Source organism: Setaria italica, chromosome VIII (genome assembly GCF_000263155.2).
Source record: "Setaria italica strain Yugu1 chromosome VIII, Setaria_italica_v2.0, whole genome shotgun sequence".
Taxonomy (NCBI): Eukaryota; Viridiplantae; Streptophyta; class Magnoliopsida; order Poales; family Poaceae; genus Setaria; species Setaria italica.
Genome location: NC_028457.1, coordinates 40,575,366 through 40,644,898, shown reverse-complemented (window position 1 = coordinate 40,644,898; position 69,533 = coordinate 40,575,366). Strand labels below are relative to the sequence as shown.

The 69,533-nt window shown below is 44.9% G+C and overlaps 7 protein-coding genes and 1 long non-coding RNA gene across 10 annotated transcripts; 4 read left to right on the top strand and 4 right to left on the bottom strand.

Annotated features, from left to right (window-relative positions):
* Positions 1 to 756: 756 nt before the first annotated feature.
* Positions 757 to 1,665, top strand: LOC101781306. Its single transcript, XR_001164617.2, has 2 exons — positions 757 to 1,042; positions 1,291 to 1,665. It is a non-coding gene; the product is annotated as an uncharacterized LOC101781306 (long non-coding RNA).
* An 18,936-nt stretch (positions 1,666 to 20,601) lies between these two features.
* On the top strand, positions 20,602 to 30,003 carry LOC101780639 (mediator of RNA polymerase II transcription subunit 34). Of its 2 annotated transcripts, none has more exons than XM_004980042.2 (22): positions 20,602 to 20,877; positions 22,027 to 22,093; positions 22,263 to 22,338; positions 23,022 to 23,233; positions 23,555 to 23,701; positions 23,781 to 23,996; positions 24,355 to 24,459; positions 24,541 to 24,645; positions 24,793 to 24,915; positions 25,615 to 25,703; positions 26,656 to 26,692; positions 26,781 to 26,814; positions 27,373 to 27,425; positions 27,498 to 27,575; positions 27,656 to 27,721; positions 28,370 to 28,436; positions 28,516 to 28,569; positions 28,678 to 28,785; positions 28,938 to 29,017; positions 29,127 to 29,205; positions 29,277 to 29,521; positions 29,622 to 30,003. In XM_004980042.2, exons 3-22 carry the CDS (start codon positions 22,272 to 22,274, stop codon positions 29,793 to 29,795), a joined length of 2,139 nt encoding a protein of 712 aa, XP_004980099.1. In that variant the 5' UTR covers positions 20,602 to 20,877; positions 22,027 to 22,093; positions 22,263 to 22,271; the 3' UTR covers positions 29,796 to 30,003. The 2 variants fall into 2 exon arrangements, with proteins under 2 accessions (XP_004980099.1, XP_022684938.1); XM_022829203.1 differs by having other exon boundaries at positions 28,504 to 28,569.
* An 80-nt stretch (positions 30,004 to 30,083) lies between these two features.
* Positions 30,084 to 31,695, bottom strand: LOC101780240 (probable pyridoxal 5'-phosphate synthase subunit PDX1.1). Its single transcript, XM_022829204.1, is given in 2 exon segments — positions 30,084 to 30,754; positions 30,757 to 31,695. Coding segments are annotated over 2 exon segments (969 nt in total). The 5' UTR covers positions 31,373 to 31,695; the 3' UTR covers positions 30,084 to 30,401.
* Positions 31,696 to 31,868: 173 nt separating this feature from the next.
* LOC101779569 (GDSL esterase/lipase CPRD49) lies at positions 31,869 to 34,771 on the bottom strand. 2 transcript variants are annotated; one of them, XM_004980040.3, is made up of 6 exons: positions 34,365 to 34,771; positions 33,429 to 33,506; positions 32,814 to 32,954; positions 32,655 to 32,731; positions 32,416 to 32,568; positions 31,869 to 32,324 (listed from the first exon to the last, which is right to left on the bottom strand). In XM_004980040.3, exons 1-6 carry the CDS (start codon positions 34,470 to 34,472, stop codon positions 32,111 to 32,113), a joined length of 771 nt encoding a protein of 256 aa, XP_004980097.1. In that variant the 5' UTR covers positions 34,473 to 34,771; the 3' UTR covers positions 31,869 to 32,110. The 2 variants fall into 2 exon arrangements, with proteins under 2 accessions (XP_004980097.1, XP_004980098.1); XM_004980041.3 differs by having other exon boundaries at positions 32,416 to 32,565; positions 34,365 to 34,770.
* A 9,966-nt stretch (positions 34,772 to 44,737) lies between these two features.
* Positions 44,738 to 47,430, bottom strand: LOC101779167 (laccase-22). The gene is made up of 6 exons (XM_004980039.2): positions 47,233 to 47,430; positions 46,861 to 47,012; positions 46,450 to 46,694; positions 46,216 to 46,347; positions 45,175 to 46,098; positions 44,738 to 45,094 (listed from the first exon to the last, which is right to left on the bottom strand). The coding sequence occupies exons 1-6, from the start codon at positions 47,416 to 47,418 to the stop codon at positions 44,964 to 44,966; spliced, it is 1,770 nt and encodes a 589-aa protein (XP_004980096.1). The 5' UTR covers positions 47,419 to 47,430; the 3' UTR covers positions 44,738 to 44,963.
* Positions 47,431 to 53,122: 5,692 nt separating this feature from the next.
* On the top strand, positions 53,123 to 55,250 carry LOC101778757 (UPF0503 protein At3g09070, chloroplastic). Its single transcript, XM_004980038.3, has one exon. The coding sequence runs from the start codon at positions 53,562 to 53,564 to the stop codon at positions 54,960 to 54,962; it is 1,401 nt and encodes a 466-aa protein (XP_004980095.1). The 5' UTR covers positions 53,123 to 53,561; the 3' UTR covers positions 54,963 to 55,250.
* Positions 55,251 to 61,989: 6,739 nt separating this feature from the next.
* Positions 61,990 to 63,055, top strand: LOC101778358. Its single transcript, XM_004980037.4, has one exon. It carries the CDS (start codon positions 62,381 to 62,383, stop codon positions 62,894 to 62,896), a length of 516 nt encoding a protein of 171 aa, XP_004980094.1. The 5' UTR covers positions 61,990 to 62,380; the 3' UTR covers positions 62,897 to 63,055.
* A 36-nt stretch (positions 63,056 to 63,091) lies between these two features.
* Positions 63,092 to 66,488, bottom strand: LOC101777963 (mitochondrial uncoupling protein 1). The gene is made up of 9 exons (XM_004980036.4): positions 66,294 to 66,488; positions 65,866 to 66,075; positions 65,317 to 65,395; positions 65,066 to 65,199; positions 64,863 to 64,961; positions 64,668 to 64,772; positions 64,221 to 64,295; positions 63,553 to 63,639; positions 63,092 to 63,422 (listed from the first exon to the last, which is right to left on the bottom strand). Exons 1-9 carry the CDS (start codon positions 66,375 to 66,377, stop codon positions 63,387 to 63,389), a joined length of 909 nt encoding a protein of 302 aa, XP_004980093.1. The 5' UTR covers positions 66,378 to 66,488; the 3' UTR covers positions 63,092 to 63,386.
* Positions 66,489 to 69,533: the final 3,045 nt, after the last annotated feature.

The following is a 69,533-nucleotide window of genomic DNA, read 5'->3' as shown; positions in this document are numbered from 1 at the left end:
GTAGTGATAGCCCCATAAAAGTTTGCAGCATCCCAAGGTGTGGATGCATATGCACATGAGTGATGGTAGAAGATCTATTAATACCCATGCACATGCACATGCACATGCAGATCTGTTAATACCCATGCACGCGTACTTGGCTATATATAGCCCCATAAAAGTTTGCAGCATCGATCCTAAGGTGTGGATGCATGCACCCATGTGCCTCTTGTCTGCTCTTGATTGTTTTCTGACTCGACATAGATTCACCTGCTCCGAACTCCAACTCGGCAAGTTATTTTTTGTCTAGTAGATTAATCTTGATGATGATATCCTTCAAACCCACTTGTTGGTTGTTTTTCCCTTTAGACTTATGTCCTTGTTGTATATTGGCATCTTTGTGGAACCAGCAGAGCTGATCATGCCAAGCCAACATTCATCAACGGATACTTATCTAACCTTTTTCCATAGATTCTGTAGCAACTCAATTTTTCTTGCTGAATGCCTCTCTGCCCTCCTTCTCTGCCCTCTCTGTAAAATATTCTCTTCTGCCTCTCGGCTGAAACGTGCAAAAGCAAAATTACTTGGTACCAAAGACCTATTCAGAGATTGTGCAACAAACATGTACATCCATCAACTGTATACATGCATAAGATACATACGTACATTGGAGCTACACTATATAAGTAGACAGCCATTCGCACCTTATCCATATCACGACCACCCATTTGCACCTTGTCCATAGCGCAGCTGCCTATAAATTGCAGCCGGCAACGTCCATTCAAGAATCACCTCTCAACAAATAACCAATAAACTTAGCTAGGTAACCAAGGAAGGTAGCAGCAAGAGGAGGCAATGGAGGGAAAGAGGACTGCCACCGCTTTGATGGTGATCATGTGCCTGGTCATCTTGAGCCTCAATGTTAACCCGGCCACCGCGGCACAGTGCAGCTGCTGCGCATCCGCTCGGTCAAAAGCATGTTGTTTTGCTTGTATTACTGCAGGTGGCTCCGACTCACTTTGCAAGACCACTTGTTGTTTCCCATGTGTTCTGTCCGATTCTGGTAAATTCACGAAACTCACTCTATTCAATGCATTTAATTTGTTATATGTACATACAAGCTTTGTAGCATATCGTGGACTAATACATATGTGTGGCCTTCCATGCATTTCTGTTAATGTAATTTGTTGACTTCACTTCCCATCTCACAACTTCAGGCATATTACTTACATCATGAAGACATCTTGTACTCCATTTCCACTGAAAAATTAACTCATGCACTAATAGGATTTCCATATCTCAATTTGACAGTTGCTGCTAAGATGGAAGAAATGGGAGTGCTTGCTAACATGGACGATGGACAAGCCTAAAACGATAGCATGAATGCCATTCATAGGCATATGTTGCTATGCTTCAAGCTATGGCCAAAGTTATGTTAATGTTTATCTCCAATAAATTGTTCACCATATGGGACCACCTCTAGTCAATCCATCTGTTGGTGTCAACTATATGTATGTCGTGCATCTGTGCCCGCGCGTGTGTGGTGACAAGCATATTTAATTCCTCTCGCTGCTTGTAATAAGAACACAGACACTGTCCACCGTGGTATGTGTCATGAGCAGTTTAATATGTTTATGTATTGTCTTTGGCCTTAGCAATTTTGTTGAAACATGATTATTATTATTATCTGTGTGTGCATATTTTTTATTTAATTTGACGGATTTTTGATGTTTTTGTGAATTTTGGACTATGGGAGATAATTAAGATTGCATGCGAAAGAGGATTACGAATCATAGTAGGAAAACCAAAGGGGGGAAGAAACTTGGTCAATTTCTGGGCTGCTATCACCTTCCTTATTTTCTTGGGCCTCGGAGACTTGGTGTTAGGGTAACAATATAACACACTATAGGCGGTACAACTGTGAAAAGACAACATGATGAGTGGAAAATACACTCATTTTTTTCCTCGTTTAAACTTGATATAACTCACTGATTCCATGGGATATCTCTCTAGACCTGCCACTAACCACTAATTATTGCATAGATGTGCAAATCATTTAGTTTTTACTATCCGGACCAGTTTGTATAAATGTCGGCTCCACGCGTCTGCTTCATTATGCCGGCTCTTCCTTCCAATCTCTTTATCTTAATTTTTATAATCCTTCCAATCTCTTTATGTTAATTTTTATAATGGGAAACGTGAGATTGGACTAACTATATAGTTTCAACAACCATTCAAAAAATAAATATTAATAATATGAGGCGGAGTGAAACTGAGAGAGGATGTATGGTGCCTGTCAATCACAAGACATCTCCATGTTAAAGCACAACCACAATGCAAATGCCCTTGGATCCGACTGGTAGCTACATTTGTGTACTGACCACTGCTGTCAACATCACAGCTTGTGTGCTGGCCTGATGAGAACAACCTAAGTAGATCTAAGCAGTTAACTAACTATGAGCAACGTCGAAGACAAAATAGAATATTGGACAAAGCCTAGAAAGTTATATTTACACTCTAAGATAACTCGATATCTAGCCACAAGATAAAAGATTAGAATATTGGATGATGCCTATAAACTTTAATATAAATAACGTAATGATTGAGTGACGGTACTTACAAGTTCGTCGAATATCGAAGCTTGTGGAGCACTGCGCACAAGAAGAAACTCGTCGAAAAGCTACATTACTCCTACTCCTAAGGGTTTGGCGGCGTGGTGCCGAAAGATTGTATTGATTAATCGAGAGATAAAATCTTGCAAGTCTCGGGGTACACATATTTATACCCTTGAGGTTGCCTAGACTCCTGATTGATCAGCTACGACAATGAGTGGTACAAAACTTACCTAACACTAAAAAAGGAAATATTAAGATACATGGATTCTAATTTCCTATACGTAGAATCATTATACGTAGAATCATTTCTAATGAAGCTCCCTCCGATCCTTCGATCTGCATGCGTGATTAGCGTGACTTCCTTCCCATGCAGTAACTTCCTCTTTTTTTTATTCTACTCACCTTTGCATGCACGTGCTGGCCTGCCCTCTCTGCATGCGCTACCTCTATTTTACATATCTCTCTTTTATGGGATTTCACCGGCTAAATTTTGAAGTTGATAAGTTATTCATTTGTGATTGTTTAGGGTCACAAACACACGACACATGCTAGTTTTTTATTTTGTGTTAAGGATTAGCACGACTAGATTAATGGATGTATGTTTTGAGTACCAAATTTTTTATTTGATCTCCGATGAATAGAAACTTTAAATCAAAATTGTAGAGCTCGACGAGGCCTAATACTTTGTAGTTAACAACTTTTTCATTTGATCACGGAGGCCATGGTCGTCACCAGCAAGACCTCGGCGTGCAAGACTCAGGTGGTTCTTCCAACGCAAAATGGGGTGGCTCGGCACAGGGGGCGGCTGCAACGCATGGCTGTGCAGGCGACCGGTGGTGGCCCAGGTGCAGGCAGCTGGCACACTACCACAAAACTCTAATTTGATGAGTGTTTTTCTGTTTGCCGAGTGCATTCCATCGGGCACTCGGCAAAGAGCTCTTTGCCGAGTCTTTGCCGAGTGCGAAAAAGAAAACACTTGGCAAGAGTGTAATTATTTTGCCGAGTGTTTTCTTTTTCGCACTCGCCAAAGAATTTTTTTAAATTTTTTTTTGCTGAGTGTCCCAGATCGGGACACTCAGCAAATGACAAAAGTATCTACTTCATCTCCTGTCCCCCCATCCCCCCAACCCCAGCACCCCACCTGCCCCCCAGCGCCCAGACGCCCCCTCATCTTCCTCCGCCTCCCTCTCGTCCAGACACTCCCCTTCTTCCTCCGCAACACCGGCCCCCCACCTCCCTCTCCCTCTCCCTGCCACACTCGCCCCTCCCCTCTGCACTTGACCCCCTTCTCCCTCCCTCCCTCGCCGGATCCGCGCCCCCTCGCCGGATCTGGCGCCCCCTCCTTCCCCGGCGGCGTCGTGGCGCGGATCCGGCACCCCTCCTTCCCCGGTGGCGTGGTGGTGCGGATCCAGCGCCCCCTTCTTCCCAGCAGCGTGGTGGCCTGGATCCGGCACCCCTCCTTCCCCGGCTCCCTCCCCTCCGGCTGGATCCGGCCCTCTCCCCTCTGGCATGGCCCCCAGCTCCCTCCCCTACGGATTTGGCGGCGGGTGTGGCGGTGGCGGCTTTGGTGGTGGTGGTGGTGGCGGCAGCAGGCATGGTGGAGGTGGCGCGGTGCGGGCGTGGTGCAGGCGGCGGTGGCATGCTTGGTGGAGATGGCGTGGCGGCGGCAGGCGCAGGAGAGGCGGCGGGGCGCCGGCATCTTTGTTTTTTTATTTTTTTCCTAAAAAAATCTTTGCCGAGTATTTTTTGAGCACTCAGGAAAGGTTTTGCCGAGTGTCCAACAAAAAATACTCGGCAGATTGTTTGCCGGAAAGATATTGCCCGAGTGTCGGTTGCTGAGTGCAACACTCCGCAAACAATGTTGCCGACTGTTTTTGGCACTCGGCAAACAACCTGAATCCCACAGTGGCAGAGGCGCGTTGCACCGAGTAGACAGCATCCTCGGGTGGCGCAGTGATAGCCCTTGGAGGCACAGCAGTCCGTTGCTCATAGGCTCGCGTGGTGGTTCTACGGGGACACTATAGCCAGCGTAAGCACTCCCCACGGTCAGGCGGTGAGAGGGTGCTCCCTGCTGGCACATGCAGCCAGTGGTGTGGCTTCTTTCGCCGTGGTGCAGTGCGGCGGCACCGCTTAACGCGGCCAATGATCGAAGACTTTGGACACTCACACCGGAGGGCGGTCGTGGGGTGTCGGGGGAGCGGGTAGAAGCAAGTGTGCCAGTTCGCTTTTGGTGGAGATATGTATCAAGTAGAACAAAGTAGTACCAACGGTGGTTTGTCTTGTTTACTGTATATGGTACCATTCAATTTAAGTGTACTTTTCTGGTCAGCCATCTGAGCCAATCTTGGGCCCAGTGTATGCTCAGGCATCGTGCATTAAGTCTTACTACGAACCGGTGCATTGCTACGGAAAAAAAGTCAAGTAAATATATTATTTTTTCCTTTTAATACTACAAATATTAGACATTTCATGTTTTTTCTGCTATCAAAAAGAATTAATATGGACATTTTGGATCGCTACTGTGTACTGGCCCAGTGGATGATTTTTTTTCCCTGCAAGAACTATATGTATATGATACTTTGACTCCCATAATTTTTCTTTTTCTTCTGAAATCTTAGGTTCCCTCCTCAAGAGCATTTACATTAAAATACGAGTAGTCTCACACGATGTAACCATGACGCTTTAGTTTTCACACGCATGTTGCCACAGCGGTCATTTCACAATCTCACAATCTGTCGCATCTGTGGATGGTTCACCCGATGCGTCAATTGCAACCATCGGCTTGGGTTGTACTCTTGGTGCTCCTCGAATGGGTATTTGAAAAGAGATGTGCAGGTGTCTAACTGGACCAACTACATCTTGTCACACTCTAGGAGTGGTACCACCTAGCTCCGCGATAACTTTTCTAAGCCATCTAATACTGTTGAAAGTCTATATTGTATGTAAGTAGAATTAGAAATTATTCATGTGTAGTACAAAACCAATTAGAAGAAAGAAATAACATTACTATGCCCAGAAGTACTCCATTGCTTGGATCTCCTTTTGGCAGGATGATACCAGGAGTAGGGAAGTGAACTCGTGCAGGACGTGACACCTCGAGGATAGGTACAGTTCTAGATGACATTCCTGTAGGACGTGCAAGTCCAACAAATGTACGGATTTGAAAACCCATATTGAATTTGACAACATTCTAACAAATAAATTAGCCGAGATGAACACGGTCTGCAAGTTCAACTAGTATGGATTTTTAATAATTTTCTAACTATTTTCTAAATATTTCAATACATGGGAAAAATTAATTCTAAAAAAAATAAAAGGCATGATTTCTAAGTATTTCAATTGTTCTATAACTTTTATCTACTCCAACAATTTTATATAATTTTCTAGCTTTTGATTACTAATCCATAAATCAAAATATAAATAACAATGATGTCACGGTGGCTGCGGGCTTACGTCAGCGCGACCCGCGGCCGCCGTGAGTCTGCATGTGCGTGGGGTAGGGCGGCGAGCGTCGGGGGCGCATGGCAGCCGGCTTCGAAAGCGCAGCCGGTCAGTGAGGTGGTGGCGACGTCGGTAGGGAGGCCGGTGTGGAGGTGTGGCATTGGGGTGTGGGCAGGCGGCATTGGGGCTGACGTGGAGGGGCGACGTTGTTGGCGGCGATGTCGGGGCTGAGGCGCGGATAGGGAGGCGGGGCCGCATCAGTGGTGGGGTGGCAATGCTGTCGAGGATGAGGCGGGGTGGAGTAAGGGCCGGGGCGAGGCAGAATCATACCTGACCGGGATAGCGTTGTCGGGGGCGCGGCCGGTCGGGGGGCGGCGACGGCATCGGCGTCAACGACGAATGCGGCGGCGTTCTTGGAGGCCGGACAGACGGTGCTGGCGACGCGCACGCATGAGGAAAACGAAGCTCCGGTTGGAAATGGCTAAGTGTTTACTAGTGAGGAGCATTGAGCGCATTTATAGCCCACGTACCCTCTAGTATAGGTTCTAATTAAAATCTGACACTAGAGATACATTAGTACCAATTATAGTTTACAACCGATACTAGAGGGAGACTACTAGTACCAGTTGTTGTTTACAACCGGTACTAGAGGGTCCTCACACCTACCGGTTGTAGTTTACAACTGGTACTAGAGGGTTTCCCCACGCGGGAAATGAAAATGCCCCTCTAGTACCAGATTTAAACTAAAACCGGTACTAGATTCCATCCCCGCGCGTGACAAAATGCTCCCTCTAGTACCTCTGTTTCAATTTCCCGCCCCCTCTTTTCATTTATTTTCTTTCTTTTATAATTGCTATTATATTTACATGGTAAAGGTACTATTTTTAATTTAATTATTGTAATAGGTTTAATGGTACTAGTACTTATATTAACTTTAAAACTTGAAAAAAATACATAAGATCTATGCTAAAATAACATTCCTTGTAAACAAAAGAACAGAGCAAAGAAAAAGAGAAATTAAAGAACCGTTGTTGGTGGAAGCTTCACGGCCAAAAACATAAGATCTATGAACTGAGCTATAAGAAGACACCATATTGAACCAACAAGAATAGCATTAAATTCCTCCTAGCTTTGAAGCTAGGTTACCTCTTTGATTAATATCCTAGAACTGAAAGTAGGTCTCATCCTCGTGGAGCTTGATCCCCTGCTAGTAAGGTGTTTGTCTTGTTGGAATGTTGCAAATCATGACCATAGTGCTGTTACACAATGAGTCAAAATGGCGCCATGCCTTCCCGTTGGTCCCACTCTTGGTAACTATGTACCAGGGCCACTCTATCTCTTAATCATTAGAGTGCTCATAAGTATCATTATCATCTGCAAACATCTTTGTATACATGATCTGTTCCATGAGGTACCAGGACCTTTGCCCTCAAATACATGATCGAGTCACATTTTTGTCCTACTCTTTCGTCAACTTCCCGTTGGTCCAACATACAAACTCCTGCAAGGAATCCGATGGTATATTATCTTGGAACGTGGTGGAGGAGTTGGTGAAAGATCTCGCGGATCAACCAAGTCCCTTGTAAACAAAAGAACAGAGTGAAGAAAAAGATAAAGAACCGTTGTTGGTGGAAGCTTCATGGACAAATACATAAGATCTATGAACTGAGCTATAAGAAGTCACTATTAAACCACCAAGAATAGCACTCCTCCTAGCTTTGAAGCTAGGTTAATTACCTCTTCCAAGCTTCTGGTCATTTTTTCTTTCGATTTCATTGATAGCAGAAGAGTACGCTAGCTAGCCTCTCCTTGTGCCAACTATTGCCTCCCTGTCCTGTTGGTCCAACATACAAACTCCTGCAAGGAATTCGATGGTATATAATCTTGGAACTTAAGGTGTTTGCCTTGTTGATAAGAAAATAGCAGCCTCATCTAAAATTATTTGGAATGTTGCAGATCATGACCATAGTGTTGTTACAAGATGAGTCGAAAAGTCACCGTGCCTTCCTGGCCCATTGGTCCCACTCTTTCATCAACTTTCCTTTGGTTGACCATACAAACTCCTACAAGGAATCCGATGGTATACTACCTTGGAACGTACTGCAAGAAGACACCATTGAACTAGCAAGAATAACATTAATTCCTCCTAGCTTTGAAGGTTACCTCTTTCGAGCTTCTGGTCATGCCCACAATGACATGAGTAGTCACATAATGAGGTGTTATCTTTCTTGAGCGATTTTGGGAGTTATGTGGCAACTGCACAAGGCAAGTGTAGCCCTAATATAAAGGGGGATTCCAGAGTGCCAATGTGAGCTCATCATTCTCTCTATCCACCTTCACCCTCCCAACTTTATCATCCTTGTGGAGCTTGATCCCCTTGTTTGCCTTGTTGATTGGGCTTGGCATCTGGTCGAAAAGGCTGGGAGGGCTCCATAGCTGTTTGGAAGTGATACTTGGTTATGATTTCAATGATCCTTCATTGGTAGTAGCCACAAATTTCTAGTTTAGAAGTGGCTTACTACTGCTGATTTGAGAGAGAAGTTGTATTGAAGATGGAGGAGCACGCACGGTTCGATCGCTGATCGATGGGGTGCATTGGGAGATTGAACTGATCTATAAGAAGATACCATTGAACCAGCAAGAGTAGAATTCCTCCAAGCTTTGCAGCTAGGTTACCTCTTCCAAGATTCTGGTCATGCCTCTCCTTGTGCTGACTATTGCCTCCCTGTCTTGTGTACTTCAAATAATTTGTTCCATGAGCTATCAGGACCTTTGCCCACAAATACATGATCGAGCCACATTTTTGTCCCACTCTTTCGTCAACTTCCCATTGGTCCAACATACAAACTCCTGCAAGGAATCCGATGGTATATTATCTTGGAACGTGGTGGAGGAGTTGGTGAGAGGTCTCGCGGATCAACCAAGTCCCTTGTAAATAAAAGAACAGAGCGAAGAAAAAGAGAAAGAGCAAGAATTCTGACGTATTCATGTTCAAAGAAGCTTAATTAACTTGATAGGGTGCATGGGGAGATGGAACGACTGTGACATGTCATGCCATTGGTCCAACATACAAATTTGTGTTGTCTTATCCTTACAAACTTCCTTTGACATTTACTTCCCTCCACTATGGAATTTCCCTAAACATGTTTCGAGAATGCGAAGCATCCCGTCGTCCGCCACCCCATCAACCGCTCTTCCAGCACTATGCCTTCCTCTTGTGCCCTAAACATGTTTCAAAGACACTACCACGGGTGATAAGCTGATTTGTCTTGGAAAGTGGTGGAGGAGTTGGTGAGAGGTCTCACGGACATGTGATGCCATTGGTCCAACATACAAACTCCTGCAAGAAATATAATCCTGCAAGAATAACATTCCTCCTAGCTTTATAACATGTTTCAAAGACACTACGACCATGTGGTAAGCTGAGTAGACAAGGATGAAACCAAGAGGTGGAACATAACAAGGAGTTTCGCTGATTTGCCTTTGAAAGTGGTGGAGGTTGACGTCAGAGAGATCTTGAGTGTGATTTAACATGGTACTTTAACCACTATATATGATAAAAGTGAGACATATATATATATATATATAATATATATATACATGACATATCATTACAATGCATCACAATTTTACAGGAGGGCTATCTTCCAAAGCTCACATGCATTTGTTGTTGTGCAGAAGATGATAAACGTAATGTGATGTGCCCTAAACATATTTCAAAGACATCCTTTTGCTACCAATTTCTTCCTTTTGCCTGTTGCTGACTGTGTGTATGATCACCATGAGAAACTTTACTTTCTTGCACACAATGAGCGACGTCCATCAGAATACAAGATAGCTCTTTAGAGGTGCATGGGGAGATCGATGGAACGGCCGTGACATGTCATTCAGTAGCCACAGAATCGAGATGTTGGCTCACAAGGATGGATATTGATAGCTTGGCTCATTGCAGAAAGAGTTTTCACCTTCCATGTGCAGTTCAGATTGGGCTTGCATGGCATTAGCTCGAAGGGCCCTGGGAGGGCTGCATAGCTGTCATCATGATGAAATACATAAGATCTATGAGAAGACACCATTGAACCATAACAAGAATAACATTCCTCCAAGCTTTGAAGCTATGTTACCTCTTTCAAGCTTGTGGTCATGCCTCTAATTGTGCCGACTAGCTATTGCCTCCCTGTCCTGTGTACTTCAAATGATCTATATTCCATGAGCTACTAGGACATTTGCCCACAATAACATGATCGAGTCACATTTTGTCCTACTCTTTCATCAACTTCCCATTGGTCGAACATATATACAAACTCCTGCAAGGAATATGATGGTATGTTATCTAAAGGGAAGACTTGTGTTATATATTATTGTTAGACCCGGATGCTCTCTCCGTCGACTGTGGCATCTGCTTCATGCAACTTGCACCACAAATCTATTCGATGGAACTTCGTTGTTTGGAGGGCTCCATAGCTTTTTGGAGGTGATGCTTGGTTATGATTTCAATGATCCTTCGTTGTTGGTGGAAGCTTCACATCCAAATACATAAGATCTATGAACTGATCTAAAAGAAGACACAATTGAGAATAACATTCCTCCTAACTTTGAAAGCTATGATAACTCTTCCAAGCGCTAATGTGAGCTAATCGTTCTCTCTATCCACCTTCAACCTCCCAGCTTTATCATCTTCAATGTTTTTTATAAGCATTTTGGCTCGAAGGGGCTGGGAGGGCTCCATAGTTGATTACTATCCTAGAAATGAAAGTAGCTCTCATCCTGGTGCAGCTTGATCCCCTGGTAAGGTGTTTGCCTTGTTGCAATGTTTTTGCAAATCATGATAATAGTAGTGTTGTTACAAGATGAGTCAAAAAGCCGTTGTGCCTTCCCGTTGGTCCCACTCTTGGTAACTAATAGGGCCACTCTATCTCTTCATTATCAGAGTGCTCATAAGTATCATTATCATCTGCAAACATCTTTATAATAAAGTATGAAGAGTTCATTAACCTAAGAAGTGTTCCTCCTAGATTTGAAGTTAGGTTACCTCTTCCAAGCTTCTGGTAATGCTCTCCTTGTGCTGACTATAGCCTCCCTGTCCTGTGTACTTCAAATGATCTATTCCATGAGCTACCAGGACCTTCCTCTTGTGCCCTAAATATGTTTCAAAGACACTACCACACGTGATAAGCTGATTTGCCTTGCAAAGAGGTGGAGGAGTTGGTGAGAGGTCTCGCCGATCAACCGAGTCCCTTGTAAACAAAAGAACAGAGATTCTCAAGCCTCAGCAATGTTCTGAGTGCTCAAGATTCCCGAGCACCACTGTGAGCTCATCGTTCTTTCTATCCACCTTCAACCTCCTAGCTATATCATCTTCAATGTTTCTGATAAGCATTTCGGATTGCTGTCACTACCAAGCGTGAAGGGCGGATGGTTTAGAATCATATGCTTTAGAATACCCTTACAAAATTTGTGTTGTCTTATCCTTACAAACTCCTCCATATGCTTGGCATCGACTTGAAGGGGCTAGGAGGGCTCCATATATATAGCTATCATCACGGCCAAATACATAAGAAAGACACCATTGAACCAACAAGAATAACATTCCTCCTAGCTTTTAATGTAATGTGTTGTGCTCTAAACATGTTTCAAGGTCACTACCATGCATGCGATAATAAGTTCATTTTGCCTTTCGAAAGTGGTGGAGGGATCAGAGTTTGTGAGGGATACGTCTTGTGTGCGATTTGACATGTTAATTTGAAATACGTTGACACGGGCCAACCTCTATCTCTTCATCATCAGAGTGCTCATAAGTATCATTATCATCTGCAAACATGTTTGCAATCATTTGTTTTGCCAGCTACTATTAGATCATTAAAATTAAAACTTCATATAGGGAAAAAGTTTAATATATTTATATATATATATATACCATCCTGTAGTAGTACACTAATTAGAGGAGGGCTATCTTCTAAATGTCACATTAATTTGTTATTGTGCAAAACAAAATAAACATAATGTGCTCTGCCCTAAATATTTTTTAAAGACTATAGTCAACCATGTGATAATATAAGCTAAGCTAATGATTTTCCTTTCTCCCTTCTTCCCCCTCCACAATCCATTTCCCTCCTATGGTGCATGGGGCACACTAGTACCGGGTTGTGTTAGCAACCGATGCTAGAGGCATCCCTTTTAGTACTAGTTTATTCCACAAACCGGTACTAGAGGGTGGGTGGCGCATTAGTGCCAGTTTTAGGCAATAACCGGTACTAATGCTCACCCTTTAGTACCGATTGGGGGCATCAATCGGTACGAAAGGGGTCATCACAGCACGCTACAGTCAGTATCCTTTTGAACCGGTACTAACGCTAACGTTAGTACCGGTTACAAATGCAACCGTTACTAAGCATAGGTATGAAAGGTCATTTTTCTTGTAGTGTGGGTGTGCACGCGGTGCGTGGGATTCGAACCGACGACCTCAAGCCTCGTGCATACATAGTACATCTGACTGAGTAGAGGATGCAATCATTTTATAGTAACTCACTGGTAGAGAATTGGCCTTTAGTCCCGTTTGGTAGGGTGCATATCTCTCGAAAATCCATCCGGGATAAACCAACCAGGACAAAAGGGGGGGTCTTTAGTCCCGGGTCTTTTAACCAGGAGTAAAGGTCCCCCTTTAGTCCCTGTTGGTGTCACCAACCGGGACTAAAGGGCCTGCCACGCCCAGCGCGGGACAGGCCCTTTAGTCCCGGTTGGTAGAAGCGACCGGGACTAAAGGGCAAAACCGGGACTAAAGGGTTGCCCTTTAGTCCCGGCTGGATTCCAACCGGGACTAAATGGCGCCTGCATGGCACTGCCTGGCGCCTGAATTTTTCATGCATGCATCACGTACGTAGTACCGCGGCCCTTTTAATTTGTTAACCTTTAGCAGTTGAGATTTTTTTAGAACGAAATCAACTAGTATTTAAACGAATGGGATTTGTAATTATACAATTACTATATATATACACAATTCTTATACACAATTCATATACACAATTCAACTAGCTTAGTACAAATCAATCATAATTAGCGCGTATTATATATACAAATAAATCAAAGTATCTGTCTACAATCTTCCCGTCGTGGTGTTGCTGATCGGAGTGTCTAATTGTCGTCCATCGTAATAAAATTCTCCTTTTGGATCTACCACCTCGTCCATTATGAATCCAATGAGACCTTCACATATTGCCACTACTCTTTCTTCCTTCAAGAGTCCTTGTTGAATATTTAACATCTATAATTTGGAAATTTGTGAATGTTACACGAACAAATACATATAAGGAGCTAGAAAATAATTAACTAGTAATAGTTTTATTTTACGTACTTTAAAGTTGTGCGGCGTCATCTTCAGTCCCTTGGGTCCCATAAAACTGTGCATGTGCTCACAGATGTAGTAGCCACATAGATTATTCTCGGGTTCCTGTCTTAAGCACTTCAGTGCAGAAAAAAATAAGTTATGAAATATTCGTGTTATACAATGTAATAAATGTGCAGACTTCATACGTACCGGGAAGTCTGTGTTCCATGTAAGTTTTTCTTTGAATGGACCTTTGTGTGTCCTTATGAATTGTTTCCATGCGCTGCGGATTAGAATAATGAATGATATAGTGTAACAGGGATAAAATTTAGGAAATAAACTTTTGCATAGAGATAAAGGTCCAGAATTATTACAAGCCTAGCATGTCTTGCACTTCTTGGTACTCCACCGGATCTTTCCTCAACGAATCGAAGATAGTGACGTGGCTTCTTTCAGGCTCAATTATAATAAGGATCCAGTGGAAGCTGCGTGCGTAAAATATTCATGCATATTAGAGCTAACTAACATGTAGAGATAAGGAAAAAGACATCGAAAGTAGACGGTATACACACACTTACTTGAAGTTGTATGGAAGTAGTATGAAATCCTTGAATGTTTGTTTGTCTAGAAAATTGTATACTTCCGCAAAGGTTTTTTCCGGCGCTAATTGTATCTATTGTTGGTTAACTATAGATGGATCCATGAAGCCTACATGTAGGTACGCCTCTCGGCGTCATGTCTGAATTAGCATCCTACATGAAATGGAAGACGAAGTTAGTACGGTGACGCACGCCAAAATTTACATGTAGAGATAAACGGATACTTACAGAACCCAAGCACTGATCAGAGAGACGTCCAGGGCATCATGATGGTACACTTCGTATATATCCTTGAAGTCTAGCCATAGCACTTTCTCCCCTTCACCGTGAAAATCTATCGGTTTTACCTTCAGGCCGATCATCTCCCTCGAGTCGGTGGATGCCATCATGTACCATTGATGGAATGCGTACATCTTTGTTGATAGCTTCCGTACCAATGAAGGCTTTACTAGAGGTTTGCCTAGCTCATAAGGCCATCTCGGCTCAGGGGACGGTGCAGTTGGCGTCTCAACTTGCCCTATGCATTCATCAAGTCCCAGACCTGTTTCTTCCATGAACTTCAATACATTTGCTAGTTGATCCAAGGGCATTGCTTTTACCCGTTGAGCATCTTTTTTTGATAAATGGCTGAGGTCGGGGACAGGACCGCTGGAAGATGACTTTCCTTTCCTTTTATCCTTTTCATCAGCCTTTACTAAAGCCCGTTCATAGTTTGATAAGAGTGGTATCCTTTTCTTGGCTCCTTCTTCCATCCTGATAAAAAAGTTTAAATCTCGCCGACTTACTGGCGGTGGCTCCATCTCCCTTGCTTTTTTTTCTTCGACTTGTTTCTTGAACCACTCACTGGCCTCTCGTTGGATTTCTGCCCACTGTTCCGCATGAGACATTGCCTCCCAGCATTCCTTACGAGTCACTTCAGGCTTCTTTGTTTTCTTCTTTCTCTGTCTTTGCTTGGGAGGTGGTGCTCGTGACTTCTTTAGTGGTGGTGCAGGTTCCTTCAAGGGGGCCGCTCTTGGTGCCGGCGACGGTGATCGGGGAGGGGTGTTGTTATTGTCATCATTGCTCCCAGCACCAGGATGTGGTGGAGATGGAGACCTTGATATAGATGGAAGGGACGGTCCTGGAGCAGGAGATGACGGTCTCGAGGTATGAGGAGAAGGTCGCTGCTGGGGATCTTCGGGGAGCGGTCTTGAGCTCTGAGGAGATGGCTCCGTGCCGGGAATAATGATGTAGCGTTTTCGCCATAGAATGATCCCATGAAGCGCATCTGCCAATGTCTTTTCCCCGTCGCCTCCCGGAAGGTCGAGTCCCCGTCGCCTCCCGGAAGGTCGAGCTCTAGACCTTCATACTGGCTATCAACTATTTGCTCTACGCGGACGCTGGCGTAGCTTGGTAAAATTTCCATGCCATGATTGCTCTGCCCCGCCATGACTGCTCTGCCCCGCCAAGGTTACTAACGCACTCCCGTACGCTACCAACGTGCCCTGAATTTTTAAATTTCATGTACGGTCTAAATAAACAGAGTACAAACGAGTTTTCCGACAAAATTGTGTTCACAAAATTGTGTTCACCAGGTCCTTTGCAAGAAAAATGAAAATTGAAACGTCAGGTACTTTGCAAGAATGCAATATAGAGACTTCAGTGACCGCACGAACGCATACCCCCCTTATTATGACGTCCACTCTCCTACTTAAGATCCTACTTGAGAAGATGGTAAAAGATGGTAAACCAACGCAAGATGGTAGACCAGCGCACCTACCAAGTGCAATGTGGGCCACTGATCTAGGCCATGGGCCTTCTTAATCGCACATTGACCACGTCCAGGTAAGTAAAGATCAACGTTGCCCCTGGGCCGCATTATATAGCCACCCCGCCCTCTCGCCCTTCCCTGAACGCCGAGGTGGGACTAATCCCTGCGCCTCTGGTGCTATGGGTCCTTGCACCTGAGACAGAGGGAGAAGCCGCAGCGACGCTCTGCCGTTGGATCCTGCCCGGACGGCTGAGGGGCTTCACGCGGCGCAGCACTGACCGAGACACCCGAGCGCAGTTAGACTGGGCCGACGAGAGAGAGCGCCAGATGGGCCAAGCCTGGTTGTTGGCCTTTGTAGCGGGAATTCTAGCGTCGATCTGAAGTTCGCTTCTTTCTCCGGGCCGATTCCTCGCACTCGAAATTTGCCATGCCACGGCTGGACTTTGTTCCATGTGGCATCTCAAACTCTCCTTTTTTATTAAAAAAAAACTCTCCTTTTCTTTTCGTTTTTTTCTCTTTTTGGAAAGAAACCAAATTCTCAACATGAATTGTGCGTGCGTTTGATGATGCGGATGAAAATACGGCAGGCTCAACAAAATTCTATATGACACGTGCAGGCCCAAAAGATGGCTTGTTCCTTCGCAGAGTGAGGCCTAGGCGTGATCTGCTGTTGCTGCTTGCTTAATCAGCTGCGTTTTAGTAGAGGTGGATAGCACTATCCCTCATCACATCGATCACTGATTAGCCGTGGCATCATCCTGGCTGCCAACTCACGATGGCAATCCAAAAAACAAATCCTGCTCGCCATACACACACTACACGACGGTAGATCTTGTTGACTTGTTCGTTTGTACTCAAATCAAGGGGATTGGAGGGGGTTGAGAAGGATTTTAACTTGTAGGGGATTTAATCCCTCTCAATCCCTTCGGTTTTATGATCAAACGAACAGGCCTGATCAGTAGTAACTAACCAGGGGTGGAGAGCTAGTAGAAAATGAAGGTGTACGGCGCGGCATTTTACAATCTTATCAGATCAGTCATGGTACAGTGATCTTCTCTCACAACAAATCAGTCGTACAAATCAGCGCAAGCAGCTTATACAAGCAGCTTATAGACCATACATACCTTGCTTTGCAGTCCACTAAGCCAGCGCGTGGTGATCTTGCTGCCGTGTAGAGCTCCATACCATATCGACGTCTAGCCGTCTATTTTTCGAAGTTAAAGGGCACAGCCCCTGTCTTAGCATTAGCAAAGACAACAAGAACAATCGGTTTACATCATTCAGGTGGGTTTCACCCGTCCAGAAAGTTTAACAGAACCCAAGTCAGAACCAAAAAACTACCCAACAACCAAACTTGTAGCAAACATACCAAAAACACACCAGCAAGCTTCTACACCTCACCCAAACTTAGCAACTTAAACCAAGATTTCCCATCATCGTCAGGACCAGCCTTGTAGTCTCCAGAGAGCTTCTTCTTAACTTCATCAGGCAAAATTTGAGATTCCCAGTCGTGAGCTTAGTTGATACATGAAGATAGATTCCCACTTGTTGGTCTTGTAGCAATAGCTTTCAGCTTGTTCAATTTCATCGACAACTCCTGTCTCATGTTTTGAGGGCATAGCATAACCCAAGACTGAAGCACAATTGTAATCCTCAGGAGTAGGCCCTTTACATCCATCCAAGGAACTCCCTGAAAGCAAATAGTGTTTCTTAGCTTCCAAAGAAATTGTGCTGGGTTATTAGTGTTGTGCTGCTGCCCTGTGGAGGCTTTGGAAGCTAGCCATGCATCTGTTTCTTGTCCACGCCATCACTCGAGTGCTCTCTGACAATAGACGCACAATTGTAGGAGTTGACAAATGACAAAAATGACTTTCAAATTTCAGCAAATGGCGTGTAAAAGGTGTAAAAGGGGCGTACCAGTCTTTCCTTAGAATCATCAATCCCTCCAAGCTACAATTGGACTACATTTAGTGAACAAATCTACCACATTTAGTCAACAAATCAATCGATATGAGAAATAAAGTTCCTCCATAATAGAGCAGGGATCCATTTCGAAAGGATAGTATAACATGGTAGATCAACTTCACATGTGAAGTAAGATGTCTATCATCGTATTAGATCCCTTGGCGCAGTCAGGTGCAGAAGTAACAAAAAGTTGTGCATACTACAACATACATATCATCTAATCAGAATAGGTGGCTTCAAAAAAAAAGATCAGTAATAACATTAGAAAGACGGATAATAAGGTTAGAGGTTTACAAAGCAAGCAAAATGATTGTCTACTAAATGATGCCTAACTCCTGTGGGAAACTAATTTGAATGAACGATAATAAACCGAATTCAGGCAAGACATGCAAAGCCAAGCCTATTATATTAACTCAGGGTTTAGTTAGTTTGTCCTCAACTAATTTGACTGAATAATAAACTGAGTTCGAGCAAGACATGCAAGCCACTTTATTTCCAGAGTACATATAAGCAGATTTCAAAAATGACATTCAAGGTAAATATAAACATAACAAAATTGATATTAAGTTCATGTAAAACTATGTAAACAGTTTCCACTTTACGCAAAACAAAAAAATTAAGCTCAACTCACCATTGAATTCTCATTGAAGTGATCCAAATTGTGTAACAAAATTAACCCAAACAATTACAGATTATTCATTGAAAAATCCAGGTCATGGAGTCGTGCTCCATAATAGTTTGAGAGTGCAAACATATATAAAAAAGAAAACAGTATCCCCTATCCATCTCTGTAACCACAAATTCGCTGGCCATCCAAAAATTTGACCTTTGAAGCAAAGGATAAGATTGCCGCACTCAACATAGATCCAATTTTACATGGAATATTTTTCACATGATCAGCATCTTGTGCAGATGTCACCCAGCCCTTTAGAAAGCTCCTCAAAATGCTGAAACAACAACATACAAGTAAAAGATGTTGAATACAATCACCTAAGGATGAAAAGCAAAGGGAAATAAGATCAAACCTTCTCAAAGTACCTTTGTTGTTGAGGTCGTAGAAGCATTGGGAAACCCAATGCTCTTGTGTTGCCCAAACATTACTTGCATCATATCAATATGGTGACTAGGCTCCACCTTCAAAGATCATTCCATCCCAAGAAATGACAACAAGCATGATTGACCATCAAGAAATGCTTGCAGAAAGTGAGGGCTCAAGGTACCCTATACATCCCCATGTGGTCACCACATATTAAAATCGAGCAAATTGACCAATCATAGCATTAGTTATTTCATGATCCACCAAAAACTACTCGTGCCATTATTTACTTATGTATTGGTTGTTATCATAAATATACCAACAAAACCATCTTCAGAGATCAACATCTAGTAGTACACAACCTTAAAAAATCATCTAGTAGTACACAAGAAAACGAAAAGTATTTAAATACTATGAGCTCCCAAAAAGAAAACAAAAACATAACACACATAACAACTCACATTTGTGGAGACTGAAAACCATCTTGCATACAGCCATTAGGGACCATCATAGGGACCTGAGCAGATCTCTAGTAGACCCAGAACAGCATGTATGTGGTATTGCGAGTCGATGAAGACAAAAATACTATGTACATGCTAATAGAAATGAAAATTTAACAGCATGTGGCAGCTTGAATATTCAACATGTATTTGCCCATGGTATTAAATCAACAAATCAAGTCTTGTATCTTAGCTATTACCAGACAGTATAGCAATATATTAGTTATACATATTAACAGGGACAATCAGTAAAGTACTTCAACATCCAAATGGATCACAATGTCACATTGAGTAGTATACTAATATGTCGCATTTTCTCCTCTGCTAGTTGTACCAAAATTAAGTTTAGGGAACTGACAGATATGTGCATACAATGCAAGAGTCAAAATCTTAAACCAATCATTCTAAGACCTTTGGTAACTTACCAATAGATGGTATGTTACAGAACTAGAGGAGTAGATAGGCAATACGTACATTGACAAACACAATTTCTGTAGACGTTTAAAAGGGGAAAAAGAACGCAAAATTTATGTCCCCGCAAGAAACAAACCGCGAACATTGACCATGATTTCAATCAGAAATGCCTAGAATTCTTTCTGATAAAAGGTTTGCAAACATGCAACAAAATTTAGCTAACACTTCTTCTTCCCATTGTTGATGTTCATGAGGCAACAAACAAAGTTACATCAACTAACCATGGCAGTATTCACTAGACATACATCTGAAATAAGGATCTGGCTAGTATCCTACAAACGTGTAATGTGGATTAGTATTCACACAACAAATGGAGCGGAGTGGGGAAGGACCATACCGAGTAGGCCTTGATGATCTTGGAGCCCTCGATGGCGTCAACCGTAGGCGGGTCGTTGTACTTGGTGCCTGCGCATCAGGCTGATGCTGACGGAGATGGCCGAGGACCAATGTGACTGCAAGTCGGCAACACGGGGGTGCCGTGCCGCTGCCCCTTGTCTTGGTGGGCATGGCGTAGCTCTGATGCTTGATGTTGGCCATGGACGAGGAGCAGTAGGCCGCGGCGACAACAGTTCTTGGATCGGAGGGGGAATGACAGGAGAATTGCATTTCAAGAGGCTGGAGAAGACGGCGGGGCGACGGTTCGGAAGATGAAGTGGGGGGCGGCATGAGAAACCGAAGAAGGCAGGGACGGACGGAGCTCGCAATCAGTTGAAGGAACGCGAGTACGCGACGATCCCTCTCCCACAGGAGGCGCGTCAGTTCTCGGTGGTCGGGGAGAGGCGCGTCGGTTCCCAGGAGAATGGCTTCTGTTTCATGCGACGCATTGTGGTTGAGCTGGGCCATTTTTGCGTTTGGGCCCACGAAGCAGCCCGGCCCAAGACGGCGGCTTCTTCCTCGCGACGCCGCCGTCTTCATCCTTTCCTCGCGACGCTTCCTCGTGCTCGCACCCAAGGCTGGTGGCGGCGGCGGCGGGCAGCGTCGCACGAAGCTCTGGTCCGTGAAGACTCGGCTCCTGTAGGGCGGGCGGCGGAAGACGCTGGGGCGCCGGAGCTGGGGGCGTGGGAAGGCAGGACGCTGGTCCAAAGGGCAGTGCCCAAGACCAAGTGGCGGCGAGCAGGCGTTGGTGGTTGGGTTCTCGACTGGGGCTGTGGGGAATGCCTGGAAATTTTAACAATTAGAAACTTCTGCCTTAAGGTATTTCTCTTTGCTACCTGTTCCTCTTTGCAATTAGAATTTTTTTCCCGTCCAGACTGCTGAATTAGTTTGAGTTGGACAATGCGTACCCAAATTAACTTTTGATGGTTTGATTGTATATACGTAAGTAGAAGAGAAGACTTATGGTGTCATCTCCAGTCTCAACTTTTCAGGAAAGGAAGACCTGCAAATATGTTAGTAGATTTGGTAGGATACTTTTTCTAATATTCATGCCAAGTCAATATTGGATCAGTTAGGTATTATCCGCACCTGTTAAACTACCTCATGAATATTGTGCCTTGGCACCCAAATCATACCTGAACGCTGATGGCGCTGATACTATGCTTCATCGCCGTTTAAGTGTTGGCAGATGGTACCCTTGATAGCACTTCTAGAGGTCAGGTCATTGTGCGTCTCAAAAGAAAAGGGGGGATCACGATACTTCTGGCACATGCTCACAGCTGGGAGGCAGTAGTAGCAAGAGGGCACATGCTCACAGCTTCTTGTTGGTGGTTAGGAATCTGGGAAACAAGGGAAAGCTCAAACTGTTTGTGTCTTCGATGTATTTGTGCCCAATTATTGGTTAAAATTGACATGATCCATGGAAGTTATGCTAATGTAGATTTTAAAATATGTGTTCTTATCAATGGCAAAAACATGCAGCTTTCTCTAACCAACCGGAGGATATAATTGTATTAGTTAATGTTTGGTCTCACATGTACTCCGTGTTCTATGTATACCCCTCTTCATCTACAACTATAATGATTGGGTTGTTTCCTAGCCTTTAGTAATTTCTGACATCCTAGTTTCATCTCTTCAATTGCCTCTATTTAATTTTCCTTGCTATCAAATACAAAATTACAAAGTACATATGGTCATAAGAAAAAAAATACGAAAAACTACACAGTAATATCTATAGTAGAGTGAGCACTACAGAACATTATAGAAAACTTGTAAAATTCACATATTAGGAGATTCTGCTGGTCTGGACACGTGCCGTGCATAGGATGAGGCTTGGGATTCAAATGGGAAGAATGCTGGTTCTTATGCTACACTGATGTTTGCTTTCTTTCTTTCTTTTTTTGTTTCAAACTGTGTGGCAATCCTTAATACTAATGGTCACTTTGTTTGGGTTTTTATGGGGTACAGCCATACCCTCAGGCCTTGGTACACCTATATTGTAGGGCTGTAAAGCTGTTATCTTTCTACTAAATTGGTAAGTATACATGGGCATATCATATCGACTACTTATTCTCTTAACCACTTAATTGTTCAACTATAGGCGTGGTTGCTTTTAAAATCCGAGTGTTAGTTTGTTTTTGAAAATTAAAACTGAATATTCTTCTGTATTCAATTATGTTTTGTTTTGCACGGCATGTGTGCAGAACTGAGATATGGAGGACGAAGAAAATATTGAGGATGAACTGTTTCTTGTGGGGTCACAACTCCAGGACATTCAAGGTATGATCACACTAGACACTTCCCAGTTGATAGACAATTAGACATGAATTATTAATACATGCATCCTTTTCCCTGACTATTCGTCTGTATCAGCTACTTACTGAATTGTTAATACGTGTTTAAGTTTTAATGATAATGGACATGAAAGTTCATTCACTTTTATCTCCCTTTTCTTTGGTCCTGAAGTCAATAAACACTCTTATCTCCCTTTGTCTCCTTGATTGCTGGAGACTCCCAGGCTTCTGAGTACTGTTGTTGTTGTTTTTTTTAAAAAAAATCTTGATCACATGGGGAGACTCCTCCCCCTGGGCTAAGGTGCCATGCTTCAAACCCAGGTCCAGAGAGGAGTTTCAACGACTCCTGGAGTTCAATGCTCTAACCGGTCCACACACGAGAAGCTTGGCAGTAGTATTGTAGGGTTAGTTATTGTGTTCATAACAGGTTTTCTCAATTATTGTTGCATTACCCATTATTCTTAGGGCCCTTCATCTGCTTCTTGATGTATGGAGAAGCAATTTTGATCTCTCTCAGCAATCAGTGTTAACAACCAGAAGGTTTCATTTAGCGTCACACTAACAGGAGACATGTTTTCTGAATTAGTCCTTTTGAGTGCTATACTGAGTTTTTTGTGGACAAGGAGTGCCGCTGCGTTAATTTTCACAGTTGAAACTAATGCTTTCCAGGACAAATTAGAACATTACTTGATCGCCAAGAGGAGTTGTATGAGCGACAGTCACAGTTAAAGGCTTTGCTGGAAGTATCTAAGAAATCAAGAAACAATTCAACTAAAGTTACTCTGGAAGATTGGTCTGGGAGCTTCCCATGGGATTCTCAGGCTGATGATACCAGATTCAATGTATTTGGCATCACCTCCTACCGATCAAATCAACGAGAAGTAAGTTTACAACAGAAATAATCTGTTTCTTTTTTAAAAAATCCTTCTTGGGCACACCTAGTTATAACCTGAAAGAAATGCGCAAGTTTCTGTTTCATTTTGACTCCAAGTGGGATTTCTAAAACCATTTCATTATTGAGGAATAGATGTTCGAAGTGTTTTGGTTCTTTCTGATGGTTTTTGGATTACCATTCCTCTGATATCCCTATTGTTTTTATATCCTTTTTGTTTAGTGTTGATCCTAATTTTACACCCATAGGCTATGTTATATTGTATAATTTCATCTTATTTTCCGCTCTCTAACGCATATTGTGCTTACAGATAATTAACGCAGTCATGAGTCGAAAAGATGTTCTGGTCATAATGGCTGCTGGTGGAGGGAAGAGCCTGTGTTACCAACTCCCAGCTGTACTTCATAATGGAATTGCATTGGTTGTCAGCCCTTTACTTTCTCTTATCCAGGACCAGGTTGTTAACCTGTAAACATCTTTTTTTTCCTTGCCCTATACATGCACATGCTAATTCTTAAAAAGTTGTACTGTTCTAGGTCATGGGACTGGCAGCTTTAGGTATAGCAGCATACATGCTGACTTCAACTACCAACAAGGAAGTTGAGAAGTTCATCTATAGGGCACTTGATAAAGGTGAAGGAGAATTGAAGATATTATATGTGACACCAGAAAAGATATCGAAAAGTAAAAGGTTCATGTCTAAGCTTGAGAAATGCCATAATGCTGGACGTCTTTCTGTCATTGCAGTAGATGTGAGTGATGATAATACTTTTTTTGAAAACTATGAGTGATGATAATACTTGTTTCTATTTGTGCCTAATGCCTGAAATTTTTACACTACACTAATATCGTTTCTCTCAATAAATGCTCTTTCTGTTGTTCTTATGCAAGTTATAAATTCCTAAATATTATGCCAAGGAATGACCATTGGCAATTATTCTCTTCACTGTCCACATATTTTGAGTTGTTTATATTCTGTATACAGTTGTTTCCATTATGAGATAACTTAAATAATTTGTCAGTGGATGAACATATCTTGTGTTCTTTTCAAGCTCTATGTAATCTATCTGGAATTACCATTGTCATTTGCACGTGATGGTTGTCATGCAGGAGGCACACTGCTGTAGTCAATGGGGCCACGATTTTCGTCCAGACTACAAGAATCTTGGCATTTTAAAGATCCAATTTCCTAGTGTTCCTATGATAGCTCTAACAGTGAGTAACACACAAGTGCAAATAACAATCAAGTTTAGAAAAAAGCTATTTTTGTGTGAACTTGCCTGCATTCCATTACAGGCAACTGCAACAAGTAAAGTTCAAACAGATTTGATAGAGATGCTTCATATCCCAAGGTGTGTCAAGTTTGTTAGCACAGTTAACAGGCCCAACCTTTTTTATAAGGTATGCCTTTTATCAGTCTGCAAGTGTTGATATTTTCTTTTCCTATTCTTTATCAAATTCTGAGAAAGTAAAATGCAAAAGGATGCAACGAGGATAAAGCGGATTTAACTATCCTTGTTATATTTATAGAACTTGTTTACCTTGTAGGTACATGAAAAATCACCGGTTGGAAAGGTTGTCATTGATGAGATCGCAGATTTTATAAGTGAATCATACCCAAATAATGAATCTGGAATTGTATATTGCTTTTCAAGGAGGGAATGCGAACAGGTAGGCAGAACAATCATGAATCACTCTGTTTCTTTTATTCGCTGACATGGACTTAACCATTCTAATAACTGCACTGCTGCTTCCCCATTGTGATTAAACTGAGCATAGTTGATCCAATGCTTCAAATATCAATATTCTTTTTTGGAGTTCCATGGAGAAACACCCCTGTCCGTATGCATTGCAACAGGACCAAGTCCAGTGTCTCTTACAGCATCGATGGGTGTTGACACACCACAAAACATGTTCAGGAGCTCGTAAGCATCCAGGAATACATCCAAAATCGAAGTTCATACAGAATCAAAAGCTTTTTTGCATCTCTAGTTGCTACACCAAAACCTGGCATCACTTCTTTTGTTCTCCCGCTGATCAGGAGGGTAGTTCTCTCCCCACACCCCTCTTCTGTTGCTGTCTCGTGGTCATCAGATTGGGATCAATATTTTGTAAAGTTCTTTTAGGAGACACATGTAATTCAATCAATATATCTTTTAAGTACGAAAGATGTAAATACATTTCAAACACTGAAGCAAAAAAGAATTGTACAATCTGAATTTATCACAGCATTAAAATATATATTTCTTTGTTTCTTGTGTCAGCAAGTTTCTTTGTTTACTATATTTGAACGTTCCCCTCTCCCCCTCAAACTACTAGGGCACTATCCACTAACCCTTTGTTAAATTTTTGTGCTTTGTTGACAAAAAGGTTGCAAAAGAATTGTGCGATAGGGGTATTTCGGCTGAGCATTATCATGCGGATATGGATATTGTTGCTCGTGAGAAAATTCACATGCGGTATGTGCAGAATTTCTGTTTATTCTCTTTTGTTTGTTTCGCTATGCTTAATTTTTTTTTCTTTGGTTCCATACATGTTTTGCCAACATATATTTTTAGAACAGAAGCATGATTGATCAAGTAGGTTGAATTCTCAAATACAGCAATTGCCCCTTTGCCATGGTGGATGCCCCTAGTGTAACATAGTGTTTAAAAACTGGGTGCCTAGGGGCAGCAGCGATTTCTGTACTATGGCCGCATTATTGGCCCTGATGGTCAAGCTGCCCACGCAGTGTTGGGCAGTTCTCAATGGTGCTGTGCAATCCTCAGTGGGAGGCGAGGCAGTGGACAGAGATGGGGGGTGGCTACTACATACTCCCTCTGTCCCAAAAATAAAGTCATCCTAGAAAATCTCAGACAAATTAACAAAGATGTAAAATGACCTTATTTGCCCCTATTTATTAGCCATATTGGGTGCTAATTGGTTCTTGCATGCACATGCACATACCAAATAAGGAATAATGACTTGTTTTGTGGGGCAAATTTTGAATTCAAGAGTAGAGGAAGTGATGAAGAATGCAGTGGAAGAAAGGAGGGTGGCAGTTGCCAAATGGAATGCAATGTAGTGTGTTGTTTCCATTTAAATGGCATATACTTTGGCTGAATGGGCCAAAAGGTTAGGCCCTACTTAGGTTAAGGAAACATGAGTCTTTTTCATAACCCTTCCCTCTTCAAGTCTTCATCTTTCTTCCGCGGGACACCACCATTTCATTTCAGTGGTAGCAAGTAATCTATGGTATATGACTTTGGGGTTTAGAATATATCTTAACCAAATATTAGAAAGTATGACTGTGCCGAATCTAAAAATATCATATAAAGATAGGGAGTACTATCATGAGAGCTTTGTACTACTTTTTGGTAATTCACTGCCTTGATGTGGTATTGATATAGTCCACATTTTTCTTTTCAACAGTTGGAGCAAAGGGAAATCACAAGTTATCGTTGGAACAGTGTGTGCCCCTTACACCCCTGCTCTCCCTCCCTCCCTCTTCTAAATCTCTCTGTCTAACAAGTTTGTGCGTGTTTATTGGACTGTAGGTGGCATTTGGAATGGGAATCAACAAACCAGATGGTGTGTTTGCTCTTTGGAGTTTGATCCAAATGGCTTGATGTACTTCCATACGTATTTAATAAAGTTATTATATAGTGTAAACAACACCAGCAGGAGTCTGAAAACAGATTAAAATTTGCATGTTATTGGTCATATGACTTGTGTGCTGGACTTGCAAAACAAATTGAGAAATCAGAAATGGGATCAAGGACAAAATGAATTGGCCTGTATATTTCCCGAAATCATCTTGTTTTTGGTCGGCAAACTGATGAGCATTGTCTTGTCCCTGAAATAGTTCCGTGCTGACAAAATATTAAGCCTTCTCCCTGAAATAGCGGTAAACACTATTTTGTAGGTTTCTGTTATAATTTAGTTGAGAAATGTTAAGCCATTCCATATTAAATGTGCTCGTACTAGGATATTTGAATATGGGGTCATTATGTGAAAACATGGATTATCAAGTCAAGCATTTCCCAGGAACTTGGGTGACATCTAATTTCGGCCATCGATCGAATTACAGTTTTGGTATTTGCTATTGCTTTGTTCCCAATACATTATCTAAGAAATATTTTTTTCTAGTTCGATTTGTGATTCATCATAGCCTTAGCAAGTCTATGGAGACATACTACCAGGTATGTTAATATCATTTTTTTTTTTGTCACCCAACCAAGGGGTCCCTTTCTAATAAAGCTATCTGACTTCAGGAGAGTGGTCGGGCAGGGCGAGATGGATTACCTTCAGAATGTGTTTTGTATTATCGGCCTGGCGATGTTCCAAGGCAGGCAAGACTAAAATTTCTTGCTTTTCTCTCTGTAGAAGTTCTTGTTATCATCACTATATGTGCCATGTTTTCGATGAACAGAGTTCAATGGTCTTCTACGAAAATTGTGGCCTTCAAAATCTATATGACATTGTACGATACTGTCAGGTAAATTCCCACATTCCTCAGAGATACTACGGCAATCTTTAGAGTGCTAGTGAATTAGTATAAGGTCATCTTCTATTTGATTTTCTTTGTCAAGTCCTTCCTACATGAAACTTCATTTATTTTAGTCTCTTTGCTACAAACAACTGTGTAATCAAGCCTTTCTGCCAACCACATACCACAACAATACCAACAGGACTACCTATCTGTATAATGCATTACAGCACTACTGGTGGTCACAGCCACTGCATATCCAGCTCTAAATTGTACCTTTTTTGCCTTAATGAAATGACATGCAGCTCTCCTGTATTGTTTGAGATAAAAAAATACAATGGCAATTTAAATTTATTCCCTGCTCTAAAAATGTGTGTTATATTCTATCTCAGAAAGTGGACCAAATGATGTCAAATACTCCCTCCGTCCCCAATTATAAGTCGTTTTGGGTTTTTTAGAGTTTAGGGTTTTTACTATGCATCTAGATATAATATGCATAACAAAACCTTTGAATCTAAAAAAGCCAAAACGACTTATAATTTGGGACAGAGGGAGTAGCAGGACTTCTAGCACATTTTGCATTTGAGAAACAAAGGAATAAATTGTCACTGTAGTGTTTTTGTTTTCAGTATAATCTGATTGCAGTTTTTCTCCCAGTCTAAGAGGAGTTGTCGACGCGGTGCCATCTTTCGACATTTTGGAGAGGTTCTGCAGGACTGCAATGGTATTTTCTTGTTACTTTATATTTATCAGGATCAGGATCTAAACATTTGGATCATTGATATTTACAGAATTCTTCGCAGGAATGTGCGACAATTGTGCTTCTAGTATCGAGCTCAAGGAGATAGATGCCACCCGTATGATGACTCTGCATCAGTCTCGAAATTACAATTAATGATCATAATTTGAAGTTCTTCATTTATTTTCTGTTCATATTCCCATGTTAATTTCTATTACTTGTTCAGACCATACCAAAGTTGTAGTTTCAGTTCTACATGACCTGCAACTTAATGGACAAAGAGCTACACTGTTGCAGTTGGTGGATAAGTTCAAGGCTAAGTGGAAAGGTTTAGGTATACCTCCTGAAACAAATCTTTTATGATGCCATAAGCTGTTACTCATAGGTATTATGTCATCAGTCATCATCCAGAGGTCTGTTCACTGTTCTAATGTAAGTCGCATATCATCTAGCAATTTTACATTACAGTTGATCATGTTGAAGCAGGTCGTTCCAATCAAGATGTTGATCTTAAAAGAGAAGAAATTGAGCAGTTGATAGTCCAGCTTATACTCGACCATGTTTTGGTATGTGTGCCCTGCAAGCAGCGCAAGCGAATTCATTACTAGTGTATATATTCTAGTTCAACCACCTTGTGCAATGACCGCTAAGGTCGGATCCTTTCTTGCACTTCAGAAAGAAGAATTTCAGCATACAGCATATTCAACCAACGCGTATGTTACCTTAGGACCACTGTGGAAGCCAGCCTTGCAAGGTAATATACTGGATTGTACATTCACATGTAAAATACTACAGCCAAGTGCTGATGGGCTCCATGCTACACAGGGAACAGACCAGTGAAGCTTGAGATTGCTGCTGTCCAGAGTTGTCAAGATAAAGGAGGTGGTGGTAGATCATCCAGAGGTGCAAAGCGCAGCCGGATGAGTGATCTGGAAGCTAAACTTGATGAACTGCGCAGGGAGCTGTCATCATCGTCCAGTAACGGGGGCATAAGCATTTTTCCCCATGCAGTTCTCTCCTCTGAGCAGATTTCGCTCCTGAGCTGCCAGAAGCCAACCACAGAGGCGGAGGTGAGGTGTTTGATACTTATCTCCTTGTGTTTGCAATTGCAAGTGAATGAAGTAATGTAATGTAACATGGTGCACATTTCTGTCTGATAACCCCAAGCAGCTAGAGCAGGTCATAGGGAAGGTGAAGACGGAGAAGTACGGCAGCAGGATCATTGAGCTGATGCGATCCCATGTCAAGGATGCAGGAACAGGAAATGCAGTTGATGCTAACAAGAGGCACAAGAACAAGAAGGATAAGGATGTTGTCTGTGTAGAGAGTAGCGACGAAGAATAGCTAGCAATGGTCTTGTCTCTAGTCTCTTGGAGGTTCTTGTTTCCTGCCACTGTACCATACACATAATGCAGACAGAGTGGGATAGACAAGGTTTTCTTCTGAGGAACATACAGTGGGATAACCTGAATAGCTTGCCTCTAACAAACATTATCAGTGGAAATGGAACAAAGCTGTGAATCATTAATTAAATTTACTTGCTTATTACTTACTGGGCAACAAGACCAGAGGACAAACATAACAGTGATTTCCTTTCATCAAAGCAGTAATCCCGAACAAAACACATAACGATAGATGATAGCAGCAATGTCTTTTCGTCCTTTTTTTTCATCAGAAAATGCATAGCAATGCGGATTCAGTTCTTTGTTCCCGAAACAGAAGAGACATGACATTGGATATTTGGATGATTGCAATTGCAAGCAAGGCAAACAAACAAGACATACTACTCAAAAAAAGACATACTACTCAGAAAGGAAGGGAATGGAAGAGTTTTTTTTTTATTCGAGTTTTCTTTGGTTTCTTATAGAGTCGATGGGCTCCCTGACGATGCAGATGGAGGAGCCTCATCGCCGCCCGCCTGCCTGACTGCCTGCTGCCTGAGTCGGAGCGCTACTCGGAGCGCGCGGCGTAGCGCTCGACCTTTGGGTCGGAGAGGTTGATCCCGACCATGGCCTCCCCGAGGCCTGAGCTGACGTCGGCGAGGATCTCCGGGTCGCTGTAGTGCGTCACGGCCTGCACGATGGCTCGCGCCCGCCGCGCCGGGTCGCCGCTCTTGAAGATGCCGGAGCCGACGAAGACGCCGTCGCATCCGAGCTGCATCATGAGCGCGGCGTCGGCGGGGGTGGCGACACCCCCCGCGGCGAACTGGACGACGGGGAGGCGGCCCAGCTGCTTGGTCTGCATGACGAGGTCGTAGGGGGCGGCGATGCGCTTGGCGTAGGCGAAGACCTCGTCGTCGTCATGTTGCGCAGCGCGCGGACGTCCCCCATGACGGAGCGGATGTGGCGCACGGCCTCGACGACGTTGCCGGTGCCGGCCTCCCCCTTGGTGCGGATCATGGCGGCGCCCTCGCGGACGCGGCGCAGCGCCTCCCCGAGGTCGCGGCAGCCGCAGACGAAGGGGACGCGGAAGTTGTGCTTGTTGATGTGGTGCGCGTCGTCGGCGGGCGTGAGCACCTCGCTCTCGTCCACGTAGTCGACGCCGATGGCCTCGAGGATCTGGGCCTCGACGAAGTGGCCGATGCGCGCCTTGGCCATGACGGGGATGGTGACGGCGCGCTTGATGTCGCGGATGAGTCCCGGGTCGGACATGCGCGCCACCCCTCCCTGCGCGCGGATGTCGGCGGGGACTCGCTCAAGGGCCATGACGGCGCAGGCCCCGGCCTCCTCGGCGATGCGCGCCTGCTCCGGCGTGACGACGTCCATGATGACGCCGCCGCGCAGCATCTGCGCCAGGCCGACCTTGACGGAGAAGGTGGCGGCGGCGGCGGGGGACTTGGAGGAGGCGTCCATGACCTTGACCTTGTTGTTGCCGCTGCCGCCGCCGTAGAGGGCCACGACGCCGGTGCCGTCGGAAGCCATTGATGGGGGGATTGGGGTGGGGGGGGATTGGGGGTGCTGGCGGCTCTGGGAGTCTGTCTGGGGGTCTAGGAGAAGGAAGAAGAAGATGTGTGGCGGCTGTGTGGTGGGGGTGGGTGCTGCGTGCGTGCCCTGCCCAGGAGGAGAAATGGGCCGCGCTATCTATCCCAAGCCCAGGAGGAGAAATGCTGCCAGCCACTTACTTGTTAACGGGCTGGCTGGCTGTCGGCTGTCGCTGCTGCCTTCCTTTTAATTAAAAAAAAAATCCGAGACCGAGAGTCGAGAGAGACAGACAGGTGGGCCTCCCACCATGGATGGCATACCCTGCCTGCTGAGGTGAGTGAGTGGAGCTGGTAAGGATAATCGAAAGACGACCGACGTGGCCAGCACGCTAGTAATAATTCTCATCTTCTGATTCCTCCACCACCACCCAACAGAAAAGAAAAAAAAATAAAGGAAAAAGGCGCTACCTGCATCTGCAAAGCGTGCCTGCCACAAATCATCAAGAACAATGCATCATCATGACAAACCATTCATTCATATGGAATACATATATAATTCTGCACCACCAATATATCTAATAAATATATAACTGATCGGGATATGAAAAAGGATGATGGCTGAGTTGCACATCCATGACCAGGATTAGAGATGGCATGCATTATTCTGGAGCGAGCAAGCCATGGATATGATGATCCCGGCCGCCATGGAGTCAAAAGCCACCATTATTCAGTGAGTCAGTCAGTCCCATGGTATCCGCCTGTGGATGGTCCACTCCGACGGGTTCACCGTGGCGTCGCCGCTGGAGGAGACGAGGTCGTAGGGCGAGTCCTCGGCGAACTCCGTCGGCATCGCCTTCCAATGCAGGCACGGATCCCAGTCTGCCTCCTTGAGCACCTTCAGGATCTCTTCCACCACGATATTGCTACCCTCTTCAGACAGATGCAGGCCATCGCTGCGATCGAAACAGGATTGCAGAATTTCACGAGTTGGAATAATTCAGCAGATCGATCGAGTGGTAGCAGCAACAAGAACAAGCCACTCACGTAAAGCACGCAGTCATCCAGTCCTCCCTTGTCTGCATGGCATGCCAGAGGTCAACCACCTTCAGGTTCATCTCTTTGCACAGAGCCACACAGGCGTCCGAGTAGAGACGGCAGGTTTCATTGGTTCGCACGATCTCGCTCAGTATGGTGCTGCTGAATGGATATGATCGATCTCACCAATGCCTTTGTACTATGTATGTAGATTGCAACAAACATGTATGGATATGATCGCAACAAACCTGGTTGATCTACGAAGCATCTCCTCATTCAGAGGTGGACAGCTCAGGAAAATAACACGGGTCTTCTCGGATAAGCTCTGGGCACAAAAATCATAAGCGCATTGGTACGTATTCGCTCGAGGGAAATAAACAAGGTGCACAGGTCGACACATTTTTTACCTTCAGGTGCTCTGCAATCTTTCTCATGTTGTCTATGTACTCGTCTACTGGCACGTGAGGCCCCAGACCAGACGAGTGAGCAGCAATCGAGTCATTTCCACCAAAGTAAACTATGACCAAGGACGGCTGCACTGGTGAATCCTATGACCCATGGAGGGTACAAAGTAAGTGAAAAATTAGCCTGCTGATTTTGAACCTCATCAACAAATTAATTGCATCCATGAAATCGTAGGTAAGAATATGTTCATTGGGCCGGGAAAGAATAACTATTCCTCTATTTCAAGGAGCATCCATTTTAGTATGATCAATTAATGAATAGGCCCTAGTAATCAGCAATTTAACATAGTACAGGTCCGCACCTTCTGAGGAAAAGAATAGATAACTTCTTTACATTCGAAAGCTACTAGGCATGCTTTCTTTCTCTAGCCTTAAAATTTTGTGGACGTATGGTATTTGCATAAGTTCAAACAATACAAGAGTCATAATGGAGAAAAACGAGAAACAGAATCGAGATCACGAGATGTGATATAAGACAAGTCCATGTATTGAATTCAATTCTCTTACCACTTCATCTGATCTTAAGGAGGCCATGAGGTTTGCAGAAAAGGAGCATACCTTAGGGAACACTTTGTCCATGACTTGAAGGGCCCGCCTTGTGTTCCAGCCAATATATCCTCTAAGCAAGATATCAGCCTGAATGAATGGCAGCCAGACACAAGCATTAGTGAAGTAACAATATTGCCAGGTGGTTTCATGCGCCAACAAATTGACCCAAAAGCTTAATCTGAACTACAATGTCATTGATCGGCATCACATGCATCTTTAATGTTTCTCTAATGTCAAGTCATGTCACAGAAAAACACACACGCAGAGGACACCCCGTTATGATAGCAGATATTAAAGTTCCATGAGCCAACCAGTTAACAAACTGAAGAAAAAAACAGTGTAATATGTTCCCAGCACATTCATACATGTAATTTAGCGCAGACAGCAAGTAATTTAGCGCAGTAAACTGTGTTTCAAATGTGTATGTTTCCCCCCAAACTGTATTTAGCGCCTTGGGGTGTTTAGTCATTCCTATATATATCCAGCTCAAAGTCCTATACATGAGAACTATCTGTAAAAAAAATCATAGCAAGCTTTCTCCACGAAAGGGGAAAGAAAAAAGAAGAGAGAAACAATCAAGACATTGCAAGATAGGAGTGTAGCTGATTAAATACTAATGGAGACATGAAAATCGTGTCGTCGATGATTCTGAGAAATTGTATTCTGTTGTTCAGCTAGCGTTACTCCGTGGCCTTTTTCTGATTGTCACCTCACCTAAAAAGTAAAAACAGAGAGCGAAACTCATTCTGGTGGCCGTATTTAATTATATTAAAGACGCCTTTTAATCATGCTAGAAGAATGATTTGGTCCTTAAAACCCCGGAAGAGTAGCATGGATGGGACATTTCTTTCTTTGACGACGATTGCTAGCTGTTGGATCAATTCCATCATCCTTTTACTGAGTGACGAGGCCAATCGAGCTTGAAATCAGCAAATCATGGCGTACCTTGCGGGCGTAGATGTCGGCGAGCGCGGCGCCCCATCCGCCGTTGCTGAAGCTGTACTGCACGATGGAGGAGCCGAAGAGCACGATGAGCGGCCGACGTCCGAGCATCCTCCGGTCCGACGCCTTGGCTTAGCTTGCTTGGTCTTCCTCCACCTCCTCCGCCGCCGTCGGGAAGGCTCTCGATTTGCTCTGATCGAATTGAAGAAGAAAGTAGCTGGAGCTGGATGGAGAGGTGCAGTACTGCTGTCTACCGCCCACCAGCTACTCCATTCGCTTACTTTATTGCGGCCGTCGGAGCAGAAGCACTCGATCCTGATGGGTGGATGGATGGCCTTGCAGGTTGCAGCCTCCTAGGAAACCACCACAGGCACAGATCGAGCAGTCCAACACCGGCACCGCTGGCACTGGTACAGCAGCAGCCACCCCCACTAGTGCTGCTGCGAATTTATTCCCCTGCCAACGCCCTCATTACTCCACACCACAGAACAAGGAAAACGTACGTAGTACAAGACGTCAAAGCCCTGCCACTGTGGCCCCGCATCCGCCTCAATTTCTTTTTCTTATTCAAAATCTGACCTGCTATAAAAGCAGTGACATGATGTAGGGTGCCACTACGCAAATATGAAATAGATAGAGTTTTCGATTCTTAAATATGAAATAGAGTTTATGATAATTCACGGGCACTCACATGCTCGATAAAATTATTATCGTGCTTAGAATAACGTATGGTCGAGAATTTCAAGTAACACTTGGTCAAAAATGATGCTTTTCGGAACAATAATGTTTTTTCGACACGGCATGCTTTCCAAAACAATAGTAGACGGGAATATGTCGACTGCTAAAATTGGCACGGTCAGATAACACGTTCCGACTAGGTTGCCAAACCTCGCCTGATCGATTTGGTGACTTTGTCGAAATGCAAAATGGCTTCACCATTGTTTAACTCTAGTCAAAACGGTTTGTTCTTTAGCGAATTTGTGTTCTTGTCCTTATTTTGAAGTGTAATTGTGATTTTTCCCTTATTATTCAACTTTACTATCTTGTCATCACAAGTTAATACGATTTCCCCTCTAATCAACGGTCAAAACATGAGAAATACGCAAAGACTAACGGCAAAATTACAATAACTCGTGAATAGTTGAGGTAAAATCACAAAGTTAGAAAAATAAAGATATTTTTTTCCCAATCCCTCCCCTCGCAAACCTAATCGGCTCCCTGCACGTTACAGCGGTTGGAACCTGAGCCTCCAAAGCCACACCAAAGTGGCCCTATATACGAAGGTCAAGCAACACGTTACACATTACCAATAGGGCGGCTGATAAATTACAAGGATGGAGTCGGTGTGCTGAAATTTGTAGGTGGTTGGATCGTAACCGCCGTCGCATCAATCGCTGGTCAATCTGTCGCGTGCTTCGTCCCGGCAGCATATGTATAAAGATCCTTGCAGGAATTGCATGCTTTGCTAGACCCTGCATCGTCGGAGACGAGGACGAAAAAGGAGGAGCAAATAAAGCTCCATTTCTCACCTGGCTCCAAATAATCGGCCAATACAACCACTCCACTCATGGGTGCTTCTGCTTTTTCATCGCCATGCATTCAAGTCCAAACGTATGAGTAGTTGCATGCAGCTGCTTCACCATCATCACCTACTCTGCTCATCTACTGTCTGTGCAGTGCTTGCCCCCGTGTTTTTAATTCACTCGCGCCTGTTTGGTTCGTCAAATCAAACACCCTGCGTCTATTCCATTGCACTGATGATGATCTGTCTCACTCTCTGACTTCTTTCCTTGTCTAATTTTATGACAGATTTTTCCTTAATATATAGGGATTGGACTGATTCCTTCTCAATACCTGCAAAATTGGTCTGAATGAAAATTGGTTGTATTCTATCTCGGCCTAATCCATCTAAATAATGAGCTAGCAGCGTGCGGTCCGACGAACAACCCACAATGAGATCATCTTCCTAGTGGCGCTCGCCTCATGCCACCATCGTTCTTCATCTTTGACGGCACTCCCACCACCCACCGCCACCTCCTCCGATCTCCCCCATGCCCCCCCCCCCCCCCTCCTCTAATCGCTCCAGCGCTACCTTTATCCACCATCTCCAACAGCTCCTGACTCGCCATCACCAACCGCTACCACCCTAACCCAACTATGCTGGGAAGCTCACCATCACCGAGAAACCTATATAACTTCCATAAGTTTTTTTTGTTACATGGCTTCCAATGTTTAAGATCCGTGCTATAGTATATGGATGACGATGAAACTACCTCATCTACCAAGCCAACTACAAGTAAATATCTTACCCCTGACACATTGAATTGGTTCATTCAAAATGTTGTATTAGGGTTTACAGAATGTTGAATCAGTTGTAACAAAATGTTGAAGCATGTAGCACATGTGGGAAAACCTTGGTGAGGTGGGGGGAGCAAGTCAAAAATAAATATGCGATCTCCGTGCAATGTTGAGTGAGCCTATTCAAAATATTGACAGAGAATTTACGGATTGTTGAATCAAGTGTAAGGAAATGTTGAATAGTATTCGTGGAGAAAGACTGATGGGCTGCAATGGTTGTGCTAGATAGGCCTAACGGGCTTTGAAGTTGTGTGGCTTAACTGGCTTCCGCAAGCCACATAGGAGCCCCCCCATCATCACACCCCCCACATCCTCCGCTACCCATTGGTTGTCTCCCACCACGCACGGCCGCTAGCGTCCCGCCGCCTCGCCTCCCCCACCCACAACCCATCACCACTTCTCTCAAAAAAAATCCATCACCACCGTTGACTACCCTCCGAAGAAGCCCTCGCCCTAGAACTCTAAACCCTAAGGCCCACGCCCTCCTACTACTAACCCTAGCAAGGATCGAATGAGCGGCGGTGCAAACAGAGCACGAGCAAAACATGAGGAGGAAGAGGGTCTACCAACTAGTGGGCCCCGCGGAGCATTGGATGTGGATCGCGCATGTCGTGTTTTTGATAGATAGCATTCTATATCGCGTGCGCGATACATACTCATTGACATCTCAAGGTCCTTCATGGACAATGATGGCCTCCTCCAAGCGCCCTAGCTTCTCAATCGCCTCCTCCTGCCCTTTTAGCGGGGATGGTAATGAGTGCTACCATGGGATTTACTTTACTTTACATCCTCACAAAGACCCAAAGATCCATCTCCTGGGCGAGGCGAATGAGTGAGATGCCAATAGTAATTTTTTGAAGGGGCTACGATAGGCTAGGAGCCGTCCTGAACATTATATTTAATATGCAAAGTTGGTCCATACAAATTTGCAACATGGGGGCAGGAGGGACGGCGTAGCTTAATTTACAACTTTATGAAAAAGTCACTCCACAACATGAAGGAGGCCTTGTCTAGTGAGGCATGGAGATGGTGTCTCCAAAGCTCCAAGTCGTCCACTATGGCGCGAAGGATAGCACAAAGAGGCAGGTAGGAGTACTTGAAGACCATCTCATTGCAAGCTTTCCAAACATTCCAGAGGATCACCGTGTGAAATAAACATGGCCCCATAAAGGCTATAGTTACTGATTTTGGTGACTAAGTGACAACATAGTCATTAGGACTAACGGTGTGTCAAGCATGTACCTTGTAGGTTTTATAGGTCCCAAGAATGCAAACCAAATCATAGCAAGATCCAAACCATGGTATTCAATTGTCCAAGCCATGGTATATAGGATTACTCATGAAAATATAGGACCGGATGATCCGATGGTCCAACGTAGCAAGCGTTGGAGCATTTGGTATAACAACAAAATTCCCAAGGGCACCAGATGATCCGACACTAGGTGTCGAACTAAGCATTTTTACTTTGAAATCATCAAGAAAGTTTCGGATAAAATACTCTTCAGCATTGGATGTTTCGATACCCATCGAATCAAGCATCAGATGAATTTTGTGTTTCGGATAGAAGAGAAGGAGCGGCACTAAATGATCCGATGCACTATCGGATGGAGCGTCGGACAAATTTGGCAAGGAGGGGTCAAAGTGCTATATGCATCAGTAGGAGGCACCAAATGATCCAATGCCTACTCCATATGACCATTCGATCATTCAGTGCTCATAGTGTCAACTAGTCATTGGAGTATCAGCTCCTTTAATGATTTGAGCTATTATACCCCCTCTACTCACCCATTTGGAGTTGTTGTAGTGTGCAAGAGTCTATTGGAGTGCAAGACACATCAAGAACACATCCATACCACAAAACAGTGCAAAAGTGATCATCCAAAGGCAATTAGAACAAGCTTAGAGAGACATTAGTGCTAGGATAGGCTTAGAGAGATTGAGTGAAAGGTGTTGCTACCTTGTGATTGGTTTAAGAAGTGAACCAATATTTGTAATCTTGGTGCGCCGGTACCTTGGGACCTTGGTGGCTGGCCAGTGTTGGTATTTATTAACGTTACAAAAAAATCCGCAAGCGTACAGATATACCATTGCATTCACCCGGAGAGTATTTAGGGTATCGTATTTATATTTTCCCAAAGGATTACATTGGTGTAAAAAGATTTATTGGATACATATCCAAGATAATAACCTTAAGATACACCAAAGTTCAGGCAGGGGTAAGCCAGGATAAATATATGAGGGTAATGTGACACACACTGTCGTACATACATCTGTGGACCCACCAGAAGGTTTGGACAGACCTATGAGGCTGGACACCGAGACACATCTGACATGGAGACCATAGTGCAGAATGGTGTAGTCTACATGGAAAGATAGGAACTAGTTGAGGTAGTAAAGTACTTGTTGTAATAGGGTAGGCTTCTTCTAGTTGTATCCAACTAGTATTCTTGTAACCAACCGACCTGTAACCCTGCCCTCAACTATATAAGGCGAGGCAGGGACCCCCTTTAAAGCAATTCAATCCAACCAACACACAGGACGTAGGGTATTACGCAATCTAGCGGCCGAACCTATCTAAATCGTGTGTATGCGTTTACCTTTGAGTTCCTGATCTCAACGAGCCCCACCAACCAAAACACTACCTCGGGCACCCCCCTTGGTAGGTTGTCGGGTCTAAACACTGACACACACAACCAATCTCAAGAATAAAGAATAAAAAAATAAGCCTAATGTTAGTGGGAGCAAGACATATATGAGGTCCTAGTGGCATCTATCTATACTAGCTAGGGTCGTACAAGCACATGATTAGAGCTAACTCTAGGCATACAACATTACGGGGAGAATACCCATCTCTAGTCCGCCAAGGCAAGGTATCTTTCAGAACTCCTACACTATACCCAAACGTACTATACCCAAACGTGGGGGACTACAAGGGACGGACATGGCTGTCACCATTTGCCGCCTACCCCTCAGACCGTGGGGCACAGTCATATTCGATGGATCCCAACACGCCCGAGCACCATGCTCGTACACGTGATCACTACTCTAGCCCCTCCGGAACCGCGACCATGATGATCGACAGGCATAGAGCTAGAGCAAGCTTGAAGTCACAACGAACCTATGTGGTAAGATGGATTCAGCCTAAGCATATGAGTATAACTTAATAGAGCGCAAGTCATGGCATAACATACTATCAAAATAGCATAACAACCTGTTGACGCAAAATCCTGGCGGTTGTGGACCCTGCATCAGCACATGAGGACCTGGGAGATCTGCTTAACTCCAGTGCAGAATCCAAATCGGCGCGCGTGGTGTGCGCGGGCGTGCCAGTCAGTTTGACCATTCAATTGACAAGGAGATGATAGTCGTTGTGAAGTCTGAGGCAACCGGCCGATTAGGCCGATATAATCCTGGCACAGTAGCGATAATGGTGCAACAAAATAAATCATGACAAATATATCGGCTGTGAAGCCGATTCCAGTACCTTGATGAATGTGAGTGATTCATCGGCCATCCAGCCGATTTAATATAATTTACAATAACTATCAGCCAGATGGCCGATAGAAAACAGGATGCTGTTGAGTTGTTGCCCCGCCATAGCTAGAGCCACAAGCCGATGAGATCTAAACTAATGTCACCACCAATATCTCTAGGTGAAACCACAGTGATGCGCCCGGTAGTTGCAGTCTAGAAATATTTAGCAGGACGTTAATCTGAACCCCGCTAGCCGATGGATCCAATCACAACGGAACTTACTCCCAACAACACTCGAAGGATGGCCAAGATCAAGATGCAACACGCTATTAAAAATAGATCTATCGTCTATTCCGACAGAATTAATAACAATTAATATGTCGTAAACGACAAGATGATAGAATAGATAAATATCAGTCGATGCAAGCTTAATCAAGGCGGGATAACTGGTGAATACCGTAGATCGAGACAGAAGCGATGCGCCGTAAGTCAAAGATCCAAGATGCTCGATAACTGGTAGATGAAACTAGACGAAACCACAGCGATGCGCCCGGTGGTTAAAGCTTAGAACACCTGGTGACAGAACTTGTAGCTCGCCGGAGATAGAGGTTGATGCAGCCCAGCTTGCTAGAAGGAACTCGTCGAGAAGCTACATTACTCCTACTCCTAATGCAATGGTGTGAAGCCGAAAAGGTAAATAAAAGATAAATGTGTTGTATATTGATCGTGTGATGATTCTTTACAATGGCCACGTCCCTTTATATTTATAGGGCGGACGTTACATAATTGGCAACTAACCACGCACGAGGCAAGTCACGTACACAATCTTTTCTAATAAAAAAACTCTATCTCTAACTAATCCAACTCTATCTCTAAAATATTTTATTCTATGAAACAACCTCTGTACATGCAAAGATCGGCCGCATGCATAATTATTCTGATAGCCTCCCACGTATGGCATGCAAAGTGTACCAAAATCCATGTTGTATATTCTAATCATTTTTATCCATATGTGCTGGCCTTTCCTTTATATCAGCCTTGCCTCTCCTTGCCAATCAATCCAATGAAGCCGATTTGGACTCCGTGCCTGCCCATGTGCATGCATGCTAGCTTCTTATTGTTGTACGTGACTCCAATTATCTCGTACTCTGAATTTATAGGATTGGTCAAAATCTGGTGTCAACACAGGTCCCCCAGTTTCGGAGTATGAATGCTTCATGTTCCGAAACTAATTATAGAAGTCCGATACTTGTCTTGAGAGCTAATGACGTCTGATTGCAATATCCAAAGCCACGTCGACTCCTGTTGAAATATAAAGAACACCATCAGTGTTGCCGGCAGTAGAAACAACAGATCAGTCTGTTGACACCAAAACTTGGTGCAGTAACCAGCAAGTTTTTGTTGTCAACACAGGCCCCCCAGTTTCGAAGTATGAATATTTCATGCTTTGAAATTAATATCCGATATATTTTATAAGCAGTCGATACTGTTTTGCTTGATCCAATCAGCCAAAAAAAAATTATTGGCCAAGGTGCAGTAACCAGCAAGCTTTTGTTGTCAACACAACCATACTCTTTATAGATAGGATACCAACAAGTTAAGTACAAAATCATACCGAGAGCCGGAGGTTACATCCCCAACCGACCCGAAGACTAGCTTAGCACTACAAGATTCAGCTCTAGCCTAGCTCCACTACCCTAAGGATTATAAGAGTAACAAGAGAGAGAGAGGGAGAGAGGCTTCAAGTGTGGTGTGTGTGTGAGGGGGGTCTCCTTCTCCTTTTATAGGTGGTTGAGGGTGATTCCCAGGAGGTATCTCTTGAAAATCTTCTCCCACCGCCATCCTTATTCAACCAGGCACCGCCATATGGAGGATGAGGGTGGGAACCGCCTGTCCAAGTTCGGCCGAACCTGGGGTTCCGCTAACCCTAGGTTGAGCTGGTTCTCCACCACCTTTGCGTGGTGAGCTGCCTGGTGGGCCTTGGCCCTTTTCCTCGTGGACCCACGCTGGATTGGGCTAGTTTTCTCTAGCATGTGGGCCCTCTTATCCATCGTGTACGCGTCAAATGTTCTTCTATATATTTCGTTTGCGTTTGCGCATGTTTCTTCTCTTGTACAGACTTATATCCCTGAAATTACTATTTGCCAATACATGTGGAACTAGGTCATTGATAACAAATATGCGAGTAAAAAATTTTAGTTTTTGTTTATTCTTTGAGTAGTGTGATGGTCAGATTTCTATCATAAGGACCATCAATAGCTGGCATGTCTTCGACCCTCCATCTTAATGTAGAGTGGTGATGATGACCATGTGCGGGGAATGAGGATACCCCTTCCTTCGTGGAGAAGCTCCGTAGTGGAGACATCATGAAGGTGACTGGAATAGAGGGAGTGATGAGTCTTTCCTTTGTGGTAAGCTTCTCATCCGGCTTGGAGAGAGCATTTGTAGAGAGCTTAAGACCTTGATCGGGAGGGACTTGGTGACCGGAAGCATATCCTTAGTGGAGCTCCAATGTTGACTAGGGGTAGCATTTGTCTACTGATACCACGGGATAAATTATGGTGCTAAGTTTGCATCCTTCCTAACCCACTCTTTTACATTTTTCACATTTTATACTTGCAACTCGAATGTCTTTACTTTCTTAGAGTAGTTATTGGTAGGATCGGCTCTAGGTTGCAAAATGCTTTTTAGGTGGGAAGTTTCACTATATCAACTATATATGCACATCTAGATATTTGATACTTTAGTGGAAGCCATAGACTAAATATTTTAAATTTGGCTAATTCGCTCCGTGCTCCTCTTAGGCTACAAGCACATAATTAAAGCTCCTTTCACCATGATAACAGCGGACCGAACATGTCAAGTGGGGAGTACCGCCACTTGTGGAATAGTACAAAGGTCTGTGAAGGAGGATAGATATGGCGCACAAGGCCAGCCAATGCAGCGCCAAAGCTGTCGGGCCCTGGCGCAGCATAGTAGTAGGCCAGCCAATGGGACAAGGGAGACTCCAGTTCCCCTATTAGCCTGGGATGATCGCTATCTGAGTGGCATGCATATCCCTACTATTAGCCTAGCCTCAGCAAACATGGGAGTATTTGCTTGTCTTGAGTGTTTTTCTATAACTATATGATTTTGCCATATTGTTCATCAAAAAAAGTTTTTGTATTATCATTTTGTTCATTTTGCTCGACTACTACGTTGATGTTAAAACCATTATTGTATATCTTCTTAAAATGTTGCTAACGACTAGAAGGCAAGCGATGTTCTATAACTTCCAAAAATCAATTGTATTTTGACTTCCTTCTAGAACACCAGTACATGCTTTCCTTGGAACTCTCGATTGAGCTTGGAGCATTTCCAGCAGATCTCCTTTTCCTTTTCCCACATTTCCTCTTTTTCAGCTATAAAGGGGATTTAAGGCAGAAAACCTCCTCCAGCAGATTCCTTTCTCTTTCCCTTTTCCCTTTATTTTTTCTCAATCCCCTTTCTCACCCTCCCACTCCTCTTCACCCCTCTCCCTTTCCATGTCCCTTTCTCCCTTCCTCTCTCCAACAGTAGGATCCACATGCCACGCAACATCCATAGCCGACCAACCCGTCCTGCCTCGCCCCTGTTGTGTGCGAGCATCGCTGCCGGCCACTCTTACCATGCACGCCGCTACTGTGGGCCCTGTCCTCCCGCACGGCGCGCCAGCCGGCCTAGCTTCGGCACAGGCAAGAGAAGAGAGAAAGAAAGAGGGGAGGAAGAAGAAGGGGTTTTTACCCATTGACAGGTGGGTCCCATGTGTTAGGAGAGAAAAAGGAAAAAGGAAAAATCAATCTGCTGTGGCACATCTCCTTAAAATTCTTAAATTGTAAAAGGGGATTCCCTATAGATACATAAAAGGGAAAGGGAAAAATTAATCGGCTGCCGGAGATGCTCTTACTTGATTTCTCAACCAATAGCTCAAATTCATCTGGCGTACCAACTTATACAGTTCCAGTGGTGGAGGGAGGGGGGGAGGGGGCGGGGGTGGCACCCCCTAACGCGTTATTAACCCTCTAGACTCTGGTATAAATATACATGTACAATGTATGTATTAGCTGTTCAGCTCCTCGCCTCCTCCCATTCATTCCACCTCCTCCTATTCATTCCAAACGTTAATTGTTTTTACGGCCCAATAAGAAGCAGCCCATTTAAGCCTATCTAGCTGTTGCTCGCCTTCTCCCTTCATTATTATTTAGAATACGAAGCATCAAGTGTCGTGACTTTGTCCGTTCGACTGATCGTCTTTGGTCTTTCGGTCTTCTCCTTCGCCAGTTCACCAGACACCGCGGCGGCGCGATGCTGGTTCTGCCGGACTGACCACTGGGAGACCGGACGCGAGAGTTGAGACACCACGCCGCCGCCGCTGTCCAAATTGACATTGCCGCAGGTAATCCATAATCACATGGCTATCGGTTCTACTTTGCTTTGTCCATTGCCCTCCTTACCTCAAATCCTGGCTCCACCCTGTACAGTTCCATATATTAAAGAAAGGGGGAAAAATTGGTGGCGGAAAAAGCTAGTTGGAACCTAATGTCTTGTACACATTATCTTGGCAAACAATCCAAAGAACAAATACAATGTGCAGCATGCAGAATGAGCCAAGCAAAAGCACTGTCCCGAGCATGTCAGCAGACCACCACTACTCTAAGTTTCATGACTCCATTTAATTTCCATATCTTGGACCAAAGCCAATTACTCTTCTTGTAGTCAACTTTACTCTGAGGTAGTCTTCGAGGACTGCTCTTAGCATTGAGGAAGATCCTTGGGTGGTGGTATAAGAGTCTCATCAGGTCTTTTCCCATTGTCCACCACAAAGACCATCTTTAGTCCCCATGATGTGTGCACCTCAAAATGGCAATGCATGAACCAAACACCTTGAACATAGCAACTCATGTTAGGAAATAGATGTAGACTTTGATCTGTGAAATGCTAATGAGAATTTAGGAATCCTTACCTGGGTTGTCTGCCCTAAATCTGATTGCTGCCCAACCTCCGGTAGGAACTCCGATGGTGTTTCTCTCAATGGGGTCAATGAGGTTAAACGTGGAGGGAGAGGTTTTGGGGTTGTAGTTCCCGACCCCATTCCCAACCACGAAAAAGTTAAAACCATGCAAATGGATCGGGTGGCTCTCAGGTGATATGATCCCTGTATCCTGGAGTACAACCTGCACTGAAGCATTGTATGGCAACCTATAAACCCTCGTTCCTTTCATGGTTTGAAGGTTCTTGGGGCCGCTTCCTGTATAGTTGAACTTGTGTGGTGGTGTTGCTGGGAAATCATCGGTGAACACCCCTGGAATGTTGTAATAGTGTGCTTGTAGAATTGGTGTGGATGGCATAATGAACGTCACATTGTTGATTGTTCCAACCAACCTTGTTGCGTTAATGCATTTTGCGCATGGGTTGACACCCACGCCAACGGTAAACACAAGGGAGTGGTCTACTGTCAGTGGCACATTGGCTGGGTACTCCTCTGAATTGAGGCTACGGAGGGACTCAACAAATTTTGAGACGATGGTGGTGGCATTTTGAGGTGGTGGCTTGATGAGAGTGAGCGGTGCTGTGGCAGAGATAGTGTTAGCATAATGCAAGGTAGCAGTGCCTGTTTTGTTGTCAACTTGCACGGGGGCATCCATGAAGGGAGAAACTGACAAGAGGTAGCGGCCAGCAGTTCGATCAGCAGTGAGGAGGACGTTGGTGGTCTGGCCTGGAGTAATGAGCAGAGTTGCAGTCTTAAATGGCTTGGTATAGACTGCATCAACCTCAACCACAGTGAATTTGTGCCCGGCAATCTTGAAGAATAGGTCATCATTCAGAGCAGCGTTGATGATCCGGAGCATGTATGTCTTGCCATTTTCAACGTTTAGCTTGAATCCATCTGTCCAGTTAATTTTGAACATGCATCAGGAAGGCCCCTTTGTTTTGGCATTCTAGTAGAAATGGAAGAATTAAGGTGCACAGACTCTTGGATAAGTAATACAGTTCTTTCATGTACCTTGCGAGGAGGCACAATCGGACAGTGGACCAGGGTGACCGTTGATGGTGTGTGAATCGGAAACATTAGGTCCTACTCCTTGTTGCATGGCCTGGTTGATCACCACTTCTGTGTCTGCTTTCCACCATTCTCCTGCAGAACATTACGAAGAATTACTGCTCATTGTGTGCTAGAGATTATATATGAACCCTGACATATGCATGAGAGCGAGACCATCCATCAGATACTACGTACCTAGCACAACAACAACCTCCTTGTGGGGAGTGGGAAAGGGATAGGGCACACCGAGCTTGGGGAGGATGACAATGGCGCCATGGACGGTAGCCCTCAGCCAGTTGATGTGGGCATGCCAGAGGAGCGTACCCCGTTGGCCAGTAACAGTGAAGTTATACAGAAAACTGGTGCCCGGCTGGATCGGACACTGTGTGATGTATGCTGGTCCATCAGACCACCCTGTCCGGATCTGCCTTACTCCATGCCTGATTTACGATTGATGACCCAGTTAGCAAGAGCTATACATGCATGCATGTACTCCATATGCTGCATGTATCATCTTTGTTTGCCATCGAAAGGCATGGATGAAAACAGAGCTGAGATGCAAATTTGAGCTCGATCGAAGCGTGGTGTGAACATGGTCTACTTTACCAGTGGATGGTGACGTTGTGAGTTACATGATTGACAACCTTGACAAGAACATTATCATCCTCTCTTGCATAGAGGGTTGGTCCTGGGAACTTGCCATTCACAGTGAGGATGGGCTTGGTCGAGCAAAGGCGTGTCACGTTCCTCATAATCACCTGCACAAAGCCAATCCATATGCTGCCATTATAATTTTTTTCTTATTTTTGCTAGCACCTGATCAACCTTGGTTAGCTGGCGCAATAAATCTTGGGATCGGATGGCTTGACTAAACTAATCCTTAACATGCGGATGCAGAGTGGTAACAATTAGCTTGTTCAGTACTATGCAGCACACGAAGAGAAACGGTGACGATGGAAAGCTAAGCTGGGACCTCACATTGAACTTGTAATGGCGGGTAATGGCGTGGGCGCTGAGAGCCTGAAGCAGGACGAAGCTGGCCATCAGGAGCAGCCGCACGAGACAACGCAGTGATCCGGGCACGGCCGCCATTCCTCTGTTGATCGGACGATGCATGGGTGCAGAGCGAGCTAGGCAGAGGAAGCGGAAGAGACTGTGCGGCATGCAGTGTCCCGTGTGCATGGAATGACAGGGCAACGCACGCTTATAATGGCCTTTCGGAGGTGTTGCGTTTGCAGCTGCCATGTCGTTTTTAATTTTAGGTGAACAAGCCTTGCTCGCCAAGGCTACCCAGGCTGCGCTGCGGTAGGAAATGTGTTAACACCACCACATCTGCAGCTAGCTGTGGTTTCTTTTCATTTTATTTACATGCAGTTACACACATCACACAAGTCCCTTTCTTCCATGGGTTTGGGTTGGCTGGCTTTGCTTTGCCGACCCAGCTAACACTGCACTAGTTCATCTACTTGTAGCCGCAGCAGGTCTGTCTTTTCGGCCCAGGGGTTTGGTTCCTTGTACTTGTCCTGGATCTCTCTCAGTCGTACTCCCTACTAACAAGAGCACTTGCTATTAAACTACTGCCACAGTGAAGCTAGGATTGCAGGTATGGGAGTAGAAAGATCCCTCACACACCTTTAAGTAACTTGCAGTCCACATTGTTGATTGTCCTCGTGTCATATGTACAAGCTGCAAATTACAACGACACCCACATTGATGTGAATGCATACACGCTATATTAGTTTTGTTTCTTCATTGCAAGACATAATATTTGCCAATTAGAGCTAATCTAATTATATTAGTTTTCATTTAGAAATAAGCAGCCTTTTCAGTTATATATATAAGCCAAATCTGACAAAAGAAGTTGTTAGTGGCGTGCAAGGTTTGTTTCTTCATTGCATGACAACATACATCATGGAACATCTCATGGATCCTATAGGAACAATCCTAAATACACCATAGAACATCTCATACATATATCATGGGAATGGTTCAAATTACACCATGGAATATCTAATTAATACCATGAGAATAATCTAGATAGACAATGGAGCATCTTATGAGTTATGAGTATTGTGGGAACAATCCAAACAAAACTACCAGATATACCATCGAACATCTCATTGATACTTCCGGATCACAAAAAGGGACATTAGGCTCTCATGGACATTTCATCGAACAGGTGTTGTGCATTAGCAGCTGGCAAAGATAGCGGCTGACGGGCATAGGGACGGCGGGTGGTGACGGACGTGATAGCTTCCACTACTAATGTTTTTACCAAAAATTCTTTAAATCCTAGAAAATAGCAAAATAGTTTATTTAAATCCTGAAAAATAGCAAAAGAATTCAAAAAAATGGAAACTCCTGCACTCAACTTATAGTGAAGTATAATACATGTAAAAGATGCCCTTTGCATATACTTCAGCAACCACCTGTTCAGAGAGAAATTGATCTATTGATGTTAATTTTCACTTTGGTTTCATTCTTCCTTGTGAAAACAATGAGAAGGAAGCCCTAAAAAAAATAATGTAAAGAAGAAGAAAAGAGAAAAACAAAACGAAAAAAACACACTGGGCCGGGCCAGGGGCCCTCAACTCAAGAAGAGTCGCTTTCAGCTGTCTTGTGCTGTGACTAGTGTCCATGGACCATGGATGGATCCTTCTTGGATCTGGTAAGTGGCGCGTGCGCCTCGGTCCAAACTCCAAACACCTTTTCTTTTCCCTTTTTCTTTTCAGTTTTTGCCTTTAGTTATTTCTTTCCCCAGCAAGCACGTTCATCAATTTCTTGAAGAATGCACAATTATAATATAGTATAATGCAGCCTGCCTGCCGACGGATCGACAAAGGCGTAGATGGATTTGGTCTCGGAGGAGTAAAATAGATTAGATGGTACGTTGCCGTTGCCTGTCAAGATGTAGCGGCAGAGAGGGTAGGCCTGATGTGACCAACACAACACAACACTTGCAACTGCAGCCTCCGTCGTTCTCCTTCGTATACTAGCCTTTTTAATTTGCATACAAGGATATATACGGTCCGAAAATTAAAGGTCCTCCCAACGTTCCAAATTGTAGATCGTTTTGACTTTTCTAGATGCATAGATGTTGATATGCACCTAAATAGTGTAGGTGTAGATGCATACAAACATCTATGAACGTAAAAAAGTCAAACGATTTGCAATTTGGAACGAGAGGTGTAAAACATTATCTGGAATTCAAAATAAACACTAGGATATTAAACGTAGAGTAGTTCTAAAAAGAAAAAGAACGGGCCGGGCCGGGAATCAATGCGAGTGCATCTGCCGCCCAATGCATTGCATTGCTGCTGGACTCAACCCCCAGAAAAGAAAACAATCGCAAAGCAAGAATACCCTTGGAAATGGTGAAAGCAAAGGCGATCGGCAAAGCAGATCTGCAGTATTCCGAAGGGAGCTAACAGTCAGATTGGTGTGGTTGGCCCTCCACGCAGACGCAGCAGAATTGCAGACGCAGCGCTGCGATCTATTCTTTTCATACGCACGCATGGATTCTACTATCTTACTCCTACTGGAGTATTTATTCTTGTACCAGCAGAGAGATGCTCATCACTATACAGGCTACAGGTTTTGTCTTGTTTCTATGACTAGTAGTCTATACAGTGATGATCTGCAGCTCTTTAATTTCTTTGTACTTTTCTTTTCCTTTCAGAGATTCGGCTCCATTCTACTCTGACTGATGGATCCATCTCTGTCTCCTACTGGTTAACGTACTGTGAGTATGTATATACATGGTCCATGGTTTAGTTTTAGTTTGCACTTCTCCGTCCAACACTTTATGACATCGACGCAGTTTCTAATAATATGCTAATTTGACCAATAATATGTATAAAAATAAACTATGCATTTCTTTTGCTATTAAAAGTTAAAAGGATTGATTTGATTATTTAGAGCAAATAAACCTAGAAATGCTTATATTTGTTAAGTACGTACTCTCTCCGTTTCACAATGTCTATCCGCTCTGGGTACGACCGATGTTGTTCACATCCTCCGATGCTGATCATCGAGTTCCCATCCATGATCAGTGCGGGCGTACGTGTGGTGGTTGTGATCGACTGCAGGCAGCTGAGCTAGCATATGCTGTATAGGAGCAGTAGCACCAGTGGCACCGGAAGAATGATGATGATGATGATGATAATGATGATGTTGAACACTTGAACAGCAGCGAGCTAAGGTGTGGGTCGACAGCAACATTACATTGGCTAAACCCTATACATTGCTATGCTACTAGATAGCTATAGATAGTCAAATTAATAAAGCAAGCTAAGCATGCTTGCCTGTCTCTGCCTTGCATTATATTGCTTGGAATGATATATAACTATCATCGCCGTTCATGATGTGCATCCTGTTCTTGGGAGTATTATCATCACCATCATTATACAGCATGCGTGCATGGTTGGCTCGGCCACCCCTTGCTAGCCACCGGGTCCATCCAGCCAGCTAATGTTGTTTCTCGACACATCGGCACATGCATGTATCACTTGCAGCTCAAAACTTGTGTACATTTGGCCCAAGTTGACATGACTGAGTTTCTTTTGAGCAAGAGATTTCCCATTGTTGTATCTAGAATTGCTTGTGATCCCAGTTACCATGTACCCTTTTATAAACATGCCCATGGACTAACTCCCCCCATCCCCCACATGTGTCGATTGCCCAGGCGACCTGAGGGGGTGACCCAACACCACCGGCACCCATCCAAACCCTAGACTTGCTCGCTGCCACCGGCAGAGCCGAAGTTGGTCCCGTTCATTCCCTATCTCCTCCCGTACTTCCTCCCTCTCTCCATAGTTGTATTCATCCACGTCAATGTTCTTTGATGCAAATCTGTGGTTGCCTACGGGGTTTGCTACGGTCTTGTCATGGGTGGTTGGTTCCAGCCTCCTCCAACTTAGATCCATTGTTACCCATTCCTCCTCTTTAAGTGTATCGCCGCCCTACTCACCACCAGCCATGTTCCCACCTCCAGCTGCATGTGATCTATTTCAGGTCCTTGCATTGGCGAGGCCTAGTCGCCGTAGTTGTGGTAGGAGCGTAGCCCCGTGACTAGGTCTTAGGTTGCCATGGGTAATGGTGCCCCTCAACTCAGTTCTTCTCTACCCTAGCAGTTGTTGTACTTTATTCATGGTTGATCTTGTAGTGCTATCCTTTTTGCTTGTCCACGGTATGGCCAACTACTGCAATTCCGTTGTCTGCGATGCTTAGTGTGTGGGGGACATGTTTTGGAGGTCATAGGTGAAAGTCTTGCCTATCTTCAATTGGGTCGGTCTTGGCAATGCCCTTGAGCATTGTTCACCTTATTTGAGTCGTTATTATGGTGAAATATGCCTTTGTATCCCTCATGTGAAAACCTTGTCCAAATTTCCTAGATTGGCGGCAACGGCTCCAAGGGTGTTATGTCCTTCCGACAGGCTCAAGTGCTTCCTCCAAGCTACTTCTTCGACAATTTGCTACACATGTTGATGGTTTTGCTCTTTGATTGCAAGGTGTGCTTTGTCACTTCTGGAGCCGAGTTGGTTTGATTGTACGATGGTGGTGCCATGGACCACTTGGCCACTGTTGGAGCTAGTATGGTTGTTCTAATGCTCTACCTTCGTGCACGGTCATCTCCAAGTTTGGGAGTTGGCTCGTATCTTAGTGAAGATTGAGCTATGAACTTGGTGATCCTCAATATTGTCAGCCTTGTAGTGTTTGGTGTTCCATGAAACAGATACCTTCAAACTTTTTCCATCGAAGAGGGATGAATTGTTTGTCATTTGCCACTTTCAACAAGTCTTAGCAATACTTTATACTTTATTATTATTTGGGTCAATTCAAATTCAAAATGATTCTTTGTTCCCTCCTTCATAAGCTCGTTGTGACAAAGGAAAGGGGTAGAAGGAGGAAAGCAAAAATGATCGACCACTCTTCCACTACGGGGTTGCCACCTTGACCATAGCCTCTCTCTCCCGCTCCCGCTCCCTCCCCCCCCCCTCTCTCCCCCCTCTGACAAGCATAGGCACTAGGGTTCTAATATGAAATGTTTGGTCATTATTATAGAAGTGAGGCAGTCGTTGAGAGGAAGAAGAATAGGTTGAATTGGATCCTGCCGATGAGCGAGTACAAGATGGCCATTACGTTTTAGCTACTCCGATATAGCCACTAGCATTGAGAGGAAGAAGTGGTGGGCAAGACTGCACAGAGGAAGATGATGTAGTTGCTGAGGTCTGCCGCGCACTAGGCTATGGATTTGAATGTAGCCATCGCATGGTTGGGTTAAGCAACGAGGAGAGATGCAGCAGTGATGACCACGAGCAAACTAATGATGCAATGAAGAGTTACATTCGGCCACAAAAGAAGAAGAAAGTCCCTCCTCCCCAACTATAAAGTGGCCAATGAAAGAGAACACATTAAAATGTATGGCTTTGAGAGTGTACTACCGGTTTGGGTGTAGCGGTAAAATGTTGAATTCCCCGCATATATATATTTATGGATGGGGTAGTAGTATAGTCGTATGAATGAATGAGAGATATAAGGAATATAAAGCTAATATAAAAAAAGGAAAGGGAAAAGGGAGAGAAGACAAGATCAGAAGTAACGGAAACCGGCCGTGTAGACAAGACAAATGTTGTTAGCTGCGAAGCTAGCTATGCATACTTTAAATTGCTATTGCTGGAAGGAGCATTCTGAATGCTACATTGTTTTGTTGCGCAACAAGGTAGTAGACCCATGGGACATGCTGCATCTGAATGAGGATGCATGGATCGAGTGGGAAAGCAAAAGCGAAAGTGTAAAGAAGGAGGCAGGCCGGGAAAAAGGAAAAGAGGACAGCGGCAGCAGCTGAGCCTGAGCCTTAGCCGAGCGAGCCTCTCTGTGCGTGTGCGCGTGTGTCTGTCTGTCTAGCTGTCGAGCTGCTAGCCTGCTAGCTCAGTGCCTCAGTCATCAGTCAGGCAGTGTGTGTCTCTCTCTTCTCTTCTCCTCTTTTGCCTGCCCTGACCAGCACAGCAGCCGAGCTTGTTTCATTTCATTTTCATCAGGAGAGCTCAGCTCATCACATCATCTTCTTCTGCTTCTTCAACCTTCCATATAGCGCAGAGAAAGAGAGACAAGACAGCTAGAGAGATTCCTTTCCTCCTCCATTCCATCTATCCGCTTGAGATCGAGGAGGAGGAGGAGGAGGAGGAGGAGGAAGACAACTCGTTTCCATTTCTGCTTCTGTTCCCAATTAACCCCATCCACCACACTCTCTCGCTGTCCGTTATGTTGATTAACTGAGAGAAGAAGAGAAGAGCACGCTACGCCTGATGGATCCTTCGGCCGTGTGCCGCCTCCACCCGGGCGTCGCCGTCACCGGCTTCTGCCCCGCCTGCCTCCGCGACCGCCTCGCCGGCCTCCAACCGCCCTCCTCCGCCGACCTCCGCCGCTGCAAGTCCTTCTCCTACGCGCGCTCTGCCTCTGCGTTGGAGCCGCAGCGCCGCTCCTGCGACCTCTTCCGCCACCAGCAGCCCATCGCGGCGGCGGTGCCGGAGGAGCAGGCGGATTACCAGTATCAGTATCAGGAGGAGCCCCAAGCAGAACAAGAAGCATACTGCTCCTCCAGAAAGTCCTTCCTGGGCAGGAAGCTGCAGCAATGGCGCCGCAAGAACAAGAAGGAGCCGGCGGCGGAGATGCCCGGGACGCAGGCGCAGCGGCACCGCCCCTCCTGCGACGTTGACGGCTCCTCGTGGGACGCCCGGTCGGGGCCGGTGCCGGTGCTGGCTCGCCTGCCCGCCACGATGCTGTCCCTGCCCGTGGAAGAGGACGACGACATGACGATGGCGCCGCCGGTCCAGCGCTCCGATGGGCAAATCCCCGTCGAGGAAGACTACTACTACTTGGATGCATCGGCGGCGGCGGCTCCCGGCGGCACCGCGCAGACGAGGGACTACTACCTGGACTCCTCCAGCTCCAGCAGGAGGCGGCGAAGCGTGGACCGCTCCGCCACCTCTGGGCGCAACTCCTTCTCCGATGCCAACAACGGCGGCGAGCTGCCCGCCAGCTGGGCGACGACGGCGATGAATGCCAACGGCAATGCCAGGGTCTCGCCGGCCATCGCCGCAGAGCGGCCGTTGTACCACCACCACTATCACCATGAGGAGCAGAGCGTGCTGGTCCACCACCAGTACGACTTCTCCGGGAGCCATCAATCTTCTCAGAAGCAGCCTGCTAATAAGAAGGGGATCAGGGGGTGGAGCATCTGGGGCCTCTTACACAAGAAGAGCAGCAGGAAGCAGCAGCCTGCAGAAGCAGCAGCAGGAGCAGGAGATGATCGGTACCCGTACCCGTGGCCGGAGCTCCGCGCCAGGGGGTACAACGGGCAGATGCTCCGGTGCAACAGCAGCATAAGCGCGCGAAGCTCCTTCAGCGGAGGCGCGGCGATGATCGGCGGGAGCGGCAGGAGGAGCATCTCCGGTGTGGACATGCGCGATCCCAGAGATGGCCATGGCGGCGGCTTATTATCGGAGAGGAGGACGAGGAGGGACGAGGTCCTGCTGGAGAGGACAAGGTCTTCTTCCTACTCGAGATCAGGGCATGGCCTTGAACCTGCAACTGCCATGGGAGTCCACCACCACCAGTTGAGCAGCCGGCCGCCCAACATTCCCAGGCGTTCCTCTTCCAAACATGACTTGAGCTCGATGCACAGGAGGAGTACGATTGGACTCTAGTGAGTCTGCTGGCTGCTGATCGATTATTCCGTCCTCATAGGCATAGTTTCTTCTGGCTGACAAGGCGGGCCATTTAGCTAGCGGTGAAGTGGTGGTCATTGTGTTTTGGTTTATAGTCTAGCAGGTGTTACATTACATATACACACACAATCCAGTACTCTACATCTACATAGCAGGGCCTTACTACTTATTGTATATTCACAACCTTTTGTTCTTCAAGATTTCCATGCTTTGTTCTTCCCCATTTGAATTCAAGCACGGCCTCGAGCGAAGGCGAGGATGCAGAGACACTGATGCCAGGTTATTGTGGTTAATTCTGGTTTCTGGAAATGAAGTCAAAATTTGGGGGTTCCAGGGGATTCAAGTATGGCATGTTGCAGAGTTCTGATGCAATTTGTTTGAAAATTCTGTCACTCACTCTAGTTATCCCTTGCTATAGCCTATAGGCTACATTTAATTTGTGATCGCAAATTTGAGGCTCAGATTTTCTTTGTTACATTGTACACCCTCCGCCCCAAAATAAGTCTTCTTTTAGCCTTCAAAATTAATCCTACAAAGAGTGTTATTTTAGCTCCTAGTAAGGTTCATCAACACTCACACCAATAAAAAAATGTGTATGGAAAACTGCACAAAGCTAATCAAATGATCAATTGATGTTATTTCTCTTATTCCAATACACGTGCATTTATTTATGATCCATAAAATCAAGTAGATAACATAGCTTCCAATCACAACTCATATGAATAACTAGGGGTGATATGGTCACTTCTCACCCTTACTAATGTGTCTGAAATTTTCTAAACGGACACTTATTTTGGAATGGAGGGAGTATGATTTAAGGTGCATAGAACAGATGGGGTAATAAGCATGGCCTAAAGAAAACCAATGTTGTAATAAAACACAATGATATGTATATTCATTCTTTATTTTCTTCTTTGTATCACATTATAATAGAAAGAGAGGAATCAGGATAGGATGCCTCAAGTGCTCACAATTAACTATAGAAAAAAATAGCTTTTAGATGAATACATCGTACCTATTAGAAAATAAACCCTCACGGTGATGAGTCGCTCCACCTGTAGAAGTGATGATTGGATTTACTGAGACCAACATGCAAGATCACATACGACACTGCACACACAATCTTTATTGACGAGGTTCGGCCGAAACGTACATCCCGGGGCATGACTACGGGCGCTCTTCCCCATTATCACAACACCGGCCACTTTAGGATCCCAGCATCATGCCGCCTCCCTCTAGTGAGCCTATCGTTATGGTTACAATAGCATCACCCCTCTCATATTTATGAGGTGACCCAGGTTACAAAATTTGATACAGACTTTACTGTGTACTGCTAAATTGTAAGTGCATTTGGCCCCCTAAGTGGGTTGTGGTGTTGATGACTAGCATAGTTAGGGGACTAACACAATTATTAAGTGATTAACAGGTACTAAGTTGAAAAGAATGCAAAGCTGCATGAAAAGACTCTCAAAGAGCCCCTATTGCAAGGCTGAGACGGCGTTAAGCTCAAAAGAAGTCTCTTTTTGTTATTTCTAATTTTGAATTTGAGTTTAGGAATGCCGTACTATAAAGTAGGATGTGAATGGATAGCTTGAAGATGCTAAGGTGCTCTATTGAGATGCTAACTAACCTTTTGAGAGACACAAATCTCCCACGTACACAACCTTTACCTCAGCATTTCTATGCCTGTCGAAAGTTCCGACGGTGTGTCGGAAGTTCCGACGGGTATCAGAAGTATCCAGATAGTCTCGATAGAGGTCCTTTGTGTGTCTAACTCAAAAGTGTCGAAAGTTCTGATACTCCATCGAAAGTTCCGATAAGTGTCGGGTGTTTCTAGAAACTCCCGACAGGATCATTTGCTCGCCTGAGCTAACTCTGTCAGAAGTTCCGACCCTGTGTCGGAAGTTACGACAGGTACATAACCTGTCTAAAATGGCTAGTTTTTGGGGGGCTGGGTATAAATACCTCCTCAGCCCCCCCATTCAGTGCTGCTGACCTAACTCGAGCCAAAACACTCCCATAGCATTGAATACTCCCTCTCCTCACCCCTTTGAGCCTAATCCTTGAGTTCTTCAGCTAGGGTTTGGGTGAGAGTGAGATTGAGAGTGTGAGGGACTTGAGGGTTGAGTGGGAAGTTCAAGGAGTTCATCTCAAGAGCACCTCAAGCATCCTTGGCGTTGATTCACGTTTGTTACTCTTGAAGCTCGCTTCTAGATGGCTAGGTGTCGCCCGTTTGAGCGCCCTCTTTGTGTGATGCGTCTGGGAACATTTGTATCACCCATCCTTCGTGGATTCATAGTAAGTGACTCAATCTTCCTTTGTGGTTGATTGAGGGAGGTAAAAGGGTTAGTGAGGACCCGGCTCTTTGTGAGATCCTCAACGGAGACGTAGCTCTCTTAGTGAGAGTGAACTCTGGTAACAAATCCTTGTCTCACGTGCTTATTGTGTTCTTTGTTCTAAGTCTTGCCTAGAAGCTCGTTTTTAGCCGATCTATACATTTGAGTTGTTCCTTGCATATATATCACCTGGAGTAGCATCTACGCTTCATTTACTATCTTTTGATTTAAATATTTTTGGCAGAATCAGGTTGTGTTTTGAATTTCGTTCAGCTCACTTTATCTTATCGGAAGTTCCGATCTAGTACCGGAAGTTTCGATCCATCAGAAGTTCCGGCACTGCGTTGGAAGTTCCAACAGATCTAATACTGTTGCGAGTTTTTTAGGAAAATTCGAAGTGAGCCTATTCAACCCCCCCTAGGCATCACAAGATCCTTTCATAAATACAACTTAAGTCCCATCGTAACCAGACTCGTACAAATATTTGACACAATACCTAACAAACTTCACCTTGCCAAATATTCCACCATCTTGAAGTCATCATGTGTGAACCTCCATATACACCGAACTTGAGTTGTCACATTTTGCCACTTTATGAGCTGCCTGAAGAAACACTGCTATCCCTATAATTTCCAACTCCGTGACTCCACCTTCAACTGTGAACCCTTCTCTTCTATCACCACAATCTCCGTCGATTGTAAACATGATGCTAAGAATCTAGCTATCGCATATGAGTAACATATAGAAATCGTGATATTAGAATGGCTCTTCCATTACCGCTGCCATACTACGTCTGACGTCTTACACCGTAATCTCCTTCAACATTGACCAACCAAATTACTCCAGTTTCAAGAACATACATCATAGCCTATACATCCTTCCAGCTCAACCCTTGCTAATTTGGAAGCTCGCAAACTCCACCCATGCAAATCTACATCCAGAGCTCATGTCGCGTGTTGCCACACCATAGAGAGAACAAAACCCCATCAGCCACCATGCTCCTACGTCATCATCATTGATCCTGTCGTCGCCTTTGACCCATAGTCTGACCAGCCTGTCACCACTAGTCTCTCCACCATACACTACAGAATGCTCACCCTCCAAGTGAACTATCCATCACCCATGTACCCCAAGAACTATTCGATCCAATCTATCCATCACAAGTAGATCCACCATGCGCTGCTCAACACCTCGACCATGCCAACCTGTCCATATGACTCTGTCACTCCTAAGCACTCACTGAACCACCATCTAACTCTTATCAGTCGCCTTGCATGCCATAACCAAACATTGTTGATAGCCTCATGTCCTTGCCAATGAGCCGCAACACCATCCTGAGATCTGGTCTTCCAAACTCTACCTGTTCTTGTTCACCAGTTACAATTTCCATTAGCTTATGTGATGTCCTGTTGAACCTTATAGCTCCGTTGTACACCTAGCCCTACCACACACTTGCATGACATACCTTATAGTTGTATAGTGTATACTGATCCAATCAACGTGGCTCGTCGATCAGCGGACTATCCACTCTTTTTGCGGATTGTCTATACCCCATCGTTGTTCAATCTTACTGCATGAAACCCCACTGGTTCACACTATCTCCAAACTGACATCCATGCCGCCTGCAACGATGACATCAAGGTAGAGATCCTAGCCACTGCCGCCGCTCTTATACATATCTGTGCAGGCCATGATGCCCGCAACATCTTTGCGCTGGCCTGTGTACACTAGCGATGATCCATAATGGCCACACGCGCATCACTAATCTGTCCTACTACTGCCATGATCTACCTTGCATCATATCCACATCATACCAACTGTAAGCCGCAAAAACTCCTTGTATATGCATAACCTTTCTAGGAATACGGTTTATGATATATGTGGTAGCAAGGAAATATTCATAACAAAATTTTAATGGATCAGAGGCATATACAAGGAGAGCAAGGTCAACTTCTACAATGTGTTGTGCTTTATTCTTGCTGCATCATTCTATTGATGTTCATGAGGGTAGGAAACATAGTGTGAGATGCCAATTTTATCAAAAAAAGGAAAAGAATGAAGTCTTTGGTATTCGCCTCCTTAATCAGTCCGCATGGCAGTGATTTCGCAAGGAAACAATCTCTCAACAAGATATTGGGACACATGAAACTTTTGAAAACCTTTTGGCTTGAACTTCATAAGGCAATCAAGTAAATTTGTTGTAATCATCAATAAAACTAGGTGCAGGACCCCAAACACCAGAAAAAAATAAATTGCAAAAGTTGAATAGAGACACTTAAAAACCTTTGGCTTTTGATAGGCATCACGGACAAACTCCTTATTCGACTCATCATGATAAGGCAAACTATTACTTCTAATTACCTTTGCAACAATGGAAGTAGTGGGATGCCCCAATAGACTCTGCTACCTCTCAATGGATGTCTTGACCATACCAAAAGTCTACTTTAATTTATTGGAGTTGCTAAAGGGAGAGAATAGAGTCCTTTATGGCAACACCTTCCAAGGGGAGTGTTCTTCGTGGCATGTTCCGTGATAAAAAAAATTGGGTGGAACTCAAGGAAAGCTGAATTATCTTTAGCTAAACAGTGGATAGAAATAAGGTTTTTAGCAACCTTTGGGACGTGGAGGACATTATTTAGATTTAATTTACAAATGGGGGTATGGACAATAGAATGACCAATATGCTTAATTTCCATACCTACACCACTCACCGTGTGAATATGATCCGTGCCATGATACTTGTCATGGACAATGAGCTTCACCAGCTTGTTGGTAATGTGACCAGTGGCTCCCATTTTGGGGTACCAATTTGTGTCCACACCGTATGAGTTTATGGCTGCAGCAATGTGACGTTCGTCCGACGCATAGGTCTCATCAAACCATTTTGGTGTCCCAATTTGTGTCCACACCATATGAGTTCAAGGCTGCAGCAATGTGACGTTCATCGTACGCATAGGTCTCATCAAACCACTCAAGTGCCATGTGTCGCTCTTAAAGAAGACCTGACTGTTTGGGCATCAATTGACCTCATCGTAGTGTTTAGAACGGCAACCTACCGAGGAATACCTCAATATAGTAGGTTGATTGGTGAGGTTTCATTGACATCAGGAACTCGAAGGTGAACATGAGACAAGATTTAGATAGGTTCGAGCCACTGGAAAAAAAGCATAAAACCTTCATGTGTTTTGGGTGTTCATGTGTTTGGAGAGATCCTTGCCTCGCCTTGTATTTTCGGGGCAAGGTTACAAGTTGCATTGGTTTACATGAATACTAATCGGTTAGGACATGAAGTGATCTAATGTAATTATAAACTAGACTTTTCCTATTACCTGACCAGTTCTTATTTTGTATCGGTCTACCACGTTGTCTTGCACCATAATCACCTCTTGGAGTAATTGGACTAGCACATCCTTTTTTTTGGGGTGCATCAACCCTCTTAGGGACACCCACGGATCTCACGGTAGTGCTGGGAATGTGGACATAGTTCTTTTGTTGCATTGCTTGTGACTCAATTGGTTGGAGAAGTTTAGGCCACAGCCTGATTGGCCATGCCTAGCACTATGATAGGCATCACTAAGGGCAACCACAACCCCTACGATCACGTGAAGAACCAAGCCATGCACCTCCGCAACATCTTCAGTTTGTGGTGTTGGTAGGTGACGATGAACCGCCCTGTTTTAGCTTAAGCCTATTCTGAAAACTCAGTGACTGGGAATACAATAAGAGATCGTAAGGGGTTCTACCCTAGTTACAAGTGCAGAAGCTAATGTACCGAACTCAGGATCAAGACAGTTAAGGATATACGTAACCAACTCTTCATCTTCAAGAGGCTTTTTCCAGCCGCAACCATCTCAACTCCATATGCTTTCATCATGCAAAGGTACTTGGGGGACTGTAATGGCCTCCTTTATTGTTGCTAGCACCAAACAGACATTGATGGACCGTGCGCGGGGTGTGAGAGGCGAAATTTTCTTCAATCACCTTCCATGCTTTAGCTGATTTCAAAGTCGTGGCTACTTGTAATAGCACATCCTTTGACAATGTCAAAAGGAGGAAGCCCAGGACCTGTTGGTCCGAGGCAACCGAGTCCTCATAGGCTGGGTTTAGGATCTTAACCACCGGCTTGCCTACCTACTTGCTGACCGCCGATGTCAACCATTAGAGTAAGTTTCTTACTAGTGATGAACCCCTCAAGATGTGTTACATGGTAGTGAGAACCTGTGCACAAAAGACGTCATGATTTTACTATGGTGTTTGCGTGTTGATCGATAGCGTAACGGTAAGCGTAAGGAAGTTACATTTATATAGCAGGGAAGTTCGGTCAGGACTCCTCTAGAAGCTAGGTTTACAACACAACCTATACTGGTGTACAAGACTAGATAGAGTCCCGATCGAACATATCCAAGTTACGGAGGCACCGTGTTTCGAGAAGGGGTGTGTTGACGCGACGTTGTTCCCAATGGATCCACATGCGTGCATGGGCCGTCACCGGTGGTGAAGCTAGAGTAAATTAGTGGGGGTGCATTTGCCTTGTGGGTGCATAGTGTTGATCTAAGGAGGGTGCATATTTTTTAGATTGAGAAGGAGGGTACATATATGGTAAAAATTTAAGCATAATCACTGTTTTTGCAAAATTTAGGGAGTGTATTAGCACCCACTAATCATAGCGTAGGTTCGCCCCTGGCCGTCACCCTAGCTACACCCTAATCAACTTGTCGAACACCATCCGGTTGTGTATATTTCGAAATGATCCGAAGCGCCTCAAGCACAGGTCCAGTGGGGATTGGAAGAGCCTCAAGCAAGTGAAGGAAACTCCGGTGTTCTCACGGCGCATGACCCAAAAGAAGAGCTTGACCTTGATCGGGGGTGAAGGGGCGCCACTTGCTTGAGGAGCTTGTAGGTTGCCGGATCGATCCCTCCCAACAAGCCAACAGCGACTCCCGTAACGGCTGGCGGGGGCAAAAGCGTCATTGCGTGCCCTCCCCTCTTCTTCGTCATCCTGCGGTTGGCTCTAGCTGCTCACGGTGTCCAAGAAGTCCACCCACCACAGGCAACACCGCCATGGCGGGGAAGAAGGGAGCCTCTGATTTGCTGCGGGTGAGCGACGAGGATGGCGCGCGGGTGGACGCGCTGGACCGACGAGCCGCGCGGCGGGCGCCCCGAGCGGGGGCGGAGCCCAGCCCCAGCTTCTTCGAGGGGTTCGCGCTGCAGGGGATCCGCGTCGACAGCATCCACCCGGGTCGCATACTCTGCTCCTTCACCGTGCCCCCGCGCCTCACCGCCGCCGGCGACCACCTCGCCCCGGGCGCCGTGGTTTCCCTGGTCGACGAAATCGGCTCCGCCGCCGCCGTTGCCGACGGCCACCACCTCAAGGTCTCCGTCGACATGTCCGTCTCCTTCGTCGACCTCGCCGCCGCCGCGCCCGGCGACACCCTCCGCATCGCCGCCAGGGCGCTGGGCCACAGGGGCGCCTACTCCGGCACGCACGTCCTCGTCGCCAACGCCGCCACGGGCCAGGTCGTCGCCGAGGGGAGGCACTCGCTCTTCGGAAAGATGAAGATCAGGAGCAACATCTGAATGGTCCACCATAATATTCTGTTCTATGATGGTCAGAGTCCTCTCCTCCGTATGCTTTTGCTCCAATCCAACTTTGTTACTACTACTTCAGTAAATTTGTAACAGGCAAAGACTAGCAGCATCTACTTACACATGATCAATCCATCACATAACAATCAACCACTACAGAGAGCACACCAAGTTTCATCCCCAACAGTACCAAGCAATTTGATCACCATTCCCAGCAATTCCGATAAAAGTAAAAGCACAGCCACAGAGATGACAATAAAACATTGATAACAGCTGTTTGCTATTTCTGAATTTTATTCATCCGGGGATCATGCAAATACCCCCATGCTATTTATTCTCACAATTTAGGTGTCAGATTTCTCCTTGTTCCCCAATCAATCTTCAGGGGGATAGAGTCATTTTTTTCTTGTCTGTAGAAGAAAAAATGTGTGCGCCATAGGTGTGCACCTTTGTTTGCCACCCGACTGCAAAAGCCTTATCTTCAGCTTGCCGGTTTCCTCACAAACATCTTCTGAACCTGTCCAGGGCAACAAACAAAGTGCTTATATTCAATGGAGCATGCTTATGTACTTTTACCAAAATGAAAAGTCTTGTTTCAGCGGAATGTACTGAAAAGTCTAGTGAAAACAAAAAGTTTCAGTTTGCACCTGCTCCAATGTCAAGAACATAATCACATTCCATGATCCCAGTCTAGCAAAGTTTGGGAGGAACCCTTTGTAAAATGCCAGAGGCCCCTGTAGAGTAAACAGCTATTAGCTAGCGCCTACCTCATTGGAGTTACATTTACATTAACCAGGTACCATACAGGTTAGTTGCGTAAACATAAACTGATTCCAGCCTGCAGTCTTTGCAACTAATTCACTGCTGAAAGTAATTTTAGCAGCTCTAAGAGGTATAGAATTGGTATGAAAGGAACCAAACTTTCAACATACTTTTAAAGTTTACAATTCCCTGACCAGAGATTACTTTAGGACATAAAAGAAGAATCCCATATTCCTGTTATGGGCTGTCAATGAAACAAAACGGATGGCACATGTACGAAGAAAAATTCTTGTTTAGTCCCAAAAAATACAATTGATTATAAAACCTGCCTAAGAAAGCCTGGGAAGCAAAACTAACTGCTGCTAAAGAGTTATGTTAAACTGGGGGACCGTCACATGGTTGTTACCAAGAGAGGATGCATGTATTAGTGAAGAATGAGATGTGTTTGGTGGATTATCATGTGTGTATTTTTTCTTCTCATCTAAATTTGAATCCCTTATTTCAAAAAAAAACGAATCCATAAACATGACATGAGTAGCAGGGTGGAACATACATCATTCTTTAGTGTCTTCACAAAACAGTCAAGAGTGCTTTTATAGGCTGAGTCACCCATCATTCTTGACTTAACCTGCAAGAATATGATTCTTATCAGTCTCGGTGACACTAGAGCGGCAGGGGAGGGAGGGAGAGAACTTGAAGCCAAGAATTCAGCTACTAATCAATTTTCAATAGTCAGCAAATACTTAAGGATAATGACCACAATAAGTGGGAAACTTCTGGAAACACAACCAGCATTCATGGCCAGAAATTAAAATGCGCGCATGAAAAAAATTAGTTATAAATCCTAGAAGTATGAACCTCCCAAATAAAGGGAAATAATAGCAGCTAGGTAGAAGTACTGTGATCATTCTCGAATTCTGAAATTGTGACATATAGTGACAGTCTAGGTTGAGTTTCTAAATCTAATTGTGGCATATGGCACCCGAGGAGGACATCTCACCACGTCAACCGGAGAACCAACACAGACAGCAAAGAAGCCCGCACCGAGACCAGCAAAGAGGTGGGTGACCACATCATCTTTGAATCCAGGGAGTTTCAAAATCGTCTGCGTCAAAGACAGTTTGTACGGGCAAAGTGAGTGAAGGAGCCAATGGAGTAATCAGAGACTAGAATGGAGCATATAAGCATGCAGCACCTGCTTGACTTGATCATAGCTGGCCAACTCAGCAGCGTTGATGATACCATTGCGTGCTACGTTTGGTCCCAGGCCGGTCCACAGAGCGGCAACCCCCTCCTATGGATGATGACCGAAACATACATATGTACAAGTGTGAGGCAGTTCACAGTTCACTGGGGGCAAACATAGCAAGCGAAGTGCTAGTCGGGAGAAGAGCAGACCTGCCTAGCAATCTTTGCGTAAGCGTCCATGGCGCCAGCGTAGCGGCGTGGCATGCCAGGCGCAAGCTTGCCCTCGGCCTGGAGCCTGACCTTGACAAGGTCAGTGGGGTTGGCGATGGTAATAGCGATGGCGCCTGATGATGATAAGTAGTGGTGAGTTGTGAAAGTATGTAGGACTATGGCAGAGAGAGGTTGTAATATATTACAGGGTGAAACAGAGGTGTGGATGAGCTGTGCTACTGCTAACCTACCAGTGGTGAAGCCAGCGGCAATCTTCTTGGAGAGGGGCACATCCCCAACATGGTCTTGGCCGACGTACAAGGATTTGACCTGCAGGGGGGGGCAAGGTATTCGACGAGATTACTCAAAGGTCCCGTTTGGATCATTGGAATTGAATTCCATTCTAATAATCATAATTTAGACACAAATTAATTAAGCTAATATAATTGTATGTGGAATATATTTGTATATTATTGTTGGCGATATGGGAGAGATACTTATGTGCTGCACTTCTACTATAGGGAAGCGAGTTCAAGAGCGTGCTATAAGAATTGAATTCCATTCTAATAATTATAATCTATAGAATCAATTTCCATCTCCCACCCCATGAATTTAAGTTAGGCTTATATCTAAACTTTGGAAAGTTGTGGAATGCTACATTCCAAGATAAATTAGCCTACTTCATTAAGTAGATTCCAATTCCTTCAAATGAAGGGATCCAAACGGGGCCAAAGAGAAAAGGTATTCGACGAAATGCGGCAATAATAATAAGCAGAGTAGTAGTACTAGTTGATACATACAGGCTCGTAGAGTCCAATGCGGAGTCCTCCGTAGATGCACTGTCGGTGTAGCCCCGGGACGATTCCCTTCCAGAGCGCGGCGGCCCCTTCCTCCCTGGCGATGGTGGCGGCGGTGCCGAGCAGCCCGCGGTACTTGGGGAGCGCCGCTGCGTCGACGTTCTTCTGCAGCTGGAGCCTGACCTTGGCCGTGTCGAGGGGGATGGTGCATACCTGCGAGCGAGGAGAGAGGGGAAATCTATGGAATCAATCACCTTCCTCCTATCCTTTTCCTACCCACTCGGAAGAAGCCGAATCGAATCGGTGGGTGATCCGAGGGAAGGAGGAAGAAGCTGAATCGAATCTGTGGGTGGTCCTCCTCCTAAGAAGGAAGCAGATGAAGTTGAATCGCCAGCAGTGGGGATCAGGGAAGAGACGGATCGATACGGTACCTCGGCGAAGCATGCTGCTATGGCGCTGGCGGTGAAGCGGCCGGCGAAGGAGATGTCGACCTTGGAGCCATGGTCCCCTGGCATGGCTGCTGGGTGGGGCGAGGGCGAAGCTGCAGCAGCAGCAGCAAGCAAAGCGAAGAAGAAGAGGAAGGAGACCGAGGCGAGAGGAAAGCGGCGCAGGCAGGGGGGGATCTTCTCAGGGACGCAGAGGAGGCAGCAACTTGTCAGAGGAAACCAACGGCTCAGATTGCCTGCCCATCAATCCAATTCCATAATTCCACTGGGTTTAGGTCTTGTTTAGTTCCACCCAAACTCCCAATTTTGACACTATGCAAAAAGAAGATTCCAAGTCGTATCAAACTTGCGGTACATGCATGGAGTACTAAATATAGACGAAATCAAAAACTAATTGTACAGTTTTGTTGTACTTTGCGAGACGAATCTTTTGAGCCTAATTAGTCAATATTTGACAATAATTTACAAATACAAACGAAACGCTACAGTGTGCTACAGTGCTACAACATTAATTTTGGACATCCAAATTCAGAGCAACTAAATAAGGCCTTAGTTGGTTCAGACTCTGCTTGCATATCAGATCATCCATATCAGATGATCACAGAGATAATGAGCATGAGTGATGAACAGGTCGGATGAGCATTTGCTTCGGGGAGGGGAAAAAAAAGAAAGGCTAAAGCCTAGGATGGCGTGGTGATGGAGTGCACGGCTGCTCCTGCTCCCTCTTGATTCCCGGGCCGTGTTTCCTTCCCTTAATTTATTATTGTATACATGAGTATATTATTATTAAGGATCACTCCTCTCAAAAATGGTTCCAGCTCTGGCTCCTCTGGTGGAGTGTCTTCTCTGGTGGACCTAAAGCCATTTTGAAAAACCGTTTGGCAAAACGGTTCTTTCGTGTAGTTTAAAATGGTTAGATAGATGAAATACCCACAATACCCTTTCCCCTCTCTCTTTTTTTCTTTTTTCCCTATTTATTTTCCTTCTTTTCTCTTCCTATTTTCTCTTTTTATTTCTTTCACCTCCCACCGCTAGCTCCCTATCCACTCCATTCTCTCTCCTCCCTATCCGCTCCCGACCCCCGACACTCAGCTCCCGTCTCCCGCCGCCTGCCCGCCCCCATCGCCCACGGCCGGCCTCCGTCCCCGCCTCCCACCGGCTCCTAGATGTCGCTGTCTCCGCCCACCCCCACCTCCCCGCCGCCAGCCGCCTCCCGCCCGTCACCGTCTCCGCTCACCCCCACCTCCCCGCCGCCGGCCGCCTCCTGCCGGTCGCCGCTCCCAGCCTACCTGCTGCCGCCTCCGCTACCTGTAGGCCCTCACCCGAGGGCAAGGGTAGGAAACGGTCGAGGAGGAGCCGCAGGAGCAGATTTTTTGGCTCCGCCTCCCCAAAACAACTCCTGAGAGCGGGATTCGCAGGGTTCCAGAGCTGGAGCCGGAACCTTTTCGCTCGGAGTGCATCCTTTGGTAGGGCTCCGCTCGAGGAGCCGCTCCTGGAGCCCCGCCAAACGGGACCTTAAAAAAACATAAGAGAATAGTATCCGTGAGAACCTAGCTAGATTAGCAGCTTGCTCGTTCTCAACTACATTATGATATGGAGCATTAGTCAGCCCACTGCGCCCATCACTACTAACTATCTTTTATTTTGAGAAAGTCGCTACTAACGAATCCTGCAAATTAATTACTCATTCAGCCCATCTTCTAATAATCTTCTATAGTATAAGACTATTATAGGAGGGAGGCTCCTATATGGCTACTAGAAGCCAGTTAAACTTGGTGGCTTTAAAGCCCATTAGGCCCAAATAGTATTCTAAATGGACATTTCAACATATTTTATTCAGCAATTTTTAGAAGTTATATCAACATTCAAAAATAGTAGATTTAATATTTTCTAAAATAGATACAACATTCAACATTTTTAGTAGTATATTTCAACATTTGAAAAATTGGATTCAACATTTTTACAAATAAAAAACAACATTTCCAAGAGATAATTTTGCGTTCTTCGTCTCCGGCAGCGCACGCCGTTGGCAGCGGCGCGTGACACGCGTAGGGCCCCACCGTAAATCCACCGACGGACAAACAGAGGGAGGGGTTCGATTTCGATTGGGCCCAACCCAACCAACCTAAGACATAATTTCTTCGATTGAGTGGGCCGGGGCCCCCAATTTCTTTTGTGTTATTGTTCACTGGTCAACGACACATGAAGCATGTGATTTTGGAAATTTTATCCCCTAGCTGCAGCACATAATTTAACCCATTTATTAGGAGAGTATCAATTGAAGCTGCGCTGCCTTCTCAATGGAAAGGTGATGTTGTTGTCCTGCATAACTCTGAGAATATAGGCTTCCTGTTTTCTGCCTTATAAACATCGTCTGTCAAAACTTGGCATCCTTATTTTTTCTAGAATACGTAGGAGAGCTGCGTATCATTGTATTAATAAGAAGAAAATACCGATTTTAGTACAACACGGGTCTACCGAACGCAGGCGGTAATACAACTTAAAAACAATTACATGGAAACTGAAAACAACCAAAACAACGCAAGCCAAAGGAACTAGTACTGTCCTAAGGTGGTTGCCGACGCCGGCCAGCCCAGAATGGACATAAACTTCGCGCCGGCTGCATACCATAAGTGAGCAACCGAGCCAACTCTGTCGGATTCTTCAGCGTCGATCTGTTGAAGACTCGATCGTTTCTCTCCTTCCAAATTCTTCAGGAAACTAGCATGAATGTGGAGTCTAGTCCTTTTCTCTTGATAGCATTGAGCGCTGCCCTCTTTTGCAACCACCAGTCCATCAGACCGTTTCCCTGCGCCGGTGCCATGTTCTGAATGCTGATCATTGCGCTGACCAAATGCCAAACCTGCTGAGTGTAGGAACACCATGCAAAGAGATGTTCTGAAGTCTCTATCTCCTGATAACAGAGCGCGCAAACCGCCTGATCTTGCAAACCGTGACGCTGCCTCCTCTCAGCAGTCCACAACCTCTCTCGGAGTGCTAGCCACATGAAGAATTTGACCTTGAGAGGTGCCCAGGCGCGCCAGACAGGTTTAGCTGCAGGAGACTCTGTTGATCCGTAAAAGAATGCTTTGAGGCTGATTTGGCAGAGTAAATGCCTGAGCTCTCCCATCGCCAAGTTTCCCTGTCCTCAATTATTGTGTTGACCACTTAGGTTGTGCTATGATAGTCTGTTTAGTAGAAAGAAACTTTGACGGGACCAGCACA

Excerpts from the sequence above, each read along its gene's own strand:
- LOC101777963 (XM_004980036.4), bottom strand. The coding sequence starts at position 66,377 with ATGCCAGGGGACCATGGCTCCAAGGTCGACATCTCCTTCGCCGGCCGC. Across the intron at positions 66,076-66,293 it reads TAGCAGCATGCTTCGCCGAG|GTATGCACCATCCCCCTCGA; the intron begins GTACCGTATCGA and ends CCTCGCTCGCAG. Across the intron at positions 63,640-64,220 it reads TGAAGACACTAAAGAATGAT|GGGCCTCTGGCATTTTACAA; the intron begins GTATGTTCCACC and ends TTTACTCTACAG.
- LOC101780639 (XM_022829203.1), top strand. The coding sequence starts at position 22,272 with ATGGAGGACGAAGAAAATATTGAGGATGAACTGTTTCTTGTGGGGTCA. Across the intron at positions 24,460-24,540 it reads TTCCTATGATAGCTCTAACA|GCAACTGCAACAAGTAAAGT; the intron begins GTGAGTAACACA and ends ATTCCATTACAG. Across the intron at positions 25,704-26,655 it reads CGTGAGAAAATTCACATGCG|TTGGAGCAAAGGGAAATCAC; the intron begins GTATGTGCAGAA and ends TCTTTTCAACAG.
- LOC101779167 (XM_004980039.2), bottom strand. The coding sequence starts at position 47,418 with ATGCCGCACAGTCTCTTCCGCTTCCTCTGCCTAGCTCGCTCTGCACCC. Across the intron at positions 47,013-47,232 it reads CCCGCCATTACAAGTTCAAT|GTGATTATGAGGAACGTGAC; the intron begins GTGAGGTCCCAG and ends GGCTTTGTGCAG. Across the intron at positions 46,348-46,449 it reads GGAGGTTGTTGTTGTGCTAG|GAGAATGGTGGAAAGCAGAC; the intron begins GTACGTAGTATC and ends AATGTTCTGCAG.
- LOC101778757 (XM_004980038.3), top strand. The coding sequence starts at position 53,562 with ATGGATCCTTCGGCCGTGTGCCGCCTCCACCCGGGCGTCGCCGTCACC.
- LOC101778358 (XM_004980037.4), top strand. The coding sequence starts at position 62,381 with ATGGCGGGGAAGAAGGGAGCCTCTGATTTGCTGCGGGTGAGCGACGAG.
- LOC101779569 (XM_004980040.3), bottom strand. The coding sequence starts at position 34,472 with ATGCTCGGACGTCGGCCGCTCATCGTGCTCTTCGGCTCCTCCATCGTG. Across the intron at positions 32,569-32,654 it reads ATGCTTCGTAGATCAACCAG|CAGCACCATACTGAGCGAGA; the intron begins GTTTGTTGCGAT and ends ATATCCATTCAG. Across the intron at positions 32,325-32,415 it reads TGGATGACTGCGTGCTTTAC|CGATGGCCTGCATCTGTCTG; the intron begins GTGAGTGGCTTG and ends TTTCGATCGCAG.